Source organism: Bombina bombina, chromosome 3 (assembly GCF_027579735.1).
Source record: "Bombina bombina isolate aBomBom1 chromosome 3, aBomBom1.pri, whole genome shotgun sequence".
Taxonomy (NCBI): Eukaryota; Metazoa; Chordata; class Amphibia; order Anura; family Bombinatoridae; genus Bombina; species Bombina bombina.
In genome coordinates this window covers 552,377,929-552,450,017 of record NC_069501.1, presented here as the reverse complement: position 1 = coordinate 552,450,017, position 72,089 = coordinate 552,377,929, and positions in this window count along the sequence as shown.

Genomic DNA, 72,089 nt, shown 5'->3' with positions numbered 1-72,089 from the left:
TCAAGAGGTTTAGGTAATAACGAATAACCCAAATTCCAACCGTTCGCAATGACGCAAGAAATAAATTATTTCTATGAGAAACAAAGGTAAAAAAAAATGTTATGCCTAATGCCTGATAATAAGCAAATAAGTTTACAAGTTTACAATGAAACACAATGTAATTGTTATTCAACATGAAAATCAAGTACCGGTATACCTCACTTTACAGCGCTTTGCTAATACAGCGCTTTGTGAAGCTCAAGTTCAAGCTCCAAGGATTTTGAAACAGTGCTGTAATCATCGTGAGATTGCGAGAAAAGTGACTGGCACTGTTTAGTTATGCTTAGTACACTCTGTTTTCAGCATTACAGTGCAATCTGTGTCTCAGTGCTATAGTCTGGCAAATTTTACTACAGTATTTGTCACTATTTTACAGGTACAGTATTTATTGAATACTAATTGAATACTGTGCTGTGCGAGTGTTAAACTAAACATAGCACTATTGCACCCCTAATATTTGTTAGTTCAAACATGTTTTCAAGTTTTTAAACACACTGGCAAGTGAAAAGAAAGCTAAAATTGCCTTGTTTCACTTTTAAGGCGGTTTTCACTTTACATCAGGGCTCCGGTCCCTAACCCGCTGTATGAGCGGGGTATACCTGTAATCTAAAATTAGATAGTGTATCCATTTGTAAGTGTAAACTGTACCCATTTTTAGTGCTACAAATTATAAAGCAAACTGTAAAAAGTGTGTGATTCTAAAACCATTCAAATATATAATATTGTACAATTGATCAATGGTTCTAAAAAACATTTTACAGGCCTGCAGACTTTGTTGCTGGCTAATGTAATGTGTGTAATAATAATAGGATCACGTTTTTTCAATGACATTGCTATGACAAGTTATATGCATTGAAAGCAAGCTGTGAAAACAGTGTGTTTTATCACCTAAAACCATCCAAAAAAGATCTTACAGTACAATTGTTGAATAGTTTCAATACAAATTTGACAAGCCTGCAGACTGTGTGACTGGCTGGCTTATGGTTTATGTAATTTGTCTCTGTAATTTATACTGCTACTATTTATAAAGGAAAACACACACAGTCAGGGATGGGTAATTGTTATTCAACATCAAAATTACATAGACACATTACATAAGCCAGTCGCACAATCTTCCGGCCTGTAAAATGTGTATTGAAACCATTCATCATCAATTGTAACCTAAGATCTTTTTTGTATGGTTTTAGAAGGTGATAAAAAACACTGTTTTCACAGCTTGATTTCAATGCATATAACTTGGCATAGCAATGTCTTTGAAAAATATGATCCTATTATTACACACATTACATTAGCCAGCCACAAAGTCTGCAGGCCTGTAAAATTTGTTTTAGAACCATTGAACAATTGTACAATATTATATATTTGAATGGTTTTAGAATATATTGACTCATATACTTTTTACAGCTTTCTTTAAAAATTGTAGCAGTAAAAATAATCTGAATGGTTACAATTATAAAGGAGAGAAAATGTTACATTTGTAAGTGTAACAATTATTACATTTTTTTCCTGCTACAAATGAGAAAGTAAATCACTTGCACACAGTTAGGGATGGCTAATTGTACATTACTATATAATTCTCAAGAGCAATTCGTTTGGGTAAAACTTACAAACTATTTATTTCTCACGTACAATTATCCATCCCTGACTGTTTATAAGTGTTTTACTTTTTTATTTGTTAGCAGGAAAAAAACTGTTATAATCTGAAGATTTAGAAATGGCATAACCTTTTCAAAAGAAACCCCCCCAATCCTTAGAATAAGCAAATGAATAGAGTGTGAATAATACCAAAGCTAATTGTATTTTCATAACTGAACAATAGTAATGTACAATTAGCCATCCCTGTCTGTGTGTAATTGATTTGTTTTCTAAATTGGTGCAGTACAAACTGTCATAATTTTGACTGTTAGAAATGGGAGAAATGGTTCTAAAGAAACCCCCAAAGTCTGATAATAAGCAAATAAGTAAGTTTACAACGATCCAATATATAACAGTTATTCAGGCTACAAAGCAAGGAATGTGAAATTAGATTGTATATTATTGTAAATGGAGTTATTTGCTTATTATTAGGCTTTAGGGATTTCTGTAGGGAAATAGCTCCAAGTTGTAAGTGTAACAATTATTACGTTCCTGCTACAAATGAGAAAGTAAATCACTTGCACACAGTTAGGGATGGCTAATTGTACCTGACAAATAGATTGTAAGTCATACACAACCCAATTGTTCTTCATAATAAAAACATAGTAATTTACAAAAAGCCATCCCTGACTTTATAGCAGGAAAAACTTTCAGAATCGATACAATTATAAAGGGGAGAACATTCTGACAGTTTTTCCTGCTACAAATTATTAAAGTACAATACATAAGAAAAGTATATAGTAATCCCTGTACACAAATCCCTGCAAATAAAAAACATAAATTACAACTGAAATACTGAAAAAAAGGTTGATTAAATAATTCTGAAAAGAAACATTACTTACCAGAACAGCAGAATCCAAAACGAATATGTTGTGATTAATATCTTGAAGGAGGTCAGATGATGATGAATCCAATGTTATAAAACAGCTGTGAGAATCCAATATAGGATAACTGATGAGGAGAACTGCTATTCCACGTGCACCAGCAAGCAGAATAAAATCAGATCTACCTGCTGAACACGGATGAGCTTTTTATTGAGAGCGCATCCATGTTCACACTAGCAGTGACGTCACCATGGGGGTTGGAGCATGCGCACTGCAGAGAAGGGATTGTGCTCCAGTGGCCGCGCGGCCAAAAAAAATCAGAAAGGGTTTTGTTATGATCATAAAAATCGTAAGGTTGCAAAAATAAAATATAAAGTTATATAACGTTTCAGTAAAAAAAGGCACACACACATAGGCTTAGTTTTAATTGATCATTCTATTAAAATTAGGTCTTTATTTGGGTAAACTGTCCCTTTAATGTTACTTTAATTGTGCTCAGAGATAGAGGTGTTAATCCTGTTGAGTAACTAAAGGGTTAAGAAAGCACCTTCTAATTAGAATCAGTGTTACAGCAGGCTATGCCGCTTTATGAAAAGTATATTGGTGTATATACAGCTACACACTAGTGAGTGTTAATTATAAAGTAATCACAGTAAACCCTGCAAGACTTGCTACAATTAATTTAAGTGAGTACTTGAGGTAATCTTATCAAATATCTTACATTGAAATATTGTCTATATCATTGTTGCTGGATTATAGCGGGTTTGCCTTTTGAATCAGTGGTATACCAAAATAGTAGTATAACTGAATATGTGCAGCTTAGTGCTTGTCAGCATTAGTATAAAACACCTTGAAATTAGCTTAAGCTCATAAATGCAGGAAAAGCTAATTCTAATAAACATAAATATCACAAATTCCAAACATGATTATTAGGTTTGTATATTAAATGTATTTTTGTTAATCTTAGTTGGATATCTGCTTGTAGTAGCACAATCACAGCTATAGCGATGTTAATATCCCTGTAGCTAAGTAAAAGTGTGATTTACAAATGGTTACACAGTGTATCTGTGTTACTGCAGCTCCACGTTTATCTGCTGGATAATTAACCATAGGTTTGCCTTGTGAATCAGTGGTATACTAAAATAGTAGTATAACTGAATATGTGCAGCTTAGGGCTTGTCAGCATTAGTATAAAACACCTTGAAATTAGCTTAAGCTCATAAATGCAAGGAAAGCATAAATATCACAAATTCCCAACATGATTATTAGGTTTGTATATTAAATGTATTTTTGTTAATTTTATTTGGTTATCTATTTTGTAGTAACACAATCCCAGCTACAGCGATGTTTATATCCCTGTAGCTAAGTAAAAGTGTGATTTACAAATAGTTACACAGTGTATCTGTGTTACTGCAGCTCCACATTTATCTGCTGGATAATTAACATTTAGGTAAATAAGCTCAGCTGTTCACTACCGCTGAAATGTGGCTTAACGGACAGTGCTAGTCAGTTTTTATATATTCAGTTAAATGTAACATGTGTCAGGACTCAGGAGCAATGTAATGACACAGATAAAGGGCTAAATCGTTAACAGTCATGAGTTCACAGAGAAAACCGGCATTATTGTGGTTAAATATATTCTGAGTATTTATGCTTTGTATGGCTTGTAAGCGGATTTTACCACAACCGGATAGCTCAAAAACAATGACTGAGTGAATTAATTAGCCCATACAGATTGTTACACACTATTGCCCCAAAACAGTTAAGAGGGACCATATAATCTAAGGTCACGCTGATCGTGCCTTCAGAACGCTGCCTAAAACACAGGAGTTCACTGGACTCCTCACCAATTCCCTGACATGTTTCGCCGCTTGTCGGCTTTAACGAAGGGTGCACGCGCGGCGCGCAATGGTGAGTTAAATACCCTACGTTACACTGTGTCCCTCCTCCAATGTGACGTGGTCTAGTGGGTGTGTTCCATGACGTGTGTGAAACGTCAGTGGAAGCTACAGATTCAACATCACTGTCACTGAATATAAGGTACTGTAAAGACGTTACAGTTGCGAGATTATTATTGAATAGTGAAGTTGTCAATTAATAACTAAATGCCTAAACAAACACTATGGTAATATGAACTGTAAGCCACTACACAAAAATAAAAATAAATCATTAATAATGTGAAAACTAATAACGGTGACTATTATGTGAATGTATTTTAATTGAAATAAGTGTATTATAATGAAAAATAATGCTGTAAGAATGGAAATAATAAACATACTGAATGTTGTGCTATTATGGGTGATGTGCTCAAGAGTGCTAGATGTGAAAACTTCTGCAAAGTGCTAACGTGGGTGAAAAGGGGAAGAATTTATAAATACATAAGTACAAATAATATTTAAATAATCAAGATGAAGTGAATACGCATTGATGAAGTGTACATTTAGTGTTCAAAAATCTGAGTTAATTTAAAAGTGTGGTGATAAAATAATGAATTAAAAAACAATTAATTTGTAATAAAATTGAATTTAACGTGGCCTAACATGTTGTACTAGAATAAATAATTGCCCATATCCAAAAGTTTTCATATTAGGGACTTAACCAGATTGCTGGAAAATCTCATAGTATATGAAAAAAATATTTTTTATAAATTATGATGAAAAAATGGAAATATATATATAGACAACTTTACAAACTAAAAAAAGGGTTTTATAAAGAAATATAAATATATTTACACAACTTCTGTTATGAAGAAATGGTAAAATACCAGGAGGGGGACAATTAAATAAAAGTAGGTAATTTAAATGGGTTTATAAAAATGATACAAAGTTATTACATTCATTTAATCCAAATGGATATATAGAATTCAATAGATAGATCCATCTACTTTCAGCTCTTAAAAGTACTTGTTCCAAATTGCCACCTCGAACGCCTAAGTCAGCTTTCTGTATACCCCAACATTTCAATCTGATTGTTTAGATTTGTGGGTTTGAAGAAAGTGTCTTGCCACCGCGGTGATCGTTTTACCATCTTGACTGTCTTTGGCTGTATTTTTAATATTTCTGAGGTGTTCTTGCAGTCTGGTTCTAATTCTTCTGGTCGTCATGCCTACATAGAGTTTTGGACAGTTACATTGGAGTACATAGATAACTCCTGTTGTACAGTCTATATGTGCTTTAATTTCGTTTTAATTGTATGTATCTTGTATGTTTTGGTTGTTTTTAATATTATTAATAAAAGTTATATTTTATTTTTATTCTATCTTACCCCCTTATAAACTTATGTTGAGGTGATGTCTTTAAGATTTAGGACTTTGGAGTGCTATTAAGTGTATACTTTTTGTTGGATAGTTCATCTACCCAACTACTGTTTCTAATAAATGGAGAGGTGATCAATACATTTGTTACCAAGGGGGGTCTCCTCTTGTACCAATATAGTATAGAATGCAGGAATAAGCATCAAAGAAAGAAAAGTTTTAAAAGAACTACACGAAAATAATGAAATCACAATAAAACCAGCAGACAAAAGCAGTGGCATTGTGATTATGGATACAAGTTATTACTTAGAAGAATCCCAAAGATTATTAAATGACATAACTACATATGTGAAGCTGAGTAGTAATCCCAGTACAAAACAGAAAAAAGAGCTCAATAAGTTACTAAACAGCACCAACACTTTAGTTATCCTCAATAACTCTGAATTTGATTTTCTTACAATTGAACACCCTAAGACCCCGACATTCAAGAATTAAGTCATCCCATCAGGACGTCCTATCATAAGGACGTCCTATCATATGAGGAATAGAATCACTCAAATCTAATCTATCCCAATACATGGATTATGTAATTCAATTTCCAGTATATCTTAAAGACTCCACCCATTTTTTAAATACACTTAATGAAGTGAAATGGAATGACAACTAGATAATGGTAACTTGCAATGTCAATTCCCTTTACACCAACATAAATCATGCTCTAGGAATAAAAGCAATATCACACTTTTTAGATCAGGACCAAACACTATCCATTGAACAGACTAAGTTCATTATTGAGAGTATTGAATTTTTCTTAAATAATAGTTTTCTGTTCAACAATGAAATGTATCTACAAATTAAGGGTACAGCCATGGGCACAAGGTTTGCTCCCAGTTACGCTAACCTCTTCATGGGATACTTTGAGGAATTATTTTTGAAAGATAATCCTTGGGGGTGAACCTATACAAACGTTATATAGATGACGTGTTTATGATTTGGAAGGGAGACAAACTGTTAGAGATGTTTTTAGAGGATCTTAATAATAATGATTTAGGTCTATCATTCACCCATGATTATAGTAATCAACTTATTCAATTCCTAGATATAGAAGTGGAAATAAAAGAACAAAATATTACAAGAAAAACTTTCTTTAAAATAATAGACTCCAACAATTACACTTTAACAGCTGCCATCTCAATAGATGGAAATCAAACATTCCAAAAAGTCAGTTTCTAAGTATTAGAAAGAATTGCTCAGATTTAACAACATATGAAGATATCAGAAAATTTAATTGAACGTTTTAGGGATAAAGGGTATAACATGAATATTGTTCTTAAAACAAAAAATATGGTTAAAGACACTAATAGAGATTAATTATTCAAAGGTAATAATACCAATAAAAAGAGCAACAGATTTGAAAAGAATAACAGATGTACATTTTATTACAGGGTATAGTACACAAAATCAAAAAAATCCTTAGAAAACATTGGCACTACAATAAAAAAACCAGCTTCTAGGAGAAAGAGTTAAAAATACACCAGATATTTTCAAAAAAGCAAAAAATTTGAAAAACTACTTAGCCCCCAGCCAATTCAGAAATAAACACAAGGTTTTAAGGAGACCTTAATGGTGAGAAAATCAAAGGCTTTTTCCCCTGCGATACATGTAAATCATGCAAATATAGTAGTAAAAAGAAGGTCGTATTCTCAACAGATAAAAAGAAAAGTTTTAAGCTAAACAAAATAGTAAGATGTACAGATCATAATGTAATATATATGATACAGTGTTCTTGTAAACTAATTTACATAGGTTAAAAGAGAGGATAAGAGATTATATATGGCACATTGAAAACCAAAAAACAAATACTGTTCTTTATCAACATATGAACAATTTCAAATATTAGGGAATACAAAAAATCAATATGAACAAAAGAGGGGGAAATATTGAAAAATGTCTATTGAGGAGAGAAGCAGAAATTATATACAATTTCAATACGCTACATCCCTATGGCCTAAATATGGAATTTGATTTTCTAAATAAATTAAATTCCATTGTTCTGCAAATTATACTCAGTATAATTATTTTTCACTTTGTGAATACTCCAATTGAATCAAGGATAAACTGATATACACATTTTTAAGGACACAAAGTAAACAAACATTGGCTTGTTAATGTTTATATAAGAATGAAAAAATCATATAGATACGAGAATGATCTTATAGAATCACATTTAAACATTTGCCAGTTGTTTTTCCTCTAATTAGCATTACTTAATCGCACATTTTAAAACTCTGAATTAATTTTGGATCAATTCAAATCCTATGTCCTGCTTATGTTGAACCATTTGTACTGTATATATATATATTTTTCTGTACATTTTTTCTATATATATTTTTCTTGTTTCTGCCAATTTTTTTCTGTATATAAAAATGACAAGGAAATCACCACAAGGGGTTAAGGAGAAATACTCAATTAAGACAACACACCTGTAAGAAAAAAGCTTTATCAAAGGTGCAAGAAGCTTAAACAGACATTGGCTTAAATACGTCAATCACAAACAGGCTATTTATAGAGAGCCTTTGGAAACAGTAATCATCTTGATAAAGGCTGGTGACACAGCCAAAACGCGTAGACCCTGTTTGATCACATCAAAGGCTAATGATACAATGGGCAAAACGGATGTACAGACCATTTTGTGTTATATAACGAGTAGTCTGACTAATACATGTAAACGTTGAGGCGCTCACAAAGTATTGAATATTGCCTAACATTCAGTTGCAACTATTTCATCCATTGAGGAATTTCATTTCCAGCAATGATTACTTTAATTTGTCGCCACTGGAATACTACCGGTCAATCCGGCTTTTTTAAAACACTAATAAGCGGAATGCTCTGGACTTTAGGTGTCCCCATTAGAGTGCATAGGTCATATTACCAAAGGAGGTTATTCGCCAGAATTCTTCCACAGCTAGCCAACAGAATTGCGGCTGGATAAAGTACCTCTATACTAGCCATACACAGGCTTTTTTCTACCGATACTTTTATACTCACACACATTAGGAACATATCAGCATATCGTTTCCTAGAAAGAACCTTTATAATGGATATTTTACTTCTGCATTTATCATTGATTTTTATTTAATTGTATGAACTACATTTTTACCTTATTGTATGAACCATACTTTATGTATTTAGATGCCGGCATCCTGCATTTGTTTTATACTATCATACAGTTTTTAGGAAAAATTGTCCTTTAATAAATACCATTTATACCTTAGTATATCTGTTTATCTGTACACTCATCAGACGTGCAGTCATCAGACAGGTCTATCTTGAGTGCTTATTCCCGCACTCTATACTATATTGATTCACTTCACATGTGGGGAGCAGTGTGTTTTTTGGGATTTGAGCTAAAGTCTGATTACTTAAAGAGAGCTCTCACATACCCTTTCTTTTTCGGGGTCCTCTTGTACAAGATATATATTTTTGATTAATAATTGATGAGGAAGTGTTTCACAGATATGCTTATGAAATGCCTGATAGACGTGTAAGCAGAATAGTTGTCCATTACCTTGGACAGGCCAAGAGAATCATCTGTGCCTCATGGAACTGTGAACAAATATCCCATGAGATCTCATGTAAATACAATGCCATTTGTGTTGTCAGAATCTCTGGAGCAAAAAGCCTTTGGTCCATGCAACGTTTACCAGCATAAAATAGTAACAACAGTAGCTTCAACCATAAAACTAATGCTGCCTAAAGATTCACAATAAACAAAAAATAAGCTAAAGTATGAAAAATAGAATAAACCGTGATTATTTATATGCTGTGTATGAGCCTCACTATGCATTAGAAGGGTATTTCTGTCAATACACTCTAGTCCTTGATGCTACTGTAAGTCTGAAATTGTTAGTATATGTGAGGAGGTTATAATTCTGAAGCCAAATTCACTTCTGTCTTATAACACAACTTTTCAGCTTGGAGACTTCTATGTGGCACCTTTAATTTTCTAATGTGCTTTCTTTAAAGAGAACTCAGCAATTAATTTGGCCATACTGATTGATCCAAGATAAGAGTATAGAAAATGTGCATGAGGTTTATTTTTAAATATAAGAAAACAATTATTTCACTGTGATAGTCAAAGACAGAGAAGCAGCCACTGCACAAGCTATGCCTGCCTGCACACATGTCCTTTGCTGGAACCATATTATAAAAGATGTAGAATTCTGGGTCTTAGCACATAGAGGAGGGAAAGATGATTGGCAAGTATACATAAATAATATTCTTCAGCTTCTGGATTGTGAAAGTAGAGTTCCTGAAATTGCTGCAGAAATTAAAAAGATAAAAGGAGTGATGGCTTCCTCAATTATTTTTAACAGAAGCGGAGAAATATTGTTAAAATGTGCCAAAGTATGATTGCTGTTCTCATGAGACTATGTAGTGATAAGAAAATGAGCATGGATTAAATGGTTTTGGCTTTTTATTTCCTTCAAACATATTACCTAAAATAAAGTTTATGGGGATTGTGTGGCTTTGGAAATTACCACCTGTTAGCAGAACAAAACACCAGAAAATTAAATCCTGATACTACACAGTTTTCAGTACACTGTCTTCCTGTAGATGACATTGTGCATTTCCTAAAGCAGGGAAACATAAACACATACCATGTGCCAAAACATCAAGGAAAAGACCTTATATCAAAGACTATGGAAGGTCTAGTAGATCTAATAGGAAAGCAAAATCGAATACTATTACAAGCATAGTCTGGCTGTTTGCTCATTAGAGTTTTACATGAAAAGGAATATGTGGTGAAATTATTTCCAAAAGAAACACTTTATTGGAACAGTTCCAGGACATGCTACCATATTATGGAAACATAGATTTCTTTACGGAAAAGACTATATCAGTCAAAGCAGGGGTATTCTTTGAAAAAACTGAGGATAAGTAGACAAGAAGGAAAATCTGGAAGAAAATTTTGATTTCCTTCAGATGAATGATTTTATTACAATTGAAACAGGAGACAAATAAAAATAAAGCTGCTTGTAATGAAAGGCAATTATTATCATCTTTTACTTTTGAAGCAAAGAGCCCTCTGTTTTTCAAGTACCTCTCAAAAATCTATTCAAGCAAAGCTGAAGGAGAATAACTTGTTCCACAGGAATCTATGGCAGGCTAACCGCGCATGAGAAATGCAAGCCATACAAAAGGTCTACATCAATGCAAATCACTCTTGATTAAAAATTGTCTAGTTGACACTGGCATCAAGGGATTCCTAATTACTAGAAAAAGCCAAGAGAAGATTGAAAAACTGATGGTGTGTGTGTCTTCATCCCATTCATTTTGCTGTCCATGGAATTACAAGGCTACTCAACAATTTTCACAAATATGGACGTTGTGGAGGACATATAAGCACTGTTATGATTGGATACATAGGGGCCGATTTATCAAGGGCCGAATGGCCCCTGATGCCCCTGTTTCCGTGCGAGACTTCAGGCTCACCGGAAACAGCAGTTATGAAGCAGCGGTCTTAAAGGGACAGTCTACACCAGAATTGTTATTGTTTAAAAAGATAGATAATCCCTTTATTACCCATTCCCTAGTTTTGCACAACCAACACAGTTATATAAATACATGTTTTACCTCTGTGATTACCTTGTATCTAAGCCTCTGCAAACTGCCCCTTTATTTCAGTTCTTTTGACAGACATCCAATTTAGCCAATCAGAGCTGGCTCACTGGAACTCCACATGCATGAACACAGTGTTATCTATATGACACACATGAACTAACACCCTCTAGTGGTGAAAAATTGTCAAAATGCCCTGAGAGAAGATGCCTTCAAGGGCTTAGAAATTAGCATATGAACCTCCTAGGTTTAGCTTTCAAATAAGAATATCAAAAGTACAAAGCAAAATCAGTGATAAAAGTAAATTGGAAATTTTTTAAAATGACATTCGCTATCTGAATCATGCAAGTCTATTTTGGACTAGACTGTCCCTTTAAGAACGGGCTGAGGACTGCAATCTGCCCGATCCTATCCGATCGGGTTGATTAACATCCCCTGCTAGCAGCCGATTGGCCGCGAATCTGCAGGGGGCAGCATTGCATAAGCAGTTCACCAGAACTGCTTGTACAATGTTAAATGGCAACAGCATATGCTGTCGGCATTTAGCAATGTCTGTTGAACATGATACGCTACAGTGTATCATGTCAGACAAACAATGATAAATCGGACACAGTGTATTTTTCAATTGTAAATTTACGAATAGTGTGTACTGTGCTTCTTGTATTGTGCTGTGTCTGCTGGGTTAGGTGTAATGTGCCTTTAAGGAGGCCTATCTAACTGCCTGCACTGCAGTAATCACTATACAGTATATATATCCTTAATATGCAGTTGGGGTGTATTCTGTTCTTGTGTGTTCTGTTTGTATACTGGAGTATGCATTATATTTTCTGAGTCTTTGTTCTGTGCTGTGTTTTGAGGCTTTTTGGAACTTTTATGCTTTAATAGTCTAGGTACTCAGACATTTTCCATTTAACAATTTATATTTGTATGTCTCTTGGATTGAGTATGTTTACTTAAGATATTTCCCTACCCTGATAATTTGTATTTTGCATTTGTATCTCTTGTTTTCCTAGAAATATTCCCCTACACTGATAATTTGGTTTGTATTTTCACTCTTGAATTGTCTGGGTTTTCCTTTCTATATTACTCTGAGTATTTGGATTAATATTGTAGCTGTCTGAGTTGTTTTGACCCTCTATTTTGAATTGCATTTCTTTGGATTATGTGATTAACCTTAAGGGTAACTTGTTATGCATGCATGGTGTTTGAATACTGGTGCACGGCCCTCATAGCATGTGTGTGTATGCTCCTGAAAAACAGTAACTATTAAACACATTATAGGTCTAATTTACCTGAGTTTTTAAAATGGCCTGACATTAAATTGTGATAAAGTTTATTTTAATTTTAATATGTTATAGGCTGAATGTTCTGTCAGACCTGGCACTGATGAGGGAGAGGGTGGAAGGGATGTTCCATTCTCAGTGGAGGAGCACACTGACCTTGCGAATGAGATAGAGCAGTGCTACGACCAGCTCTATGACAGCTAGAACCTCAGCCCAAGCTAAAAGTGACCGCTTGGAGAGAAAAGCAGAGTCTGTATCTTCTGTGGGTGTGAGTCGCCGCTCGGTGACCCTCTGTAAGACGTGCTACTCGTACCTGAAGATCAAGATCAAGGCAAAGATGGCTCGAGAGGTGGTTGACCGCCGGAAAACCGGGGGTGGGTGGTCATCGACTCCTATGGCCTATTCTGTATTAAATTTAAGGCATGTTTTTATTATATGTTGGATTTAAACATTTTAGTTACTATGACATGTGCATTATTGTTTCTAGTAATGTAATATTTTGTTTGCGGAACAGCATTATCAATGTTACTAACCAAAACATTTCAACCAGTATGCATTTTCTTTTGTTTACTCTAAATTCATGGTTAGTTTTTAAAGAGGTAGGAAAGTAAAAAAAAAACTTGCATGATGCAGAAAGAAAACATGGTCTTAGAATTATAACTGATGTTCATATATGTGCATCTATTGGTGAAAATAATAAAAATGGTTGTTTAAATGTATGTAGAAATGTTAGCTAGCATTCTATTTACCTATATCTCACAGATGATGTAAAGAGACAAACTACTATAGAAGTTGGCAATTAGCTTTAAATACATTTAATATCCCTTTAGCACAAATATTAAATATGTGAACATGTCATTGAGTTATATGTACTAATTATTTTTTGTTTTTGTTTTGTTTCTTTGTACAGTGTCATTGGATGTGGGTGAAGTCCCCTCGGTATCTCAGACCACCTCTGGTACTGAGAGTGTAGCTGCTCCAGAGGCTGCACCAGCGGATCCATTTGATGATCTGCCTGTCCCATCTCCATCTGGTGGTGTGTCCTCTTCCCCTTTGTTGTTCCAGGCTCCTCAGGTTCAGGCTGAGGACACCGTTTCTGATTTGGAGGAGGTTGAGGCGGAACCTGAGGAAGGAAGACCCGAAAAACCAGGGGATAAGGACTGCCAGCCACATCCTTATGGGGGACCATAAGTACTACGAGGATGTATCCGAGTTCTGCTTTAAAGGCATATAGCACGATGACCTTAACCATGAAAAGATGGAGTCCTTGAAAAAAAATTCTACGGGAAATCAGACAGGACACACAGTCAATGGGCAAGTCATTACCACTGCTCGCTCACAACTAATTCAGGGGCAGTCACCGCTGTTCACAGTGTCAACACTGCAATTTGGCAGTGGCTCCTACGCCCCTTCCACCCTCTGAATCTAAGGCCTCAGAATATGAAACAGTGCAAGGTTAATCTCAAGTGGCAGAAGAGACTGAGACAAGGGAAGCAACAGCCTCATCTAAAAGAAAGAGAAGGGACAATGGTCATAGAAGCTCAATAAAGAAATGCTTTTGAAAAACCTCACAATCTACACACTTTTGTTCATCTATTTTTTTTTTAAATCCAGTGCTTCATCATTGTGTTATAAAGTATTTTAGTTTAATGTTGAATTTTTCTACTACCTCCAGTATTATGGGTGTATATATTCTAAAGAACTAGCCTCTAAAGAGACTGCTGGGCCCCTATCTCTCCACCTCAAAATCCTTTTAGATCACATATGCCTCCTATATGTTTATCACATACATAGGGGCCCCTGATGCCCCTGTTTCCTCGCGAGCCTTCAGGCTCGCTGCAACCAGCAGTTATAAAGCAGCGGTCTTAAGACCGCTGGATCCTTAACTGGTCCGCTGCCTCTGATGCTGCGGACATCAATCCACCCGATCCTATACGATCGGGTTGATTGACACCTCCTGCTAGTGGCCGATTGACCGCAAATCTGCAGGGGGCGGCATTGCACAAGCAGTGTTCACCAGAAAGGGTGCAGTCTTCTTCAAAAGTTTTCTGTTATTGAATGATTATTATTGCTTTTCTATCTGGGAGGATATTTAACAGGAGCAGGTGATTTTATTGTTATTCAAGCCTGACAAAACTGCATTTGTTCAAGACTAGAAACGTTGCTTTTAAATAAATTTGTACACTGCTCCTGTGTGAATTCATGCTGTTTTTTGGATCCTTTTGTGTACTTCCATTGTTCAGAATAAATGCGTCTGTGACCAGAATTCAGTTAGCTGTTGTGTTTTAGAGTTTGGAAGTTGCTAAGCCTATTCTTGGGAACAACCACAAGATCAGGGAATCACTTTGATGCATCCAAAGACTCATTGTGCACTAGTGGACTTTGCAACTATTTGTTAATACTGTTCTGCTTGGATGTCAGGAGGCTTGATGCCTCTAGAAAAAAAGTTAATAGGACGATTTCAAGTTTTGTAGCACAGTTGGGGGGTTTTGGCATTCGCCATGTGGAGTTCGAAGGGGAGTCAGGGAGGTGTTTTTTCCTTAAGGATGATGTACATTTAAATAAATGTTGGCTTCACCTGTTTAATTTTAATTTGAAGGAGGGGGTACAAAAGGCCTTAGCCGGGGTGGGCGGTGCCCGACGGCAGGTCAGGCGGTGGCGGGCTGCTGGCCTTATGAGGCAAGTTGGAGAAGAAGTGGTACCTCATCGGAAGATGAGGGAGAGTTTAAATATTGGGGGCGTGTCTGGCAGTAGCCAGTGGAAGGCACGTGTGGCTAGTTAGTAGGCGGCACCCTGGGTTATAACCGCAATGGTTAAATAATTTGACGTTTGTTAACTACCTGTTTGAGTTAATAAATGTGGGCTGCGGCCTTTTCACCCCACTTCATTGTAGTTGTATTTATTGGTATGAGTGAAGAGTGCCGAGTGTGTGAGTCAAACTACATTTGTTCAAGACGAGAAACATTGCTTTTAAATAAATTTGTACACTGAGCTCCTGTGTGAATTCATGCTGTTTTTTTTTATCCTTTTGTGTACTTCCATTGTTCAGAATAAATGCCACTGTGACCAGAAGTCAGTTAGCTGTTGTTTTTTAGAATTTGGAAGTTGCTAAGCCTATTCTTGGGAACAACCACAAGATCAGAGAATCACTTTGATGCATCCAGAGACTCATTGTGCACTGTTGGACTTTGCCACTATTTGTTAATACTGTTTTTACATTTATTATTATTCAATTGCTTTTTATATTTTTTATGCTATCATTTATATCTGCACATATATTGAATAGTATTTTATATTATTCCCCCTTATTATAGGTTTGTATATCTATTTTTCTTCTATTTTGATCTCAAAGAAGTGTAGTGGAGATGGTTTGGAGTCAGGTGCCTTCTTTGGGAAGAGGTATTCTTAATAGCTTTAGTTTATGCTGGGAGATTCCTTTTTCCAATTTATTGGTACACATAAGGGGAAATAACCTTTGTTTTATACCCCAGAAGGAGTTAGCATGCATTTGGCCAAGATTGTGTATTTGTTCCCAAAAATTAAAAAGTGTGTGGTCTTGTATCGCCACACAGTTGTAGTGGTGCAAAACTTAGTAAGAATCTAGGTTAAATGCCAGCAGAAAGAATATAAATAATGTATTAGGGGCTATGGTAAGAAATCTAGGTGTGTCAGGTAAGAGAAATATTTAAAAGTTAAATTTGAGGTTAACTTTTTATATATTTCTTATTCATACAACCAACAACCAAGGTGTTTGTCTGTTTATGTTGGGGAGATAGGGGGTAAACATAAAAGAAGGGGTTGGATCGCTCAAGAAGGTTGTGAGTCGCGGGTGTGGAATGGATGAATGCATGGGTCGAGCTCACTTAAAAAAAAAATTGTAGGCAGAAGGTGGCTGAACAATTAAACAGCTCATAATTACAAGTAGCTGGCAGAGAGAACCAATTCAGAGAACAGATTAAAGAAATATCCAATAGCTATATACCCAATGCAGCAAGAAATATTGAATATTCCACACAAAGGGGATCAGAGGAAGTTGATGCAAGACCTAACATTATATAAAAGAGTGTCATTCACTTTTGGGGCATTAGGTGGCAGCCTTAGGTGTATGGAGAGGAGGAACAGAGACAGTGCTGGCCAGGCTCAAGGGTGCAGCAGAAAGCTTTAGGTGGTGCCTGAAATGTCCCTCCCCAATGAAGGTAGGCCAGAACAGCTTTGAAACAATTAGTATCCTCTCCGTGAGCAGAGTTAAACTCTGCTGCAGATCTGGTGGCACCGATTACCTCTTGTGGTTCTGGGAAGTTAGCATCTCAATTACCACCATTCAGGTTTACTTGACGGTTTATAAATAAAGGCGACCACCGATGGTCTTATTTATCCCAAATATGGCTATGTGTGAGTTATTAAAATGGAGGGTATACGTTAACTGAGGTATCTCTTCAACTGGTAGTGACGACAATAAGCCTTTAATCCCTTGTGATAGTAAAAAAAGCCCTTAATGGGCCTTTAGAATCCTAAGGGTTAAGGCTGGGAGGGATTGATATAGGAGAAAATGGAGAAGCTAGATGATGCAACAATATTGAAATTATAAGGCCTCTTCAATGGTGAAGCTGTATAGTTTGCAAACCCTGTCTCCCTGGATTGTTGGATGGTGGCTTGAGTGTTCTGCCTCTCATAGCGGAGATAGGGTTAGTTGATCTTTCTAAGTCCATGGCTTTAAGTTTATAACCTGCTTTCATGAATAGCTGGTTTGAACGGATTGGTGGTTATGAAGCTTCTTGGGTGGAGAGACAAGTTTACCCCCTTGCCGCGGGAGGTCACAGCTTTGGGCATATGGAAAGGAAGAACAAGGGGTAATGGCCACGCTGATGGGAGGAGAATGCTTAAAGGGACATTAAACCCCCAAAAAAATATTTCATGATTCAGTTAGAGAATACAATTTTAAACAACTTTCCATTTTACTTATATTATCTAATTTGCTTCATTTTCAGACCTACTTTCAATAGACCTGCTTGGGCCCCTAAAATAAACACGAACACTAATCACCACTTTGGGGATCGTGATCACCGCCAGTCACTGATGGCTCACTACCCAGATCGATCTATTAATGAGGATGTGAGATTAACCAATCATTATGAAATTTTGGGCAATTATAATTATCGTTCCCATAGCCCAAATGTGTTAGCTGACCATTCTACCTTTAGTTACCCTAATCAGCAATATACCCATGATGATAATCTTTTTTTAGAACAAAGACCCAGGCAACAGTCCTGGACACAACGCAAAATAGCAAGTTATTTAGAACCACTCACTATACCAAACCAGTCATCAAAAGAGAAAAGACCATACGTCGACTGCGGAGCAGAGGGAGGCGTACCGCCTCCAAAGAGGCAAGACTCCAAAGATTAAACCAAGGAATCTATAACTTATCGTCACATTATTTGGCAGACAATGAGGTAAGAGTATTAGGGAAGGGTCTATCTTTTAGTCCATCAAATTCACACAATCTTTTTAATCTGTTTGTTGATATTAACGGTTTCACGCAAAAACTTACCATGCAAAAATATTTTGCTGAAAAGAAATTAAAGGAAACTTCTTATTGCGCTATTTTAACCCTAATCTAATTAGTTATGAAACAGATGGTCTGATTGAACATCTAAGTAATGGTTTCGTGCAAAGTAAATTTAGAAATAGATCAAACTTCAATCCCATTATCTCTAATAATACATATATTGAGATTTTTAAAGAACTGGTGATTGAAGAATTTGAATCTATCCCTAAAAATAATAAACACAGAAATCTATTCCCCAATTAAATAAGAGCACTCAACATCCTGAAAAATTACGCTCAACTGGTTATACGCCAGGCGGATAAAGGGGGTGGAATCGTCCTACATGATTATGGTGATTACCTTAAAGAAGCTAAAAAGATCTTGAGTGATGAATCTTATTATGTACTCCTGGGGGGTGATCCCACTGCCGAATATCTTAAAACCCTAACAGGACTTAAAAATTTTGCATTTCATGAAGGAATAGTATCTAAACAGGAGAGAGAACTTTTAATTCCAAGGGATCCTGAATGTGCCTTCTATTATCACCTACCCAAGATCCATAAGGACTTGTTGAATCCACCTGGTAGGCCGATAATAGCGGACATAGGCAGTTTGACAGACAATATTTCTGCTTATATTGACTTTTACCTACAAAAATATATGGTAGGATTAGAGTCTTACATTACATTAGAGTCTTCCTTGAATCTTCTTAAGAAATTGGATAACATGGTAATTACAGGTAGTCCATTGTGGATTACCTGTGATGTAACATCCTTGTATTCCAATATCCTCCATCATCTGGGGATAGACGCTGTATCCCAGATTTTGGTATATTCCCCCCTTCAAAAGCAGTTTATTTTACAATTAATTTCATTTTTTTTTAAAACATAACTACTTTTTATTTCAAGATAAAAAAAATTTACAAGTCAAGGGAACTGCCATGGGTACTAGGTTCGCCCCTACTTTCGTGAATCTCTTTATGGGACATTTTGAACAACATTACATACATCAGATGCACAGAGGGGATGGAAGACGTGCCTTGACGTTGCCACTCTGTCCTACGGGCGACTGTGAAGGTCCCGTGCCGTCTGGTCTGGCACTCCGGTTGTTTCGCAAAATCTGGTGAGAGGCTATTCATTAGAGACTTTGGGTCTCCCTTTGCCACCTCTGTTTAAGATTTTACTGCTCTATGTGGCGCCTCGATTACATATATCAATCTAGATTTGGGGTGAACCTGGTATTCTATGGTAGAAAATTATTGAGAGGGGCTACTTACGAGCAAGGGCAGAGAATAGAGACGAATACTTCAAAACCAAAAAAGAAAGAAGATGTACTCCCTAATAAACCAACATTAAGATTACCCAATATAATTCTAACCATTTATTAATTCGCCAAATTCTTGACAAACATTGGAGGATACTCAAAAGGAACCACATTCTAAACGAACGAATAGGGGAGAAGGCTACCGAAATGTTTAAAAGAGCACCTAACCTCAAAAACATTCTAGCACCAAGTAGAATTGTTAAAGAAGTCAAGAATACAAATCCAATCGGAAATAATAAGACCCAGAAACAAAACCAGATTCTGGTCTCTAGTATTCCTCGAGTGATACCCGGCAATAAGCCCAAAAGGGGAGCTTTTAAATGTAATATTAAAAACTGTAAAATGTGCCATTATATAGGCCATAAACAGAATAACTTTAAGTCTTTTGTGACTGGTAAAAGTTACCCCATTAGGGGTGTCTTGACATGTGCGTCACACTATGTGATTTATATGTTAACCTGCATTTGGGGGGTTAAATACATTGGTCTGAACACTCGCGCAGTATATTGAAAAACAAAAAATCACATAGTGTCATCAAACATTGCCACAATAAACACAATGGGAATCCTGATTGCTATACCATTACTCCTGTTGAACACATACCTCCATCTTATCTATATAAAAGGTTTATGAGACTCCGACAGAGGGAGACATATTGGATACACAAATTGAAAACCCTTTCTCCCTTGGGTCTCAATATGAATATTGATTTGGCAGCCTTTTAGAAAGATAAAAAAAAAATAAAAAAAATAACCTGGTGACAAATACTCGTCACCACTCAAGGGGGCACAATAAAAAAAAATTAGCCAAACTAAATATAAGATATAAAATACGAATGAACAATAGAAAAGAAAAATAGTAAGGCTTGGAATATACCAAATGTGGGAGGACAATTGTTATGACACAAACAAGACTCTTTAACTTATCAGTCATATGGATGATCAGTTGCTGTTAATGCTGTCCTTTCTTGGACCTGCAACCAGTTCTTTCTTGTCCTCCAGTGACGGCTGCTCCTTCCCAAACCGATATAATGGTGATACAGATCTGTGGGAATACACAAAACAGAAGGGCGCCTTCTAGTGTAATATAGTAGGAACTATATACAAAGGAACATGAAAATTCCTTTTGGAAAGATCAATAAGATTGTCCGATATTACCCTCCCTCTGCCGAACAAGTCCAATAGTCTGATTAAAAAATAACATATGTATTCACCTTAAATTTTTTGCCATATCAATTCTTATTACATTAGTATTTTTTATCAATTGTCACCATATTTGTTTTTGAGGATTATTATATAGGTTATTAATTTCTAATAATAGACTGCTATTATATATATATATATATATATATATATATATATATTCACATAGATTTGGGAAATTTGAGGTTATAAACTTTATATTTTCATTTAATTTTTTATACAGAGAATTATTATATATTTTTTTTATTTATTATATTGACTTTAGTAATGTATTAATTCTTGTCTAATTTTTATTATTATCTAGTATTCAGTATTCACAGGGTTATTCTCATATGGAAAGTACATTAGATTGTGAGCCTCTGCATTATATTATTATTTTATTACATATTATATTATTGTGGTGGTTGGGTGGGCAGATTATAGTGTTATCGAGTCTATATATATATATTTTTTATATTTGGGCAATTCATCTGGATAGCTATGGTTGATGATGTTGACAGATAGAGTTTTTTCCTTAATCAAATTAGTGGACTGTTATACATTTCTTTTCGGCTAGATCAGCTAAAGATCTTTTTTAATACTTAATCTTTAATTTTTCATTTGTTTAAAGTGAAGTATTGGTTATGACCACGCAGCCATCATAGTATCTAATGATTAGTTATGTGCCTCGGAGGGTAACAGTGGGTGAGATAAGTTCACTGGAGTGTACTCTCTGAATCTCAAATCGTGTCTATATGTTCGAACTTGTTGGCGCATGATGCATTATTTTGCAATTGATTATGTTATTGGATCTAATGGGAAGATACTGGTATGTCACACACAATTGTGTGATTGGTTCCCATGTCGGCCTCCGGGTCTAATATCGGTAGGTGGGTGTATTTTTTGAATACAGATTGGCTATCATCATTACACCTCTCACTACGATTGCGGGTTCAGTGGTATATGGATGCCGAATGGGAAACCAATGAAGTGTGACTTCTCATGGGTGTGTCAATATACACATGTGTGATTGGTCAGTTAGTTGTATATTTGGAGCAAGTTTTAATGAGCACATTATAGCCTGATGAAACAGCGGTCACGCTGAGAAACGCGTTGCTTTGTTCTCTATGCACTTTTTATATTGTTTTTAATAAAAGCCTTTTTATACACCTTGCTCCTGTTGAATATTGGATATTTGGGGTCAAGTCTAGTATCAGTGGATGTTTGAACCGAATTTGGGCTTCTATCCTTTTCCTGCAATCCTTGGGAGAACGTGTTCCTGTCTCACTCTGCATATACGAGTCAGCTGAGTGGCTCCAAAGTCTCAGTCTGCTGAATATTGCACTGGATGTGCACCTTGGTTTGTGAGTATATTTGAAATACATATACTTGTCTTCTCTTTGGTCCCTCTAGTATCACACTAGGCGCCTCTATTTCTCATCCCATTTTTTAAGATTTGGTTCATGCTTTAGTTGGTGCCTGAAATGTCTCTCCCCAATGTAGGTAGGCCAGAACAGCTTTGAAACAATTAGTATCCTCTCCCTGAGCAGAGTTAAACTCTGCTGCAGATCTGGTGGCACTGATGACCTCTTGTGGTTCTGGGAAGTTAGCATCTCAATAACCACCATTCTAGTTTACTTGACGGTTTATAGTTAAATTATTGTGTTAGAAATAAAGGTGACCACCAATGGTCTTATTTATCCCAAATATGGCTATGTGTGAGTTATTAAAATGGAGGGTATACGTTAACTGAGGTATCTCTTCAACTGGTAGTGACTTCAATAAGCCTTTAATCCCTTGTGATAGTAAAAAAGCCCTTAATGGGCTTTTAGCATCCTAAGTGTTAAGGCTGGGAGGGATTGATATAGGAGAAGATGGAGTAGCTAGATGATGCAACAATATTGAAATTATAAGGCCTCTTCAATGGTCCCTGATATAAAGCTGTGAAGTTTGCCAACCCTGTCTCCCTAGATTGTTGGATGGTGGCTTGAGTGTTCTGCCTCTCATAGCAGAGATAGGGTTAGTTGATCTTTCTAAGTCCATGGCTTTTAGCTTATAACCTGCTTTCATGAATAGCTGGTTTGAACGGCTTGGTGGTTATGGAGCTTCTTGGGTGGAAAGTCAAGTTTACCCCATTGCGGAGGGAGGTCACGGCTTTGGGAGTATGGAAAGGAAGAACAAGGGGTGATGAGAGGAGGAGAATGCTTAAAGGGACATTAAACCCCCCAAAAAATATTTAATGATTCAGTTAGAGAATACAATTTTAAACAACTTTCCAATTTACTTCTATTATCTAATTTGCTTCATTTTCAGATATCCTTTGTTGAAGAAATAGCAATGCACATGGGTGAGCCAATCACACGAGGCATCTATGTGCCGCCACCAATCAGCAGCTACTGAGCCTATCTAGATATGCTTTTTAGCAAAGGATATAAAGATAATGAAGGATATTAGATAATAGAAGTAAATTAGAAAGATGTTTAAAATTGCATGCCTTTTCTAAATCATGAAAGAAAAAATATGGATTAATGTCCCTTTAAGGTGGTGCCTGAAGTGCTCCTTTTTTTATGTAGATAGGTCTGATGAGCCGCTGAACTCTTGTGATTCTGGGTAATTAGCATCTCAAATGCTGCCATTCTAGTTTATTTGTTGTTTTATGGTTATTATAACTATTATAAATTATTATATACCTACAGTCTTTGGCTCACCCATGTGTTCAGTTAGTAATCAGTACTGCATTGCTGCTCCTTCAACAAATTATGCAAAGACAATGAAGCAAATTTGATAAAAGAAGTAAACTGGAAAGTAGTTTAAAAACATAAATGATTCCTTAATTCATTACTGTTGGGAATTCAGAACCTGGCCAACAGGAGGAGGCAAAGACACCCCAGCCAAAGGCTTAAATACCTCCCCCCCCCCCCCAACTTCCCTCATCAGACAGTAGGAGAAACATCAGGGTATAAATGGTGCCGGAAGATTAATTAAATTTAGGTCCGCCCATCGGAAATACAGGCGGGAGCCGTGGACTCACCTCCCCTCGATGGAAATGAAATTATCAGGTAAGAATACTTTATATTTTCCATCTAAAGGGTTAGGAGAGTCCACGGCTTCATTCATTACTATTGGGAACATATACCCAAGCTCTAGAGGACACTGAATGAAAAAGTGAGGGTAAAAGGCGGACCCTAGTCTGAGGGCTCCACAGCCTGCAAGAGCTTTCTCCCAAACACAGCATCCGCAGAAGCAAAAACTTAAAATTTGTAAATTTTGTAAAAGGAGAAATGAACCCAAATGGTACAGCACTAACTACCCTTCTGCCTTCTTCTCCTCTAGCTCAACAAACAAACACAATGGAGTTGGTATCTTATTCAAACGCACTACCCCTTTCAACCTCCTTCATGAAGAATAAGATCCTGACGGTCGCTTTCTAATCTTAGTAGCTACTATCCATAACAGACCAGTAACTCTAGCAAACATGTACTTCCCTAACACTGGGCAAAATAAATGTATCACTACCTTGTATAACAAACTATTAGAACTTCAGCAAGGGGTCCTGATTAGAGGGGGCAACTTTAAACTCCCTCTAGACTCACACCTTGATACCTTTAAAGGCACTACCTCTGTCCCTAAAAAGATAATAAAACAATGCAATCATACATTAGAAAGATTAGCTGTAGATCATATACGGCACATTTTTAATCTAGTAACAATAACAGATTTAGAGTGGTAGGATAATCCTTGCAAAAGTCACATCGATTTACTCCAATGTGTCCCACTGCCACTTATTCATTCACTCACTACCCAGACAGTTTTCCCTGGAACTTAATTCAATACCCAGGATGGTACTCTTGGTACTTGTTTACCGTTCTCCAATACATGTCCTTATTCGCTTGAGTGCTACGGTGCAGAGGGACTCCGTATCCTTGTGGTCTGCAAACAGTTGCTTCTCCCTCTCACCCTTCTCAGCAATCAACAATCAGTACGCGGCAATCCGGACTCCCAGGCGCTCCAATGACGTCACTTTTAGGGGGAGAAGTGTAACCTTGTAGCAGGGCAGGGTGGCGGTCTGCTGTAAGGAGGTGTGGATCGACTGGAAAATAATACACTGAAGAAGAAATGTGATCCACACCTTCCAGTTAGTAAAAAAGCTCAATTTTATTGATATCCTTTTAAAACGACGAAGGAAGCTCCAATGCAATCACAGAGTGGGCGCAGCACTTGGCATTTTCAATCCACCTAAACAGGATTATACCTTCTTCTTTCACACCCACAACTCTTATTCCAGACTCGACTATTTTTTCTCAGACCAATCCACCCTAGACCTGGTGTCAAACATCACAATTTTACCTATAACATGGTCAGACCATGCACCCGTTGCCTGTCACCTTAACTGGCCCTCAGCCCCTGACAGTCCATTCCTCTGAAAATTAGACAATTTTTTGCTCTCAGACCCGCTTATAAAAATAGATGTAGAAAAGCACTCTTAGAATACCTTGCCCTTAACAATGACCCTGACTTACAACAACACACAATCTGGGAAGCACACAAATGTGTGATAAGTGGCTTACTTATAAACAAAAGGCTAAACAGGCTAAACAAGCAATAATCAAATACACCTCCTTACTGGAGACTCTCCACACTCTGGAACAGCAGCATAAAAAAATCCCTGTCAAACATTATCAACCTAACCCAATTGCTTCAAGCTAGAACTGATATCAATAATTTGCTCTCCTTAGAACACCAAAAGACAGCTATAAAACTACTCCAAAAGTATTACGTACACGGAGACAAACCAGGCAAACTTCTTGCCAGAGCACTCAAAAAGAAACAACAACAAACACACATTAACTGAAACAATACAGGACAAGCATGACAACACCCATGCGGATAGCCCCAACAAAGCCAAGGTCTTCCGTGACTACTACCACGGAATATACAACCTACAAACTACCACACACTTCTCAAAAAAAACTACCGAACAACCCCCAAACCCTCTGGGCACAGATCCCCCCTTCAATGCTAACAGCTTTTATCACTCTAATATCTAGAGAACGCTTGGCCTATCTCACTCCTTAATTGTGATGTCAAAATCTTTGCCAAGGTCCTGGCTAACCGGTTAAACAAATATCTGCCCAAATTAGTCTCACCTGACCAGGTGGGCTTTGTCCCTGGTTGAGAGGCCAGGGATAACACTGCCCTTCTCATAGAATACGCCCAAACTCAGCGTATACCACTGGTCTTAGTCTCTACAGATGCAGAAAAGGCCTTTGACAGGGTTAACTGGGCCTTCCTGAAGGCCGCACTATAAAAATGTGATTCGGCCAGCCCTACATTAACAATGTTATTTTCCTTATACACCACCCCATCTGGAAAAATTAGGGTTAACAATATACTTTCACCCCCTTTCAGAATAACTAACGGCACTCGCAAAGGGTGTCCCTTGTCCCCTTTCCTTTTTGCCCTGACTATAGAAGTTCTAGCCCAAAACAATTGAGAAAACAAACAAATCACAGGTTTGAGGAATGGTGACCAAGACTTTAAAATATCTCTTTATGTGGACGACGTTCTACTGATCCTCACTGACACCTAAACAACATTGCCGATGGTCCGAATTACTAAACGTTACCTTACCACAGAAAGAACTTTGAGCCCTCTCCCAAATATGCCACCTGAAATTCAAAACAGACAAACTCAAATACCTTGGCATATACTTGACAGCATCCTGACTCCCTCTGACAGCAACTATGCCCTTCTGTTAAGTAGCATTTCCCTTTACCTTTCATCTTGAAAGAATAAACCAATCTCCTGGCTAGGCAGAATTGGCATCCTCAAAATGACCATCTTACCCAGAATTTTATATTACTTACAGACAATGCCCATCCATTTGCCCCCTCATTTCTTATCATGTCTCCAAAACATCATGGAGACGTTTATGTGGATACACATTAAACCCTGCATACCCAGGACTACCCTCTATCTTCCTAAGGAACATGGAGGTTTGGGCTTTCCTAGCATCTCACTCTATCAGGAAGCTATAACCACCCAACACCAAATAAAATGGAGTTCAAACTCCAAAGACAAGCTGTGGGTTGAGCTGGTCAGGATCCTCCTGCAAGTTTCCAACCTAGGCGCCCTGGGTTGGCTGCCATCTAGAACCCGACCTATCTCTATAACCAACTACCTTTGGTCTGCACACTAGGATAACATTCTCCAAGAGCACCCTCACATTTCATTAAACCCTTCCCCACTAACCCCAGTCACTGATATCCCCTTCTCTCTTAATTTTCTCCATATGAGTGAAAAACAATTAGAGCAAGTGACTTTTCAAAGACTGATAACCAAAGTCAAACTCAAAGCCTTAATAGACCTCATGAACGCAGGCATACATTTCACCTGGTACTCATATAACCAACTGCAAATATACCTGGATTCTCACAAACAATGCAAACTTAGAAACAGAGCTCCCACCTTTTTGGAAACTTTGTGCTTGCTACACACCTTCCCAAAATATCTAATTTCAATCAACTAGCATTTACTACTACTCCCCAAGGATGCTTCCCTCCCAAGCTTCACTAAGTTCTGGAATAGGGAAGTGACAATGACTGGGGTAAAATATTCTGCACACATGCTAAAGCATCCATATAAGCCAGGGTTCTTGAAACCAACTATAAATTCCTCTCTAGATGGTACTACACACCAGATAGACTAAAGAGAATGTTAAAGAATGTAGATGATAAATGTTGGAGGGACTCCATATTTGGTGGGACCGTACATTCATAAAACCATTTTGGCAAAAGATCCTGAATATAGCCAACACCAAATAAAGTATCACTGTACCCAGAACCCCTAAGCTTTTGCTCTTACACAATCTACCTATTTACAACAACAGACCTAAAAAACTCCTACTGCTCATATTGCTCAACCATGCAAAATCGCTTATCCTTAAATACTGGAAGACTTCGACCATCCCCACACATGCTGAATGGATAGCCCAAGTAGATAGACACCTACAAATGAAGAGGTTCCCATACCTTAGGGAAGAGAATATTGAGGCACACAAATGAATGCTCAAGCTCTGGAACCCACCACAACCGTACAGTGTGTAACTCACCTATATTAACCCTTCTTCCCTTTCTTTACATAATCCCTTGCCCTCCTCCCCACCCTCACACCCCTTTTTTTCTCTCCTTGCCTCTTTTTTATTCTTCTGCGCTCACTCCCTTCCCTTTCCAAACTCAATCCCAACACTACCACATATACCCATCCCCCTTCCCTTTCCAAATATTTTTTAATGTATATTTCTGGGCACTAATGTTTTCACTTCCCCAATTGCTTCCATGTTGTATTATGCTTTATACAATGCGTTTAGAATTATTTGACAGTCTATTGAAATGCACCACAAACTTTTTTATTCCTCCAAGAAACTTTATTTTCCCACATTAACGTTACAATGACTAAAGAGTGAAGACCATCCAAGCTGCAAGGCGCACAATGCTTGGACATAGGACTCATAGCTGCTCCGGTTCCTAATTCTTGGACATACCTACGTGTCCTCTTGCCAAGTATTGCATCACACACATTGGAGGACAATTATATTCCTGAATCTTATGTCAAATGTGCTCTTCTTCTTTTGTATTCATGAAGTTTTGTACACATAACTTTATTTTAATACAGTTTTGTTGAAATTGAATATATATATATATATATATATATATATATATATATATATATATATATATATATAAGATTAAGATGCTAAAACACAAAAATGTCATTTAAACTAAGAATAATAAAAAAAGCAAAGGACATCCCTAATATGCAGAGATGGAACATATAGTGAGTATAAAAATTTACTAAAAATACGTAGAGTTTTAATGAATACTACGTACACTAAACGCAATGTAATATAATTTATAAAATGGATAATATTAAAAGGAGAGGTCTTATTAATAAATTAATGTAACATATAATTATTATTAAAAGGGTCTATTATGCACCTTAATATACATTCATGATAATAATAACATATACAGAGGACGCACATAAAGTGTCAAGATACAACATATGCTAATATATAGAGACACAGATATGATGTATACTGAGTATTGTATGGTGTGTTTAATGTTAATAGTATAATATAGTACAATGTAGATGTTCTGTATCATTATATTGCTCATTCACTCTCGGATACTGTGAATCATTATACAGAGCTAATAAGTACAACATTTCTGTATCACTATATAATGCAGAGTTATTGTATGAGCCACAGATAAGCCAGATGTGATGATGTCACAATACCACAGAGCATGAGTAACGATGCCACAATACCACAGAGCCTGAGTGATGAAGTCACAATGCTATATTGACATCACACATTGTATTATCCCAGCTGCAGACACTCAGAGCTCTCAGTTTCAGTGCGAGTAGATTTGAGCGAGTATGGATTGCTTATCCTTTGTGATATTTTTCTTGTTGGTTTCGTACCAACCAGTTTTGGCAGCACCTGTGAGCGCCCTGCAAGGTAATTACACAATTTGTTCCTTCTTTACTAATGACTTTAGTTTGTTACTGACAATCTCTTCCTATAGTTAGTACTATCTGACCTCTGTAGCATGGGGGGGGGGTGTAAATAAGGGTACTCAAGGATTTATTTTATTGGTTTTTATTTGATTTCCCTAATTTTATCATTTTTATGATTCTTTATAATCTTGAAAGCTATTTAAGTGACCACATTTTTTATAATGCTTCCTGTATGCACTACTTAATGCACAGGATTTTTTTATATTATTACAGCCATTTTGTGTGCAGGTAATTAAATATCTCCAGCCCATGGCTCAATATCAGACCTTGACAAACTCACAAGGTCTCCAGTAATAATAATATGTCCCATGCAGACCTGATAGTGACCACTGAACTGATAAAATGGCACAAACAAATGAGCAACAGCACTATGTGTATTGTGTTGTTTTATACCAAGTGACAATATCACACACACAGTGGTCATGTGACAGCTACATGCCACGCACATTGTCTGCTAATTTCTTTATTACTGTCTCACGGTCATAAATGCTTCAAAAATAATCACTTGTGTTTTCTTTGCACACACAGGGTTGCGCCAGGGTGAAGATACAACAGAAAGTTCTGTGGTTGTCTTCAAAATAACCGAAATCTCAGTTCCACACCAGCCATTTTCTCTTCATCTATCCTTCATAGAACACACCCAGTTAATGGCCATCAGTGGCTTTGGCATCCTACTGATAGCAATATTTGTAGTGTGTGCACTTTATAAGCGCATTAGTGAATGCATAAAGAAAAAACCCACTGATGTAGAAAATCCCATAGAGAGTGAAAGAAAAAGAAAAAGAAAGATCCGTAAGAAAAAGAGAAAGAAGGAAAAGAAAGAGAAATGCAGAGGGGAGGAAAGTGTATCAGAGACAGGCTCAGAAAAGATGTCAGGGTCTGAAAAACAAATAAAAGAGAAAGTGGATAAAGCTGTACAGAAGGTGGAGACAGAAGATAAAGCTGTACAGACAGAAGATACAGAGGAGTGAGATCCAGAGGAAAGGACAAGATGGTGGAAACGCCTCACATTTCTCTGGGATGCAGATAATAACGTTATAAATAAAGTAATACGGATCAGATATAATGTTGTCTATTGTAATGAATTATTCCAATAAAAATAGTTACTGATATCTCAAAAAAACTAAAAACTTCCAGGCCGCATCTAGAAAGGAGCATTCTTGGGACTCTTCTATGTTGCCCCTGTTGGGCAAGTTGTTCCTTTTGCTGTAAGTTACAACGGTGACTCCTGTGTCTTCTAGAAGTGTGGCTGCCAGAATAAACAGCAAAACTTCCATGATTATACTTCAAGCAGAAAACAGAAATAAATAAATTAGTTTGTCTGTGTACCTTTGTACACCTCCTTTGTTATCAGAAACTGTGTTTCAGTGTTTACTAATCCTCTACTGTTTCCTAGGTTTATACTCAAAAACAAAATGGAATAGGGGCGCCCTTGAGATCACACAATGTTACACAATAAGTAAAATTATACTATAGTAAATCTGAGATAGATTAATTATATAAATATATGTCAGCACACAATGACAGTAGGATTTTCTTATAACACTAGTAGGAGTTACCATATATTAATTCACTTATAAAAGTTCCTAGAACTGATGTTAACCAAATTGTCTGATATTTGAATAAAACTAAATATTCAGATATAACCCAATAATGATAGATATTATTAAAGGTACAAAAATTAATAAACAGTCCTTTTGTAGATAAATCTTGAGGATTAAATACAGAGGCAGCAATCTGTGATGGTCCTGGCCGGGATCCAGATACAGCAATCTAGAACAACAAACAGAAACAGCCTGATGATGGATTTCTTCAGCGCCACATGGCCCAATATTGTAGGTTCCAGATGATAATATATAAGATAAATAAATGCACTCACATATATTAAAGCACCTCAGATGGTGCTAATGACACAGTCTGGGATCTATAACAGTCACCCAGCAGACCGACCTCCTGGGATAGTACAGAATCTGTATAGAGAAATATAAAAACACAAAGGAGAAACGCGTCGCAATTATTTTAACTTTTTATTAAAGTGATTTTAACTTTTTTCAAAACACTTGCTGCCTGAGTTTTGGTTATTTTTGAGGACCTTATTGGCCTATAGAAAAGTCAGGACTGCTGTATCCTGTATGCCTTGGTATTAAGTCTGTTGGGTGACTGAATTGATCCCAGCTTGCCTCTTTAGCATCACTGGAGATGCTACACCAAATGTGAGTTTAAACTTCTTATCTTTTTGGTTGCTTACAACTCAAGCCAAACAATACTAGGCCATATAGGATCTTTGTTTTTTTATATTTCTCTATACAGATTCTGTACTAGCCCAGGAGGTCGGTCTGCTGGGTGACTGTTATAGATCCCAGACTGTGTCATTAGCACCATCTGAGGTGCTTTAATATATGTGAGTGCATTTATTTATCATATAGAACCTACACTATTGGGCCATGTGGCGCATCTGTTTCTGTTTGTTGTTTCCTATGTTGTTCAACTTGTGAGGCCAGAAGTGCTGAATGAGCAATTGCCACCCGGCATGGTTGTAGATATAAATATAAGACAAAAAAATGTGATAAATATGAAATGTTGATTGGATTTGGCCCAATGCGGATGGAAAAAAACTTAAATTGATCAAAATACAGTACAGAGTATTAAAGTTTCCATTATTTTAATAGGGTAGACATTATCTTAAATTACATATGTCAAGTTTGCATGTATTTATAACACCCAAAATGCATATTGGAGCTTTGATAAATGGGGCCATACTGTTTCCAGTGAGTAATTTAGTCATACCCATACAAACTGGATTACTATGCATGGGTTATCAATAGGGTTGCACCGATACCGATACTAGTATCAGTGCTGATACCAAGTATTTGCATGAGAACTTGTACTCGTGCAAATGCACCAATACTTCAACCGATACCTCCAATTCCTACCCATATGCCATCTTGTGGCGTTTTTCAAACTGTATGTTCCCATTTCATTTTAAGCTGGAATGGAGACTTAACTAAAAATTGTTCACTTCTGTTCTGCCAATACAAATTGCTGTTATTTGTATTATTTTACGTCAGAGCAGTGCTTTAAAAGCTGCTACTTTACAGCTGGAAGCCTCTCATCTTGCACAATTATGCTCAAAATATACTGTACTCTGAGGAACACCCTTAGCCAGGGCTGGACTGGGAATAAAAAGCAGCCCTGGAAAAATATTAAGACCAGCCCTATTTTCTGTTGAGTCAGTAGAATACAAATACCCCATTTTTCTCAAAGGGGATTATTGGGATACTCCTTCCTCAATATTATTTTCAGAATTAAATTATACGACTTTGTATTATGTACAAGTGTCAGATTTATCAGTTATATAGGCACCCTACAACCCAATTGCATCCAGTAATCACCCCTTTAAATTGTAGCTTTCCAGTGCCAGCTGCTGCAGCTGTTTTTTATTGTTATTATTAATATATGTTGTTGTAATAATTTTATTTATAAACATATTCTATGAACTTTGTGACAACAAGCGCATAAAACTGTTTTATTATTTCAAAATGTCTTTTGAGATACAGTTCATAATTATAAAGAAGCGATCTTAAAGGGACAGTATACACTCATTTTCATATAACTGCATGTAATAAACACTACTATAGAGGTGGAGCCAACTGTGGATCAGAGAAGAGGCATTTACACAGAGCTCTGCAAAAAATATATAGAAAAGCATTATCTAAGACCTTCAAAATGCTACAAAGTAAAGTAAAAAGCCTTGATATATTATCAGGACTACATCAAGATACTCCGGTGCCAACTATCTAAGATATAAAGTGTATTGGGAGTGACTGGCACAGAAACGCCTGCTAGGGCACCAGGAAGAACCGCGGCTTCGGCCTGCTATTGAAGAGAGAGCTTTGATGAACAGCTACTGAGGCCTCGGGCACAGTATTCCTAAGCAGCACCCAATGCATCTCTGTGCACGGGGGAAACAATAAGTGGAGTTCCAAAAGTGGTTACATAGGGTCTGCCGTGGCCTGTACTAAACATGGAGGAACCCCACGCGACTCTACTAACCTTTTTCCAGGACTATGATAAGTGGCTGATGGGTAGACTAGATCGTCTTTTAATAGCTATTGATCCCCAGTATGTAGAGATGATGGAAGCTAAACCATGTGGGATTCAGCCTGCAGACGGAACCACGAATCAGGACCTTATGCAGACCCACACTGAGGCCTGCTTAGTACCAACCGCTGTAGTGCCCGGCTGGGCAGAGACCATGCCGGGATTTGAAAGACGCCGATGTCCATCACCTGACTCCGCCATGGAGGATGAAGCCGATCCCTACGAGAGGGGGTTGTTAGGTCCAGGACGCAAAGAGCGGAAACCTTCAACGCTCGATACCGCAGAAACACCTGTGAGATTTGGAGTCAGGGTCACAGATGCTGCTGTGAGTTCGGCTGGAACTAAGAAGCGGCTATCGGGTTTGGGAACCCTTCTGGCTCAGGCTGCTATGATCTGGAACCCTGGGGGATTTCCCCCTGCTGGAACGCTGTTTTCTGCGAGTAAGGGTTTAATAACGGAGAACGCTACGCTGCATATACTGGGTCAGTTTGAACACACCAGATTGCTGGATTTTGGAAGCTGTAATGCATGCGACTCCTGTTGGTTGCTTTCCCAGGGCTGGACTCTCTCTATGTCACCAGACTTATCACAGTGTACCTTTGCAGTCTGTGGAGTGGGGTAATCACAATTCCCATTATTTGTGTAGCTGACAGTAGCTCTTTCAATCCCCCCTAATCCCGCAGGAACCTATGTCTGCTATGACGCTTTGAGACTGATTGTGGCCCAGCCATTACTGCAAAAAGATTACTAGGAACTATTCACTCATTAGATATAGATTACTTCTCTAGCACAATTATTGGGGCTTGCATTCCTTTTGAAATACTTAGCACAGTCTTGTATAACTAGTTTCTTCATGGTAGAATGTTTGTTTCAGTTTATTCTCACTTTCAGGATGGGGTTACGAGGCACCGATATTCGCCCAGCAAGGAGTTTTTATGGGTTTTAAACTACTTTGATATGAACTTTTCTGAAGAAGGGACTATGGCTATGTATATAATTTCTTTAACATGTTAAAGTGTCTATTACTCTGTTCTACATTCTCAGTATATTGCAGGGCCCAGGATAGCCTACAGTAAGATTGTAATATTTTTCATTCCTAAGCAATACCGTATAAGCTCCTAATTGTATTTTTTAGTACTGTATATGGCATAGCTGTCTGTGTGTCCTTTACTTTTCCTTCTCTTATGGGAAGCTACCTGTGGCTGTATGAATGGGCTATTTCTCTCTCATGTGGAATGATGTATGAATGCATTTTTGCCGGCTAAATGTGCGAGCTAAGTTGAGTATTCTTGGCTTCAGTGTTTGACCTCTCCCATGCTTGATACTGACAATTTAGGAGTGTATAATAATCCATCTATATGCTGTGTGTGAATTAATCCGGTTAATTATATTGTATTAATGGATGGATAATAAGCCCAGCATACTTGGAGTCTCTATTGTGTTCATTTTGAGAATTTCTAACTTCTCGACTCCCCCCCCCCCCCTATTTTTGTGTGGTACGGGATAGTTAGCTTATCCTCCATACTCTCATATGGCAGAGTTAAGTAGTCTCTGCCCTGTCCATAGAGCCTTTGTTTTCGTTTGTCTCGGTGTAAGTGTAAAAAAGACTCTCCGGATCTTACTACTGAAAGGTTCAGCATGACCGTTCTACTGTGTTTCATTATCTGCAGTTTGTCCATCTCGTCAGACCTGATAGAACTGTTTGCTTACATATATTGTTAATGCATGTGCTTGGATTTGTGATATGGTGATTGAGGTTCAAGGATTGTAAATGCGGTCAATAGACTTGTTTTCTCAGGTACTTCTGGGAGCTAGATCCTGTTGATAGGCCTAGTTGGTTTAGATAGCTAGGCGGTAACTGGTTAGATATGGATGTCATAGAAGGCACCTCAACTTCTTAACTGTAAGTTTTTTCGCCGGATCCATCTAGAGTATAGCCTCAGATTAAACTAATAACTACTAGCTGTAGTATATTCTATAGTGACTAGCATCTAGGTAGATATAATTATTTAATTGCCCCAGGGGACCTCTGAGTCATGTATTGCTGATTACCTCCTATAACACACTAGCTTATCGATCCTTTGGACCTGTGACCTCTATTTTTAGTTTGTCTGATCCTGTGTTAAGCATAACTATCTAAACAGCCTTATTCCTATACATATTGAGACTCAGAGTTTTTGGTTGCAAATATTGCATTTTAAATCTTGCATTTTCCTTCTTGCTGACACAGTGGTGACTATTTTTTATAGCTCATGTTGGTATGCTGATTGTTATTACCTCTTACAATATATGTTATGTTCACCTAAAAATTTATAACATTTATACGCTGCTCAATTAAGAGTAGATTAAGTATACAACCCTTCTAATTTATACTCAAGGATGAGGACTCTCTGGAGTCTCATGACATGTCTTCAGATAAGCCCCAGCTACCAGATCCCATGAGTGGATCTCTATTATATAGAAGACACTAGCGACCTTAATCATTAAAATAGAGGCATTGATGAAGGGTAATATTGTACTTTGATTAATACTTTGTCTGTTATAGTGTTGTTTGTGACTGTAGACCTTCATTGTTGCTCTTGGGATGTTACCCTCCATTCTGTGACTGTTGTACCTGTTTGTTTTTGCCTCAATAAAAATATAAAAAAAATAAATAAACACTACTATAAAGAATAAAATGCACAGATACTGATATAAAAATCTAGTATAAAACTGTTTAAAAACTTACTTAGAAACTCTTAGTTTAGCTCGGTTGAAAAGGTAGGTGGAAAGCCCACTGCAAGTGGGAAATAAGACCCTCCCCCCTTCTTTTGCATATGAAAAGACCCTTTACACAAACAGGAGCAAGCTGGAGATGGTAGCTGACGGAATTCACATAAAACTTAAAACAACTTGATGGGCTATATAAATAGATCATCTACAAAACATTTATGCAAAGAAAAAATGAGTGTATAATGTCCCTTTAAATCATTAGTCTGTATTGTGCTTGGTAAACTGTCATGACATTAAAAAAGTATCGGTAATTGGTATCGGGGAGTATTTGAAAAAAAGTATCAGTACTTGTACTCGGTCTTAAAAAAATGGTATCGGTGCAACCCTAATTATAACTATTGTGTTATAAATAAAGTTTATTTATTAAAAGGGTATTAGTTAACTAGGGTATCTATTCAACTGGTAGCGAGCTCTTATTTCGTGAACATAAATAAGTTTCAGCAAATTTTACCATTTGAAGCTCTAGAGATTTAAAAAAAAAACTGGTAGCAAGCAAAATGTCTACTCTCACTGCATCTAAGCCAAGATGTAATCATGTGTTTGTTTATAGCTATAAAGGCTATAAACATTAGAGATAAATGGAGAGGTTTAGAAACAAAAAGAAAAAAGACCAATGGCACTACTAGGTATTAGGGCGGACTATTGCCTGATAAAAGGATACTCCAGTAAAATTCCTGTTAGTTCCTAGGATGGTGCTGTTTATAGAGAGAATACTTAGTAGAAACAGTAGTTGGGTAGATGAACTATCCAACAAAAAGTATACACTTAATAGCACTCCAAAGTCCTAATAATAATAAAGCACTCTTAAAGACATCACCTCAACATAAGTTTATAAGGGGGTAAGATAGAATAAAAATAAAATATAACTTTTATTAATAATATTTAAAACAACCAAAACATACAAGATACATACAATTAAAACTACGAAATGGAGGATGGTCAGCGTGTGTGTAAAAGTGAATGCTAGTATGGCCCTAATAGTATAGGAACTAGACCAATTACTCTTTATGACATCAAATGATGAATATATTCAAAATGAGTACATAATATGTCCAAAATAATTATAATTAGTTCCTCTTCTGAATATAAAGAGCTACTGTGTATGAACAAGTATATCAAACTGCTAGTAGTACGTTACGTGCCAAGATAAAGTAGGCACCAGCCTAAGTATTAAATCCCAGATGAATTTACTATATACTTGGGACAAATTAACATCACACATTGTATCATTTGTGGATTAAAGTAAACTTTATTGAGTGGGCGGTTATGTCCAAGTAATAGAAACACATATATAAATTCTAACGTGGCTGATAATATGTAGTGAGCCTATGACTAAAGGGATTGTGTACTAGTACAAAAGATGGATGGAGTAGTCAGTAATGAGGCTAAGTTACATGCAGTTATAGCTGCTGGGTTGAGCTGTGCAAATAGATTGCAAAGTTAAGCTGTAGACCTTAGGTTATAAAATATACCAAACCTGATTTAGCTAGATGCTGTCTAAATTTAATAAACCAACGCGATAGGTCACTCACAAATGTAAGTCTTAGAGATCAGGTGTAACAAAATGAAAAACAGCATAAGCAACTTAACATGAGCGAATCCTAATACCAGCAGTGAATGTTACTTTAATAGTGCTCAGAGATAGAGGTGTTAATCCTGTTGAGTAACTAAAGGGTTAAGAAAGCACCTTCTAATTAGAATCAGTGTTACAGCAGGCTATGCCGCTTTATGAAAAGTATATTGGTGTATATACAGCTACACACTAGTGAGTGTTAATTATAAAGTAATCACAGTAAACCCTGCAAGACTTGCTACAATTAATTTAAGTGAGTACTTGAGGTAATCTTATCAAATATCTTACATTGAAATATTGTCTATATCATTGTTGCTGGATTATAGCGGGTTTGCCTTTTGAATCAGTGGTATACCAAAATAGTAGTATAACTGAATATGTGCAGCTTAGTGCTTGTCAGCATTAGTATAAAACACCTTGAAATTAGCTTAAGCTAATAAATGCAGGAAAAGCTAATTCTAATAAACATAAATATCACAAATTCCAAACATGATTATTAGGTTTGTATATTAAATGTATTTTTGTTAATCTTAGTTGGATATCTGCTTGTAGTAGCACAATCACAGCTATAGCGATGTTAATATCCCTGTAGCTAAGTAAAAGTGTGATTTACAAATAGTTACACAGTGTATCTGTGTTACTGCAGCTCCACGTTTATCTGCTGGATAATTAACATTTAGGTAAATAAGCTCAGCTGTTCACTACCGCTGAAATGTGGCTTAACGGACAGTGCTAGTCAGTTTTTATATTTTCAGTTAAATGTAACATGTGTCAGGAGCAATGTAATGACACAGATAAAGGGCTAAATGGTTAACAGTCATGAGTTCACAGAGAAAACCGGCATTATTGTGGTTAAATATATTCAGAGTATTTATACTTTGTATGGCTTGTAAGCGGATTTTACCACAACCGGATAGCTCAAAAACAATGACTGAGTCAATTAATTAGCCCATAAAGATTGTTACACACTATTGCCCCAAAACAGTTAAGAGGGACCATATAATCTAAGGTCACGCTGATCGTGCCTCCAGAACGCTGCCTAAAACACAGGAGTTCACTGGACTCCTCACCAATTCCCTGACATGTTTCGCCGCTTGTCGGCTTTAACGAAGGGTGCACGCGCGGCGCGCAATGGTGAGTTAAATACCCTACGTTACACTGTGTCCCTCCTCCAATGTGATGTGGTCTAGTGGGTGTGTTCCATGACGTGTGTGAAACGTCAGTGGAAGCTACAGATTAAACATCACTGTCACTGCATATAAGGTACTGCAAAGACGTTACAGTTGCGAGATTATTATTGAATAGTGAAGTTGTCAATTAATAACTAAATGCCAAAACAAACACTATGGTAATATGAACTGTAAGCCACTACACAAAAATAAAAATAAATCATTAATAATGTGAAAACTAATAACGGTGACTATTATGTGAATGTATTTTAATTGAAATAAGTGTATTATAATGAAAAATAATGCTGTAAGAATGGAAATAATAAACGTACTGAATGTTGTGCTATTATGGGTGATGTGCTCAAGAGTGCTAGATGTGAAAACTTCTGCAAAGTGCTAACGTGGGTGAAAAGGGGAAGAATTTATAAATACATAAGTACAAATAATATTTAAATAATCAAGATGAAGTGAATACGCATTGATGAAGTGTACATTTAGTGTTCAAAAATATGAGTTAATTTAAAAGTGTGGTGATAAAATAATGAATTAAAAAACAATTAATTTGTAATAAAATTGAATTTAACGTTTTTTAAATACACTTAATGAAGTGAAATGGAATGACAACTAGATAATGGTAACTTGCAATGTCAATTCCCTTTACACCAACATAAATCATTCTCTAGGAATAAAAGCAATATCACACTTTTTAGATCAGGACCAAACACTATCCATTGAACAGACTAAGTTCATTATTGAGAGTATTGAATTTTTCTTAAATAATAGTTTTCTGTTCAACAATGAAATGTATCTACAAATTAAGGGTACAGCCATGGGCACAAGGTTCGCTCCCAGTTACGCTAACCTCTTCATGGGATATTTTGAGGAATTATTTTTGAAAGATAATCCTTGGGGGTGATCCTATACAAACGTTATATAGATGACGTGTTTATGATTTGGAAGGGAGACAAACTGTTAGAGAAGTTTTTAGAGGATCTAAATAATAATAATTTAGGTCTATCATTCACCCATGATCATAGTAATCAACTTATTCAATTCCTAGATATAGAAGTGGAAATAAAAGAACAAAATATTACAAGAAAAACTTTCTTTAAAATAATAGACTCCAACAATTACACTTTAACAGCTGCCATCTCAATAGATGGAAATCAAACATTCCAAAAAGTCAGTTTCTAAGTATTAGAAAGAATTGCTCAGATTTAACAACATATGAAGAACAATCAGAAAATTGAATTGAACGTTTTAGGGATAAAGGGTATAACATGAATATTGTTCTTAAAACAAAAAATATGGTTAAGGACACTAATAGAGATTAATTATTCAAAGGTAATAATACCAATAAAAAGAGCAACAGATTTAAAAAGAATAACAGATGTACATTTTCAAAAAAATCCTTAGAAAACATTGGCACTACAATAAGAAAGATCCGCTTCTAGGAGAAAGAGTTAAAAATACACCAGATATTTTCAAAAAAGCAAAAAATTTGAAAAACTACTTAGCCCCCAGCCAATTCAGAAATAAACACAAGGTTGAAGTAGACCTTAATGGTGAGAAAATCAAAGGCTTTTTCCCCTGCGATACATGTAAATCATGCAAATATAGTAGTAAAAAGAAGGTCGTATTCTCAACAGATAAAAAGAAAAGTTTTAAGCTAAACAAAATAGTAAGATGTACAGATCATAATGTAATATATATGATACAGTGTTCTTGTAAACTAATTTACATAGGTTAAAAGAGAGGATAAGAGATTATATATGGCACATTGAAAACCAAAAAACAAATACTGTTCTTTATCAACATATGAACAATTTCAAATATTAGGGAATACAAAAAATCCATATGAACAAAAGAGGGGGAAATATTGAAAAATGTCTATTGAGGAGAGAAGCAGAAATTATATACAATTTCATTACACTATATCCCTATGGCCTAAATATGGAATTTGATTTTCTAAATAAATTAAATTCCATTGTTCTGCAAATTATACTCAGTATAATTATTTTTCACTTTGTGAATACTCCAATTGAATCAAGGATAAACTGATATACACATTTTTAAGGACACAAAGTAAACAAACATTGGCTTGTTAATGTTTATATGAGAGTGAAAAAATCATATAGATACAAGAATGATCTTATAAAATCACATATAAACATTTGCCAGTTGTTTTTCCTCTAATTAGCATTACTTAATCGCACATTTTAAAACTCTGAATTAATTTTGGATCAATTCAAATCATATGTCCTGCTTATGTTGAACCATTTGTACTGTATATATATATATTTTTCTGTATATTTTTTCTATATATTTTTTCTTGTTTCTGCCAATTTTTTTTCTGTATTTTTTTCTGTATATAAAAATGACAAGGAAATCACCACAAGGGGTTAAGGAGAAATCCTCAATTAAGACAACACACCTGTAAGAAAAAGGCTTTATCAAAGGTGCAAGGAGCTTAAAACGACATTGGCTTAAACATGTCAATCACAAACAGGCTATTTATAGAGAGCCTTTGGAAACAGTGATCATCTTGATAAAGGCTAGTGACACAGCCGAAACGCGTAGACCCTGTTTGATCACATCAAAGGCTAATGATACAATGGGCAGAACGGATGTACAGACCATTTTGTGTTATATAACGAGTAGTCTGACTAATACATGTAAACGTTGAGGCGCTCACAAAGTATCGAATATTGCCTAACATTTACAGTTGCAACTATTTCATCCATTGAGGAATTTCATTTCCAGCAATGATTACTTTAATTTGTCTCCACTGGAGTACTACCGGTCATTCCGGCTTTTTTAGAACACTAATAAGCGGAATGCTCTGGACTTTAGGTGTCCCCATTAAGAGTGCATAGTTCATATGACCAAAGAAAAATCCAAAGGAGGTTATTCACCAGAATTCTTCCACAGCTAGCCAACACAATTGCGGCTGGATAAAGTACCTCTATACTAGCCATACACAGGCTTTTTTCTACCAAGACTTTCTTATACATATAAGCATATCGTTTCCTAGAAAGAACTTTTGTAATGGATATTTCACTTCTGTATTTATCATTGATTTTTATTGAATTGTATGAACTACATTTTTACCTTATTGTATGAACCATACTTTATGTATTTAGATGCCGTCATCATGCATTTGTTTTATACTATCATACAGTTTTTAGGAAAAATTGTCCTTTAATAAATACCATTTATACCTTAGTATATCTATTAATCTGTGCACTCATCAGACGTACACTCATCAGACAGGTCTATCTTGAGTGCTTATTCCCGCACTCTATACTATATTGATTCACTTCACTTGTGGGGAGCAGTGTGTTTTTTGGGATTTGAGCTAAAGTCTGATTACTTAAAGAGAGCTCTCACATACCCTTTCTTTTTCGGGGTCCTCTTGTACAAGATATATATTTTTGATTAATAATTGATGAGGAAGTGTTTCACAGATATGCTTATGAAATGCCTGATAGACGTGTAAGCAGAATAGTTGTCCATTACCTTGGACAGGCCAAGAGAATCATCTGTGCCTCATGGAACTGTGAACAAATATCCCATGAGATCTCATGTACATGCAATGCCATCTGTGTTGTCAGAATCTCTGGAGCAAAAAGCCTTTGGTCCATGCAACGTTTACCAGCATAAAATAGTAACAACTTCAACCATAAAACTAATGCTGCCTAAAGATTCACAATAAACAAAAAATAAGCTAAAGTATAAAAATAGAATCAACCGTGATTATTTATATGCTGTGTATGAGCTTCACTATGCATTAGAAGGGTATTTCTGTCAATACACTCTAGTCCTTGATGCTACTGTAAGTCTGAAATTGTTAGTATATTTGAGGAGGTTACAATTCTGAAGCCAAATTTACTTCTGTCTTATAACACAACTTTTTAGCTTGGAGACTTCTATGTGGCACCTTTAATTTTCTAATGTGCTTTCTTTAAAGAGAACTCAGCAATTAATTTGGCCATACTGATTGATCCAAGATAAGAGTATAGCAAATGTGCATGAGGTTTTTCTTTCTTTTTATGTATAAGAAAACAATTATTTCACAGTGATAGTCAAAGACAGAGAAGCAGCCACTGCACAAGCTATTCCTGCCTGCACACATGTGCTTTGCTGGAACCATATTATAAAAGATGTAGAATTCTGGGTCTTAGCACATAGAGGAGGGAAAGATGATTGGCAAGTATACATAAATAATATTCTTCAGCTTCTGGATTGTGAAAGTAGAGTTCCTGAAATTGCTGCAGAAATTAAAAAGATAAACGAGTGATGGCTTCCTCAATTATTTTTAACAGAAGCGGAGAAATATTGTTAAAATGTGCCAAAGTATGATTGCTGTTCTCATGAGACTATGTAGTAATAAGAAAATGAGCATGGATGAAATGGTTTTGGCTTTTTATTTCCTTCAAACACATTACCTAAAATAAAGTTTATGGGGATTGTGTGGCATTGGAAAGTACCACCTGTTAGCAGAACAAAACACCAGAAAATTAAATCCTGATACTACACAGTTTTCAGTACACTGTCTTCCTGTAGATGACATTGTGCATTTCCTAAAGCAGGGAAAGATAAACACATACCATGTGCCAAAACATCAAGGAAAAGACCGTATATCAAAGACTATGGAAGGTCTAGTAGATCTAATAGTAAAGCAAAATCAAATACTATTAAAAGCATAGTCTGGCTGTTTGCTCATTAGAGTTTTACATGAAAAGGAATATGTGGTGAAATTATTTCCAAAAGAAACACTTTATTGGAACAGTTCCAGGACATGCTACCATATTATGGCAACATAGATTTCTGTAGGGAAAAGACTATATCAGTCAAAGCAGGGGTATGCTTTGAAAAAACTGAGGATAAGTAGACAAGAAGGAAAATCTGGAAGAAAATTTTGATTTCCTTCAGATTAATGATTTTATTACAATTGAAACAGGAGACAAATAAAAATAAAGCTGCTTGTAATGAAAGGCAATTATTATCATCTTTTACTTTTGAAGCAAAAAGCCCTCTTTTTTTCAAGTACCTCTCCAAAATCTATTTAAGGAAAGCTGAAGGAGAATAACTTGTTCCACAGGAATCTATGGCAGGCTGTCCGCGCATGAGAAATGCAAGCCATACAAAAGGTCTACATCAATGCAAGTCACTCTTGATTAAAAATTGTCTAGTTGACACTGGCATCAAGGGATTCCTAATTACTAGAAAAAGCCAAGAGAAGATTTAAAAACTGATGATGTGTGTGTGTCTTCATCCCATTCATTTTGCTGCCCATGGAATTACAGGGCTACTCAACAATTTTCACAAATATGGACGTTGTGGAGGACATATAAGCACTGTTATGATTGTGTACATAGGGGACAATTTATCAAGGGCCGAATGGCCCCTGATGCCCCTGTTTCTGTGCGAGACTTCAGGCTCGCCGGAAACAGCAGTTATGAAGCAGCGGTCTTAAAGGGACAGTCTACACCAGAATTGTTATTGTTTAAAAAGATAGATAATCCCTTTATTACCCATTCCCTAGTTTTGCACAACCAACAGTTATATAAATACATGTTTTACCTCTGTGATTATATTGTATCTAAGCCTCTGCAAACTGCCCCTTTATTTCAGTTCTTTTGACAGACATCCAATTTAGCCAATCAGAGCTGGCTCACTGGAACTCCACATGCATGAACACAGTGTTATCTATATGACACACATGAACTAACACCCTCTAGTGGTGAAAAATTGTCAAAATGGCCTGAGAGAAGATGCCTTCAAGGGCTTAGAAATTAGCATATGAACCTCCTAGGTTTAGCTTTCAAATAAGAATATCAAAAGTACAAAGCAAAATCAGTGATAAAAGTAAATTGGAAATTTTTTAAAATGACATTCGCTATCTGAATTGTGCAAGTCTATTTTGGACTAGACTGTCCCTTTAAGAACGGGCTGAGGTCTGCAATCCGCCCGAGCCGATTGGCCGCGAATGTGCAGGGGGCAGCATTGCATAAGCAGTTCACCAGAACTGCTTGTGCAATGTTAAATGGCAACAGCATATGATGTTGGCATTTAGCGATGTCTGTCGAACATGATACGCTATAGTGTATCATGTCAGACAAACAATGATAAATCGGACACAGTGTATTTATCAATTGTAAATTTACGAATAGTGTGTACTGTGCTTCTTGTATTGTGCTGTGTCTGCTGGGTTAGGTGTAATGTGCCTTTAAGGAGGCCTATCTAACTGCCTGAACTGCAGTAATCACTATACAGTATATATATCCTTAATATGCAGTTGGGGCTGCATGTGTATTCTGTTCTTGTGTGTTCTGTTTGTATACTGGAGTATGCATTCTATTTTCTGAGTCTTTGTTCTGTGCTGTGTTTTGAGGCTTTTTGGAACTTTTATGCTTTAATATTTTAGGTACTCAGACATTTTCCATTTAACAATTTATATTTGTATGTCTCTTGGATTGAGTATGCTTACTTAAAGGGCCATAATACCCAAATGTTTAAACACTTGAAGTGATGCAGCATAGCTGTAAAAAGCTGACTAGAAAATATCTCCTGAACATCTCTATGTAAAAAAGAAAGATATTTTACCTCAAAAGTTCCTCAGTAGCCACCTCCCATTGTAAAGGATTTCTAAGCAGCATTTTAGTGTGTCTGTCCTGGGACATCTGAAGGGATGAGCATCGTGCACTCTCATCTTATTTCACCAATCAGGTAAAGGAAGTTTACAATGAAATCTCATGAGAGTCAAGTCAAATCTCATGAGATCACAGTAAAAGTTCATGACCTCAGCACTGCTGATGCTGATTGGCTGCTGTTCATTTCTTCATTTTTTTTTAAATTTTTACCTGCAGCTGGGAGCAGTTGAGTATAACTTTTTACACAGAACTTACTCTGCTGAGCTGAGGAGATTGTGAGGTAAAATATCTTCCTTTTTTACATAGAGATGCTCAGGTGATATTTTCCTGTCAGCTTTTTACAGTTATACTGCATCAGTTTCAAGTGATTTAGCATATGAGTATTATGTCCCTTTAAGATATTTCCCTACCCTGATAATTTGTATCTCTTGGTTTGACTATGTTTTGCTAGAAATATTCCCCTACACTGATAATTTGGTTTGTATTTTCACTCTTGAATTCTCTGGGTTTTCCTTTCTATATTACTCTGAGTATTTGGATTAATATTGAATCTGTCTGAGTTGTTTTGACCCTGTATTTCGAATTGCATTTCTTTGGATTATGTAATTAACCTTAAAGGTAACTTGTTATGCATGCATGGTGTTTGAATGCTGGTGCACGGCCCTCACAGCATGTGTGTGTATGCTGCGGAAAAACAGTAACTATTAAACACATTATAGGTCTAATTTACCTGAGTTTTTAAAATGGCCTGACATTAAATTGTGATAAAGTTTATTTTAATTTTAATATGTTATAGGCTGAATGTTCTGTCAGACCTGGCACTGCTGAGGGAGAGGGTGTAAGGGATGTTCCATTCTCAGTGGAGGAGCACACTGACCTTGCGAATGAGATAGAGCAGTGCTACGACCAGCTCTATGACAGCTAGAACCTCAGCCCAAGCTAAAAGTGACCGCTTGGAGAGAAAAGCAGAGTCTGTATCTTCTGTGGGTGTGAGTTGCCGCTCAGTGACCCTCTGTAAGAAGTGCTACTCTTACCTGAAGATCAAGGTCAAGGCGAAGATGGCTCGAGAGGTGGTTGACCGCCGGAAAACCGGGGGTGGGTGTTCATTGACTCCTATGGCCTATTCTGTATTAAATTTAAAGCATGTTTTTATTATATGTTGGATTTAAACATTTTAGTTACTATGACATGTGCATTATTGTTTCTAGTAATGTAATATTTTGTTTGCAGAACAGCATTAGAATTATAACTGATGTTCATATATGTGCATCTATTGGTGAAAATAATAAAAATGGTTGTTTAAATGTATGTTTAAATGTTAGCTAGCATTCTATTTACCTATATCTCACAGATGATGTAAAGAGACAAACTACTATAGAAGTTGGCAGTTAGCTTTAAATACATTTAATATCCCTTTAGCACAAATATTAAATATGTGAACATGTCATTGAGTTATATGTACTAATTATTTTTTGTTTTGTTTCTTTGTACAGTGTCATTGGATATGGGTGAAGTCCCCCCGGTATTGAGAGTGTAGCTGCCCCAGAGGCTGCACCAGCTGATCCATTTGATGATCTGCCTGTCCCATCTCCATCTGGTTGTGTGTCCTCTTCCACTTTGTTGTTCCAGGCTCCTCAGGTTCAGGCTGAGGACACCGTTTCTGATTTGGAGGAGGTTGAGGCGGAACCTGAGGAAGGAAGGAAGACCCGAAAAACCAGGGGATAAGGACTGCCAGCCACATCCTTATGGGGGACCATAAGTACTACGAGGATGTATCTGAGTTCTGCTTTAAACGCATATAGCACAATGACCTTAACCATGAAAAGATGGAGTCCTTGAAAAAAAATCCTACGGGAAATCAGACAGGACACACAGTCAATGGGCAAGTCAACTAATTCAGGGGCAGTCACCGCTGTTCACAGTGTCAACACTGCAATTTGGCAGTGGCTCCTACGCCCCTTCCACCCTCTGAATCTAAGGCCTCAGAATATGAAACAGTGCAAGGTTAATCTCAAGTGGCAGAAGAGACTGAGACAAGGGAAGAAACAGCCTCATCTAAAAGAAAGAGAAGGGACAATGATCATAGAAGCTCAAGAAAGAAATGCTTTTGAAAAACCTCACAATCTACACAGTTTTGTTCATCTATTTTTTTTTTTAATCCAGTGCTTCATCATTGTGTTATAAAGTATTTTAGTTTAATGTTGAATTTTTCTACTACCTCCAGTATTATGCGTGTATATATTCTAAAGAACTAGCCTCTAAAGAGACTGCTGGCCCCTATCTCTCCACCTCAAAATCCTTTTAGATCACATATGCCTCCTATATGTTTATCACATACATAGGGGCCCCTGATGCCCCTGTTTCCTCGCGAGCCTTCAGGCTCGCTGCAACCAGCAGTTATAAAGCAGCGGTCTTAAGACCGCTGGATCCTTAACTGGTTCGCTGCCTCTGATGCTGCGGACATCAATCCACCCGATCCTATACGATCGGGTTGATTGACACCTCCTGCTAGTGGCCGATTGACCGCAAATCTGCAAGGGGCGGCATTGCACAAGCAGTGTTCACCAGAAAGGGTGCAGTCTTCTTCAAAAGTTTTCTGTTATTGAATGATTATTATTGCTTTTCTATCTGGGAGGATATTTAACAGGAGCAGGTGATTTTATTGTTATTTAAGCCTGATAAAACTGCATTTGTTCAAGACTAGAAACGTTGCTTTTAAATAAATTTGTACACTGAGCTCCTGTGTGAATTCATGCTGTTTTTTTTTATCCTTTTGTGTACTTCCATTGTTCAGAATAAATGCGACTGTGACCAGAATTCAGTTAGCTGTTGTTTTTTAGAGTTTGGAAGTTGCTAAGCCTATTCTTGGGAACAACCACAAGATCAGAGAATCACTTTGATGCATCCACAGACTCATTGTGCACTAGTGGACTTTGCAAATATTTGTTAATACTGTTCTGTTTGGGATGTCAGGAGGCTTGATGCCTCTAGAAAAAAAGTTAATAGGACGATTTCAAGTTTTGTAGCACAGTTGGGGGGTTTTGGCATTCGTCATGTGGAGTTCGAAGGGGAGTCAGGGAGGTGTTTTTTCCTTAAGGATGATGTACATTAAAATAAATGTTGGCTTCACCTGTTTAATTTTAATTTGAAGGAGGGGGTACAAAAGGCCTTAGCCCGGGTGGGCGGTGCCCGACGGCAGGTCGGGCGGTGGCGGGTGCTGGCCTTATGAGCAAGTTGGAGAAGAAGTGGTACCTCATCAGAAGATGAGGGAGAGTTTAAATATTGGGGGCGTGCCTGGCAGTAGCCAGTGGAAGGCACGTGTGGCTAGTTAGTAGGCGGCACCCTGGGTTATAACCGCAATGGTTAAGTAATTTGATGTTTGTTAACTACCTGTTTGAGTTAATAAATGTGGGCTGCTGCCTTTTCACCCCACTTCATTGTAGTTGTGTTATTTATTGGTATGAGTGAAGAGTGCCGAGTGTGTGAGTCAAACTGCATTTCTTCAAGACTAGAAACGTTGCTTTTAAATAAATTTGTACACTGAGCTCCTGTGTGAATTCATGCTGTTTTTTAATTCTTTTGTGTACTTCCATTGTTCAGAATAAATGCCACTGTGACCAGAATTCAGTTAGCTGTTGTTTTTTAGAATTTGGAAGTTGCTAAGCCTATTCTTGGGAACAACCACAAGATCAGAGAATCACTTTGATGCATCCAGAGACTCATTGTGCACTGTTGGACTTTGCCACTATTTGTTAATACTGTTTTTACATTTATTATTATTCAATTGCTTTTTATATTTTTTATGCTATCATTTATATCTGCACATATATTGAATGGTATTTTATATTATTCCCCCTTATTATAGGTTTGTATATCTATTTTTCTTCTATTTTGATCTCAAAGAAGTGTAGTGGAGATGGTTTGGAGTCAGGTGCCTTCTTTGGGAAGAGGTATTCTTAATAGCTTTAGTTTATGCTGGGAGATTCCTTTTTCCAATTTATTGGAACACATAAGGGGAAATAACCTTTGTTTTATACCCCAGAAGGAGTTGGCATGCATTTGGCCAAGATTGTGTATTTGTTCCCAAAAATTAAAAAGTGTGTGGTCTTGTATCGCCACACAGTTGTAGTGGTGCAAAACTTAGTAAGAATCTAGGTTAAATGCCAGCAGAAAGAATATAAATAATGTATTAGGGGCTATGGTAAGAAATCTAGGTGTGTCAGGTAAGAGAAATATTTAAAAGTTAAATTTGAGGTTAACTTTTTATATATTTCTTATTCATACAACCAACAACCAAGGTGTTTGTCTGTTTATGTTGGGGAGATAGGGGGTAAACATAAAAGGGTGTGGAATGGATGAATGCATGGGTCGAGCTCACTTAAAAAAAAAATTGTAGGCAGAAGGTGGCTGAACAATTAAACAGCTCATAATTACAAGTAGCTGGCAGAGAGAACCAATTCAGAGAACAGATTAAAGAAAAATCCAATAGCTATATACCCAATGCAGCAAGAAATATTGAATATTCCACACAAAGGGATCAGAGGAAGTTGATGCAAGACCTAACATTATATAAAAGAGTGTCATTCACTTTTGGGGCATTAGGTGGCAGCCTTAGGTGTATGGAGAGGAGGAACAGAGACAGTGCTGGCCAGGCTCAAGGGTGCAGCAGAAAGCTTTAAGTGGTGCCTGAAATGTCCCTCCCCAATGAAGGTAGGCCAGAACAGCTTTGAAACAATTAGTATCCTCTCCGTGAGCAGAGTTAAACTCTGCTGCAGATCTGGTGGCACCGATTACCTCTTGTGGTTCTGGGAAGTTAGCATCTCAATTACCACCATTCAGGTTTACTTGACGGTTTATAGTTAAATTATTGTTTTATAAATAAAGGCGACCACCGATGGTCTTATTTATCCCAAATATGGCTATGTGTGAGTTATTAAAATGGAGGGTATACGTTAACTGAGGTATCTCTTCAACTGGTAGTGACGTCAATAAGCCTTTAATCCCTTGTGATAGTAAAAAAAGCCCTTAATGGGCCTTTAGAATCCTAAGGGTTAAGGCTGGGAGGGATTGATATAGGAGAAAATGGAGAAGCTAGATGATGCAACAATATTGAAATTATAAGGCCTCTTCAATGGTGAAGCTGTATAGTTTGCAAACCCTGTCTCCCTGGATTGTTGGATGGTGGCTTGAGTGTTCTGCCTCTCATAGCGGAGATAGGGTTAGTTGATCTTTCTAAGTCCATGGCTTTAAGTTTATAACCTGCTTTCATGAATAGCTGGTTTGAACGGATTGGTGGTTATGAAGCTTCTTGGGTGGAGAGACAAGTTTACCCCCTTGCGGCGGGAGGTCACAGCTTTGGGCATATGTAAAGGAAGAACAAGGGGTAATGGCCACGCTGATGGGAGGAGAATGCTTAAAGGGACATTAAACCCCCAAAAAAATATTTCATGATTCAGTTAGAGAATACAATTTTAAACAACTTTCCATTTTACTTATATTATCTAATTTGCTTCATTTTCAGACCTACTTTCAATAGACCTGCTTGGGCCCCTAAAATAAACACGAACACTAATCACCACTTTGGGGATCGTGATCACCGCCAGTCACTGATGGCTCACTACCCAGATCTATCTATTAATGAGGATGTGAGATTAACCAATCATTATGAAATTTTGGGCAATTATAATTATCGTTCCCATAGCCCAAATGTGTTAGCTGACCATTCTACCTTTAGTTACCCTAATCAGCAATATACCCATGATGATAATCTTTTTTTAGAACAAAGACCCAGGCAACAGTCCTGGACACAACGCAAAATAGCAAGTTATTTAGAACCACTCACTATACCAAACCAGTCATCAAAAGAGAAAAGACCATACGTCGACGGCGGAGCAGAGGGAGGCGTACCGCCTCCATAGAGGCAAGACTCCAAAGATTAAACCAAGGAATCTATAACTTATCGTCACATTATTTGGCAGACAATGAGGTAATCCTAGGGGATCCTAGAAAATAACCATTTGGAATCAACTTGGAATCATTTGTAATAACATTGCTAATTATCCCTGAGCACAGGAAGTCGTTTTGGTTTTATCTTCCATCAGAGGTACTGTTTCTCTTCACCATCTGATTAAATTTAAACATTGCAATTTGCAATTTTTTAACAAAAAGGACATATCTGCAAACCTATTGCAAATATATATAACATTATTTTGAGGTACAGCGCAATTTTATCATTTTTTGTTTTGTATAGTGTATTAATTTGTTTCCTTAATATTGCTGCTCTTACCTGTGAACTAATGTCTGAACCAGTATTTGAAAATGACAGAATGTTAGAAAATATGCCAGAAAACTTGGCTAACATTACACTTAAAGAATTTGGCCATAACCCCCACAGGGTCAAGAGAACTAGAGCTTTAAATTTATTAGATACCAATATAGAGGGTTATAATACGCCTGATACTGACCCAGATGATCTTTTTAAATCCCTTGAAAAACTTTTAATTCAAGATGCTAAAGATTGGCAGGACCTGATTTTATTAGAAAATTATTTAACACACAAAGTAGTACCGAGAGGGCTTAGAATATGTAAACAGCCGGCATTCGATCTAGATGAGATAGAATATATCACTGAATGGGAAGCTGCATCACAAGAATGCTCTAATAAATATATCAAGATCCTTATCAAATATAGGGAATCCAGATTAAATAAACTTAAGACAGAACTAGATGATATAGTTACAAGAATTCAACCCTACAAAAATATAGAAAAATGGATTAATCGCAATAAGAGCATACAATTTAGGGTCAGTCAATTAGACAGGGAATTACAACAAACAAAACAGAAAAAACTTAGAAGAGACCTAGAGGACTACAAAGAAAATAAGATATATTCTTATAAAAAACCAAATAAAGAACCAACACCCCCTATTAATAATACAGATAATCGCAAAGCTAACAATAACATTGGTAACAACTACAGATCTGTCAATTATAAAATTGACAAACAAGGACAAAATTACGTTAGAGATAATAAATCCTATCATTTTGGTAACCAATCACCAATGGTCCACTATAAACAAGGGACCCATCAGGGGAGATCATATCAGGATAACCATAATCCTGGTATGCATACTGGTGATAATAGTCAGAGAAGGACTCATTATAATAATCACAATACAAATGCATACGCTAACAATGATTATAATGGCTATCAGAGAAATCACAATCAAAATTTACAATGGAGAAGGAGAGACAGCTATAGGGGTAATGATAGCTATAGGGGTAATGAACCCATAAACACTCATAATAATTATGCTTATAATAGTCATGGACAATCAGTTCAAAATAAAAATCTCCATATATCTACCTGGGAGAAAAAAGGTGCAAGACCAAAAGATAACCCTGAGAATAATTTTTTAGGGATAGGGACCAATCGAAACCAGGAACCACCAGAACCCCAGCAAGACAGGACAAGACAGAGGAAAAGATCTCTAGAAAGAGAACAAGAGGAAATAGAGCAGGAAAACAATTTCAGACAAACAGGAAGAATAAGAAAAGAATGAGTCAGGCCCAAAAAGATATCTTCAATTTAGCTAACATTGAGTTGGATCATAATGATATAAAACTTTTACAGAAGGGTCTCAACTTTGCACCCAAATCTAGACCCAACAAATTTGAAATGTATGTAGATTTACACAAATATGTTAGAAAGCTTACACTCCAAAGATATTTCCTGAAAAATCCTCTAAATAGAGATGCACCTAATTATAACCACATTGAATCAGGTGATCTAGGTACCCTAAATATTCTAAAAGATTTAGAAAATATGAACAATTCCATACATCCCAATAATATAAATTCTTCTTCTGTCCAGGTAGATATCCCACAAACAAACACACATGAACTTTCAAATGACTATATAGATATATTAAATTTGTCCTTACATGAAACCGAGCCCGACATACATCATTCCTCATTTAAGGCTAAATCATCGTTTAACCCAGTAGGATCCCAAGGCGAACAGTTATCCATGTTCACCAAACTAGTCCAGCAAGACCTCGAGGAACAATTCAAGAAGGAAATTAGTTTTGTTAATAAATATAATGACAACTTAACAATACAAGAAAGGAGGGCCCTCAAGAAGCTAGCAGATAATGATGAGATAATAATACGCCCCGCCGACAAGGGCGGGGGCATTGTTATCCAGAAAAGGGAGGTATATATACAGGAGGCATATAACCTTCTGAATGATACAGAAACATATAAAGCTCTTTCTAATGATCAAACAGAAACATATAACAAAGAACTTAATAAAATGTTAAATAAGGCTAAATCTGATGGAATATTGAATAGTGAAGAGTACAAATTTATCTTTACACCACAACCCAATATATCTATAATATACCACTTACCCAAAGTTCATAAAGACCCTCTAAATCCACCGGGAAGGCCGATAGTATCCGGTATTGGATCTATCTGCGACAACTTATCTAAATATGTTGATTTTTACCTACAACCTTTAGTAAAAAATACAAGAGCTTACCTAAAAGACACCACGGAGGTAATCAAAAGATTTGAGGGCATTTCATGGGAAGACAACATGGTATGGCTTACATGTGATATATCAGCCCTCTACACTTGCATTCCACACAAATTAGGGGTCCAGAAAGTCCAGGAAGAATTGATGAAATGGCAGATTCCCCATAAACATATAGAATTCCTTGTAGATAGTATCAATTTCATTTTATACCATAATTATTTTATTTTTGAGAAACAATTTTTCCTTCAAACTAGGGGCACAGCGATGGGGACAACATTTGCCCCATCATATGCTAACTTATATGTTAACGCATTTGAAAACGAATTCATCTGGGAAAACAACCCCTTTAACAGAAACATACTATGTTATGGAAGGTATATAGATGATTATATCATCCTGTGGAAGGGAGAGGTAGATCAAATAGAACATTTTATGAGTTATATTAATCAAAACAATTATAATTTAATATTCACTAAGTCATATTCAAAAATCCAAATAGAGTTTTTAGATTTAGTATTATTTAATGACAGTGGGGGTAAAATTGCAGTGAAAAACTATCGTAAGACAACAGACCGTAATAGCTTTATACAAGCAAAGAGTGCCCATAAGAAAAGCTGGATTAATAATGTCCCTTACAGCCAATTCTTACGCATCAAAAGAAACTGTACACATACAGCCGATTTTGAAACAGAAGCCCTCATATTGGAGAATAAATTCTTAGAGAAAGGGTACAATCATGAAACCATACAACTAGCTAAAAATAAAGCAGCAAATAAGGATAGAGTTTCAATTATTAATAAGAAAACAGATAATGAGGAATCTACTGAAAAACTGGGGACTAGAGTACATAATACAGTCATTAAATCACAAGCAGGTTCAATGAACCAACCCAGATTCATTACAACTTACAATGAGGGCACCAAGAAACTGGAAAATATCTTTAAAAAACATTGGCCACTATTAAAGTCAGATCCCATCCTTGGGCCACACTTAGAAAACAAACCTACTTTCACATACAAAAAAGCAAAAAGTCTGAAAAATATTTTGGCACCAAGCAAACTTAAATCTGTGAAAAAACCAAATGTAGAAAAGGCAGAAACACAATCAGTGGCAGGAAATTGGCTGAGCGAATGGAAAGGAACTATGAGATGCAACAAACCAAGATGTAACATGTGTAAGCACATCAATAGAACACCAACTTTTTCAAATAGTGAATTGACTCATACATATAACATTACATTTAGAAGTAACTGTGACTCAACATATGTAGTATACTTGCTAGAATGTGGGTGCGGCCTATTATATGTAGGCCGCACGAAACGCAAAATAAGAAGAAGAACTAATGAACATATCTATAATATAAAAGAAAAACTGCTCAAACATAGTGTACCCAGGCATTTTTCAGAGTGCCACGGTAGCAATCCAAGTTCACTTAAAATACAAGTTATAGACTGGGTACCCCCCTCCAACCCAAATAGGCTACTCGAACTAAGGAAACTGGAAACCAAGTGGATCTACAAATTAAAAACACTTCAACCTCTTGGTATGAATATAGATATTGATGTAGCTGCTTTTATCTAAAATATATATATTTTTAATAAGTTCAATAATATGAAATAGCTCTAAATAAACAATCCATGACCAGATCCTTTTTTAGAAAACATATCAAGTCATTTAAATTCCTAGATATTCTACGTTTCGTTTAAAACTCTTAGATGATACAGATATTTAATATTTTTACATATAAATTTTTAGTGTTAAAACAATTATTTATCATTTAGTTATTATAGAAATTGTTTACAATTAGGTTTGATTTTAGAATTATAAATATTAATTAATCACCATCAGCAAAAACAAATATCCAAAACATTGTTAATAAAACCAAATCTCCCCTATAGCACATCATCCCATAAAAATTAATATAGTTTTTACTTGATCACTAACACTTCGTTTTTAATCAATTTTAATACAAGATATGTATGAGCAATGTGCTCAGTTAGTTCGAACATCCATACTATATACGATAGGTCCTATTTGTGTGTGTAAGATAACTATATATTGCAAATGAACCCTTTCAATCATTAGTAACGTTTATTGAAAAGCTTCTTAAATCGTGAATATTATTCATTATTATTATTTTTTATCAAACATAGAAATGAATGTAATCTCATCTGTTTTATCAATTTAGCAATGTAACATTTCGTTATTGTTTTTATATTATTTCATTTTTTTTGTGTAATATCACTAATATGATTTTTTAACTATGCTGCTATAACCTTTGAGCACTGTCACTTTAGAACTATACGGGCATTAACACCGGCCTGATCTTGTGTAAGGAGCAATCTTACAGGAGCTCCCGCTCACACCTCTGAGCCCTGATTGGATAAGTTCAGCCTAATGTTTTGAGAATCCTGATAGGCGCTCCTATACACACCTCCGAATTCTGATTGGATTATCCGGACCTAAAAAGGAAGAGCGCCCATTCCAACGTATCCGTTTTATCCCTCTTGAAGAAGCCCGGCCGCTGACCGGGGGAAACGCGTCAGGGTATTGAACTGACAATTCAGGTTGGACACAGAGGTCTCGGTATCCTGCACCCACAACAGCCACAGGACTTGCTGACAAGGTATCCGGACTTACCTGCCAGTTACATCCAGTGTAGCAGCGCTCGGCATTTACAAACAAGCCGGCTGTGGGAAGCATTAAGATCTGTACCACCTATGATCCTCCTAATTGCAGCAAATTCATTTTAATCTTGTAAGTGCATATATGTATGTGTAATATATTATGTCATTAAACGCTTTCACTTGAGTCCTGCCTTTTGCGCCATCTTTTCTCTTTACATAGACAATGAGGTAAGAGTATTAGGGAAGGGTCTATATTTTAGTCCATCAAATTCACACAATCTTTTTAATCTGTTTGTTGATATTAACCGTTTCACGCAAAAACTTACCATGCAAAAATATTTTGCTGAAAAGAAATTAAAGGAAACTTCTTATTGCGCTATTTTAACCCTAATCTAATTAGTTATGAAACAGATGGTCTGATTGAACATCTAAGTAATGGTTTCGTGCAAAGTAAATTTAGAAATAGATCAAACTTCAATCCCATTATCTCTAATAATACATATATTGAGATTTTTAAAGAACTGGTGATTGAAGAATTTGAATCTATCCCTAAAAATAATAAACACAGAAATCTATTCCCCAATGAAATAAGAGCACTCAACATCCTGAAAAATTACGCTCAACCGGTTATACGCCAGGCGGATGAAGGGGGTGGAATCGTCCTACATGATTATGGTGATTACCTTAAAGAAGCTAAAAAGATCTTGAGTGATGAATCTTATTATGTACTCCTGGGGGGTGATCCCACTGCCGAATATCTTAAAACCCTAACAGGACTTATAAATTTTGCATTTCATGAAGGAATAGTATCTAAACAGGAGAGAGAACTTTTAATTCCAAGGGATCCTGAATGTGCCTTCTATTATCACCTACCCAAGATCCATAAGGACTTGTTGAATCCACCTGGTAGGCCGATAATAGCGGACATAGGCAGTTTGACAGACAATATTTCTGCTTATATTGACTTTTACCTACAAAAATATATGGTAGGATTAGAGTCTTACATTACATTAGAGTCTTCCTCGAATCTTCTTAAGAAATTGGATAACATGGTAATTACAGGTAGTCCATTGTGGATTACCTGTGATGTAACATCATTGTATTCCAATATCCTCCATCATCTGGGGATAGACGCTGTATCCCAGATTTTGGTATATTCCCCCCTTCAAAAGCAGTTTATTTTACAATTAATTTCATTTATTTTAAAACATAACTACTTTTTATTTCAAGATAAAAAAAAATTACAAGTCAAGGGAACTGCCATGGGTACTAGGTTCGCCCCTACTTTCGTGAATCTCTTTATGGGACATTTTGAACAACATTACATACATCAGATGCACAGAGGGGATGGAAGACGTGCCTTGACGTTGCCACTCTGTCCTACGGGCGACTGTGAAGGTCCCGTGCCGTCTGGTCTGGCACTCCGGTTGTTTCGCAAAATCTGGTGAGAGGCTATTCATTAGAGACTTTGGGTCTCCCTTTGCCACCTCTGTTTAAGATTTTACTGCTCTATGTGGCACCTCGATTACATATATCAATCTAGATTTGGGGCGAACCTGGTATTCTATGGTAGAAAATTATTGAGAGGGGCTACTTACGAGCAAGGGCAGAGAATAGAGACGAATACTTCAAAACCAAAAAAGAAAGAAGATGTACTCCCTAATAAACCAACATTAAGATTACCCAATATAATTCTAACCATTTATTAATTCGCCAAATTCTTGACAAACATTGGAGGATACTCAAAAGGAACCACATTCTAAACGAACGAATAGGGGAGAAGGCTACCGAAATGTTTAAAAGAGCACCTAACCTCAAAAACATTCTAGCACCAAGTAGAATTGTTAAAGAAGTCAAGAATACAAATCCAATCGGAAATAATAAGGCCCAGAAACAAAACCAGATTCTGGTCTCTAGTATTCCTCGAGTGATACCCGGCAATAAGCCCAAAAGGGGAGCTTTTAAATGTAATATTAAAAACTGTAAAATGTGCCATTATATAGGCCATAAACAGAATAACTTTAAGTCTTTTGTGACTGGTAAAAGTTACCCCATTAGGGGTGTCTTGACATGTGCGTCACACTATGTGATTTATATGTTAACCTGCATTTGGGGGGTTAAATACATTGGTCTGAACACTCGCGCAGTATATTGAAAAACAAAAAATCACATAGTGTCATCAAACATTGCCACAATAAACACAATGGGAATCCTGATTGCTATACCATTACTCCTGTTGAACACATACCTCCATCTTATCTATATAAAAGGTTTATGAGACTCCGACAGAGGGAGACATATTGGATACACAAATTGAAAACCCTTTCTCCCTTGGGTCTCAATATGAATATTGATTTGGCAGCCTTTTAGAAAGATAAAAAAAAAATAAAAAAAATAACCTGGTGACAAATACTCGTCACCACTCAAGGGGGCACAATAAAAAAAAATTAGCCAAACTAAATATAAGATAAAATACGAATGAACAATAGAAAAGAAAAATAGTAAGGCTTGGAATATACCAAATGTGGGAGGACAATTGTTATGACACAAACAAGACTCTTTAACTTATCAGTCATATGGATGATCAGTTGCTGTTAATGCTGTCCTTTCTTGGACCTGCAACCAGTTCTTTCTTGTCCTCCAGTGACGGCTGCTCCTTCCCAAACCGATATAATGGTGATACAGATCTGTGGGAATACACAAAACAGAAGGGCGCCTTCTAGTGTAATATAGTAGGAACTATATACAAAGGAACATGAAAATTCCTTTTGGAAAGATCAACAAGATTGTCCGATATTACCCTCCCTCTGCCGAACAAGTCCAATAGTCTGATTAAAAAATAACATATGTATTCACCTTACATTTTTTGCCATATCAATTCTTATTACATTAGTATTTTTTATCAATTGTCACCATATTTGTTTTTGAGGATTATTATATAGGTTATTAATTTCTAATAATAGACTGCTATTATATATATATATATATATATATATATATATATATATATATATTCACATAGATTTGGGAAATTTGAGGTTATAAACTTTATATTTTCATTTCATTTTTTATACAGAGAATTATTATATATTTTTTTGATTTATTATATTGACTTTAGTAATGTATTAATTCTTGTCTAATTTTTATTATTATCTAGTATTCAGTATTCACAGGGTTATTCTCATATGGAATGTACATTAGATTGTGAGCCTCTGCATTATATTATTATTTTATTACATATTATATTATTGTGGTGGTTGGGTGGGCAGATTATAGTGTTATCGAGTCTATATATATATATTTTTTATATTTGGGCAATTCATCTGGATAGCTATGGTTGATGATGTTGACAGATAGAGTTTTTTCCTTAATCAAATTAGTGGACTGTTATACATTTCTTTTCGGCTAGATCAGCTAAAGATCTTTTTTAATACTTAATCTTTAATTTTTCATTTGTTTAAAGTGAAGTATTGGTTATGACCACGCAGCCATCATAGTATCTAATGATTAGTTATGTGCCTCGGAGGGTAACAGTGGGTGAGATAAGTTCACTGGAGTGTACTCTCTGAATCTCAAATCGTGTCTATATGTTCGAACTTGTTGGCGCATGATGCATTATTTTGCAATTGATTATGTTATTGGATCTAATGGGAAGATACTGGTATGTCACACACAATTGTGTGATTGGTTCCCATGTCGGCCTCCGGGTCTAATATCGGTAGGTGGGTGTATTTTTTGAATACAGATTGGCTATCATCATTACACCTCTCACTACGATTGCGGGTTCAGTGGTATATGGATGCCGAATGGGAAACCAATGAAGTGTGACTTCTCATGGGTGTGTCAATATACACACGTGTGATTGGTCAGTTAGTTGTATATTTGGAGCAAGTTTTAATGAGCACATTATAGCCTGATGAAACAGCGGTCACGCTGAGAAACGCGTTGCTTTGTTCTCTATGCACTTTTTATATTGTTTTTAATAAAAGCCTTTTTATACACCTTGCTCCTGTTGAATATTGGATATTTGGGGTCAAGTCTAGTATCGGTGGATGTTTGAACCGAATTTGGGCTTCTATCCTTTTCCTGCAATCCTTGGGAGAACGTGTTCCTGTCTCACTCTGCATATACGAGTCAGCTGAGTGGCTCCAAAGTCTCAGTCTGCTGAATATTGCACTGGATGTGCACCTTGGTTTGTGAGTATATTTGAAATACATAAACTTGTCTTCTCTTTGGTCCCTCTAGTATCACACTAGGCGCCTCTATTTCTCATCCCATTTTTTAAGATTTGGTTCATGCTTTAGTTGGTGCCTGAAATGTCCCTCCCCAATGTAGGTAGGCCAGAACAGCTTTGAAACAATTAGTATCCTCTCCCTGAGCAGAGTTAAACTCTGCTGCAGATCTGGTGGCACTGATGACCTCTTGTGGTTCTGGGAAGTTAGCATCTCAATTACCACCATTCTAGTTTACTTGACGGTTTATAGTTAAATTATTGTGTTAGAAATAAAGGTGACCACCAATGGTCTTATTTATCCCAAATATGGCTATGTGTGAGTTATTAAAATGGAGGGTATACGTTAACTGAGGTATCTCTTCAACTGGTAGTGACTTCAATAAGCCTTTAATCCCTTGTGATAGTAAAAAAGCCCTTAAAGGGCTTTTAGCATCCTAAGTGTTAAGGCTGGGAGGGATTGATATAGGAGAAGATGGAGTAGCTAGATGATGCAACAATATTGAAATTATAAGGCCTCTTCAATGGTCCCTGATATAAAGCTGTGAAGTTTGCCAACCCTGTCTCCCTAGATTGTTGGATGGTGGCTTGAGTGTTCTGCCTCTCATAGCAGAGATAGGGTTAGTTGATCTTTCTAAGTCCATGGCTTTTAGCTTATAACCTGCTTTCATGAATAGCTGGTTTGAACGGCTTGGTGGTTATGGAGCTTCTTGGGTGGAAAGTCAAGTTTACCCCATTGCGGAGGGAGGTCACGGCTTTGGGAGTATGGAAAGGAAGAACAAGGGGTGATGAGAGGAGGAGAATGCTTAAAGGGACATTAAACCCCCCAAAAAATATTTAATGATTCAGTTAGAGAATACAATTTTAAACAACTTTCCAATTTACTTCTATTATCTAATTTGCTTCATTTTCAGATATCCTTTGTTGAAGAAATAGCAATGCACATGGGTGAGCCAATCACACGAGGCATCTATGTGCCGCCACCAATCAGCAGCTACTGAGCCTATCTAGATATGCTTTTTAGCAAAGGATATAAAGATAATGAAGGATATTAGATAATAGAAGTAAATTAGAAAGATGTTTAAAATTGCATGCCTTTTCTAAATCATGAAAGAAAAAATATGGATTAATGTCCCTTTAAGGTGGTGCCTGAAGTGCTCCTTTTTTTATGTAGATAGGTCTGATGAGCCGCTGAACTCTTGTGATTCTGGGTAATTAGCATCTCAAATGCTGCCATTCTAGTTTATTTGTTGTTTTATGGTTATTATAACTATTATAAATTATTATATACCTACAGTCTTTGGCTCACCCATGTGTTCAGTTAGTAATCAGTACTGCATTGCTGCTCCTTCAACAAATTATGCAAAGACAATGAAGCAAATTTGATAAAATAAGTAAACTGGAAAGTAGTTTAAAAACATAAATGATTCCTTAATTCATTACTGTTGGGAATTCAGAACCTGGCCAACAGGAGGAGGCAAAGACACCCCAGCCAAAGGCTTAAATACCTCCCCCCCCTCCAACTTCCCTCATCAGACAGTAGGAGAAACATCAGGGTATAAATGGTGCCGGAAGATTAATTAAATTTAGGTCCGCCCATCGGAAATACAGGCGGGAGCCGTGGACTCACCTCCCCTCGATGGAAATGAAATTATCAGGTAAGCATACTTTATATTTTCCATCTAAAGGGTTAGGAGAGTCCACGGCTTCATTCATTACTATTGGGAACATATACCCAAGCTCTAGAGGACACTGAATGAAACTGTGAGGGTAAAAGGCGGACCCTAGTCTGAGGGCTCCACAGCCTGCAAGAGCTTTCTCCCAAACACAGCATCCGCAGAAGCAAAAACTTAAAATTTGTAAATTTTGTAAAAGGAGAAATGAACCCAAATGGTACAGCACTAACTACCCTTCTGCCTTCTTCTCCTCTAGCTCAACAAACAAACACAATGGAGTTGGTATCTTATTCAAACGCACTACCCCTTTCAACCTCCTTCATGAAGAATAAGATCCTGACGGTCGCTTTCTAATCTTAGTAGCTACTATCCATAACAGACCAGTAACTCTAGCAAACATGTACTTCCCTAACACTGGACAAAATAAATGTATCACTACCTTGTATAACAAACTATTAGAACTTCAGCAAGGGGTCCTGATTAGAGGGGGCAACTTTAAACTCCCTCTAGACTCACACCTTGATACCTTTAAAGGCACTACCTCTGTCCCTAAAAAGATAATAAAACAATGCAATCATACATTAGAAAGATTAGCTGTAGATCATATACGGCACATTTTTAATCTAGTAACAATAACAGATTTAGAGTGGTAGGATAATCCTTGCAAAAGTCACATCGATTTACTCCAATGTGTCCCACTGCCACTTATTCATTCACTCACTACCCAGACAGTTTTCCCTGGAACTTAATTCAATACCCAGGATGGTACTCTTGGTACTTGTTTACCGTGTTCCGGATGCCGTTCTCCAATACATGTCCTTATTCGCTTGAGTGCTACGGTGCAGAGGGACTCCGTATCCTTGTGGTCTGCAAACAGTTGCTTCTCCCTCTCACCCTTCTCAGCAATCAACAATCAGTACGCGGCAATCCGGACTCCCAGGCGCTCCAATAACGTCACTTTTAGGGGGAGAAGTGTAACCTTGTAGCAGGGCAGGGTGGCGGTCCGCTGTAAGGAGGTGTGGATCGACTGGAAAATAATACACTGAAGAAGAAATGTGATCCACACCTTCCAGTTAGTAAAAAAGCTCAATTTTATTGATATCCTTTTAAAACGACGAAGGAAGCTCCAATGCAATCACAGAGTGGGCGCAGCACTTGGCATTTTCAATCCACCTAAACAGGATTATACCTTCTTCTTTCACACCCACAACTCTTATTCCAGACTCGACTATTTTTTCTCAGACCAATCCACCCTAGACCTGGTGTCAAACATCACAATTTTACCTATAACATGGTCAGACCATGCACCCGTTGCCTGTCACCTTAACTGGCCCTCAGCCCCTGACAGTCCATTCCTCTGAAAATTAGACCATTTTTTGCTCTCAGACCCGCTTATAAAAATAGATGTAGAAAAGCACTCTTAGAATACCTTGCCCTTAACAATGACCCTGACTTACAACAACACACAATCTGGGAAGCACACAAATGTGTGATAAGTGGCTTACTTATAAACAAAAGGCTAAACAGGCTAAACAAGCAATAATCAAATACACCTCCTTACTGGAGACTCTCCACACTCTGGAACAGCAGCATAAAAAAATCCCTGTCAAACATTATCAACCTAACCCAATTGCTTCAAGCTAGAACTGATATCAATAATTTGCTCTCCTTAGAACACCAAAAGACAGCTATAAAACTACTCCAAAAGTATTACGTACACGGAGACAAACCAGGCAAACTTCTTGCCAGAGCACTCAAAAAGAAACAACAACAAACACACATTAACTGAAACAATACAGGACAAGCATGACAACACCCATGCGGATAGCCCCAACAAAGCCAAGGTCTTCCGTGACTACTACCACGGAATATACAACCTACAAACTACCACACACTTCTCAAAAAACACTACCGAACAACCCCCAAACCCTCTGGGCACAGATCCCCCCTTCAATGCTAACAGCTTTTATCACTCTAATATCTAGAGAACGCTTGGCCTATCTCACTCCTTAATTGTGATGTCAAAATCTTTGCCAAGGTCCTGGCTAACCGGTTAAACAAATATCTGCCCAAATTAGTCTCACCTGACCATGTGGGCTTTGTCCCTGGTTGAGAGGCCAGGGATAACACTGCCCTTCTCATAGAATACGCCCAAACTCAGCGTATACCACTGGTCTTAGTCTCTACAGATGCAGAAAAGGCCTTTGACAGGGTTAACTGGGCCTTCCTGAAGGCCGCACTATAAAAATGTGATTCGGCCAGCCCTACATTAACAATGTTATTTTCCTTATACACCACCCCATCTGGAAAAATTAGGGTTAACAATATACTTTCACCCCCTTTCAGAATAACTAACGGCACTCGCAAAGGGTGTCCCTTGTCCCCTTTCCTTTTTGCCCTGACTATAGAAGTTCTAGCCCAAAACAATTGAGAAAACAAACAAATCACAGGTTTGAGGAATGGTGACCAAGACTTTAAAATATCTCTTTATGTGGACGACGTTCTACTGATCCTCACTGACACCTAAACAACATTGCCGATGGTCCGAATTACTAAACGTTACCTTACCACAGAAAGAACTTTGAGCCCTCTCCCAAATATGCCACCTGAAATTCAAAACAGACAAACTCAAATACCTTGGCATATACTTGACAGCATCCTGACTCCCTCTGACAGCAACTATGCCCTTCTGTTAAGTAGTATTTCCCTTTACCTTTCATCTTGAAAGAATAAACCAATCTCCTGGCTAGGCAGAATTGGCATCCTCAAAATGACCATCTTACCCAGAATTTTATATTACTTACAGACAATGCCCATCCATTTGCCCCCTCATTTCTTATCATGTCTCCAAAACATCATGGAGACGTTTATGTGGATACACATTAAACCCTTCATACCCAGGACTACCCTCTATCTTCCTAAGGAACATGGAGGTTTGGGCTTTCCTAGCATCTCACTCTATCAGGAAGCTATAACCACCCAACACCAAATAAAATGGAGTTCAAACTCCAAAGACAAGCTGTGGGTTGAGCTGGACAGGATCCTCCTGCAAGTTTCCAACCTAGGCGCCCTGGGTTGGCTGCCATCTAGGACCCGACCTATCTCTATAACCAACTACCTTTGGTCTGCACACTAGGATAACATTCTCCAAGAGCACCCTCACATTTCATTAAACCCTTCCCCACTAACCCCAGTCACTGATATCCCCTTCTCTCTTAATTTTCTCCATATGAGTGAAAAACAATTAGAGCAAGTGACTTTTCAAAGACTGATAACCAAAGTCAAACTCAAAGCCTTAATAGACCTCATGAACGCAGGCATACCTTTCACCTGGTACTCATATAACCAACTGCAAATATACCTGGATTCTCACAAACAATGCAAACTTAGAAACAGAGCTCCCACCTTTTTGGAAACTTTGTGCTTGCTACACACCTTCCCAAAATATCTAATTTCAATCAACTAGCATTTACTACTACTCCCCAAGGATGCTTCCCTCCCAAGCTTCACTAAGTTCTGGAATAGGGAAGTGACAATGACTGGGGTAAAATATTCTGCACACATGCTAAAGCATCCATATAAGCCAGGGTTCTTGAAACCAACTATAAATTCCTCTCTAGATGGTACTACACACCAGATAGACTAAAGAGAATGTTAAAGAATGTAGATGATAAATGTTGGAGGGACTCCATATTTGGTGGGACCGTACATTCATAAAACCATTTTGGCAAAAGATCCTGAATATAGCCAACACCAAATAAAGTATCACTGTACCCAGAACCCCTAAGCTTTTGCTCTTACACAATCTACCTATTTACAACAACAGACCTAAAAAACTCCTACTGCTCATATTGCTCAACCATGCAAAATCGCTTATCCTTAAATACTGGAAGACTTCGACCATCCCCACACATGCTGAATGGATAGCCCAAGTAGATAGACACCTACAAATGAAGAGGTTCCCATACCTTAGGGAAGAGAATATTGAGGCACACAAATGAATGCTCAAGCTCTGGAACCCACCACAACCGTACAGTGTGTAACTCACCTACATTAACCCTTCTTCCCTTTCTTTACATAATCCCTTGCCCTCCTCCCCACCCTCACACCCCTTTTTTTCTCTCCTTGCCTCTTTTTTATTCCTCTGTGCTCACTCCCTTCCCTTTCCAAACTCAATCCCAACACTACCACATATACCCATCCCCCTTCCCTTTCCAAATATTTTTTTAATGTATATTTCTGGGCACTAATGTTTTCACTTCCCCAATTGCTTCCATGTTGTATTATGCTTTATACAATGCGTTTAGAATTATTTGACAGTCTATTGAAATGCACCACAAACTTTTTTATTCCTCCAAGAAACTTTATTTTCCCACATTAACGTTACAATGACTAAAGAGTGAAGACCATCCAAGCTGCAAGGCGCACAATGCTTGGACATAGGACTCATAGCTGCTCCGGTTCCTAATTCTTGGACATACCTACGTGTCCTCTTGCCAAGTATTGCATCACACACATTGGAGGACAATTATATTCCTGAATCTTATGTCAAATGTGCTCTTCTTCTTTTGTATTCATGAAGTTTTGTACACATAACTTTATTTTAATACAGTTTTGTTGAAATTGAATATATATATATATATATATATATATATATATATAAGATTAAGATGCTAAAACACAAAAATGTCATTTAAACTAAGAATAATAAAAAAAGCAAAGGACATCCCTAATATGCAGAGATGGAACATATAGTGAGTATAAAAATTTACTAAAAATACGTAGAGTTTTAATGAATACTACATACACTAAACGCAATGTAATATAATTTATAAAATGGATAATATTAAAAGGAGAGGTCTTATTAATAAATTAATGTAACATATAATTATTATTAAAAGGGTCTATTATGCACCTTAATATACATTCATGATAATAATAACATATACAGAGGACGCACATAAAGTGTCAAGATACAACATATGCTAATATATAGAGACACAGATATGATGTATACTGAGTATTGTATGGTGTGTTTATTGTTAATAGTATAATATAGTACAATGTAGATGTTCTGTATCATTATATTGCTCATTCACTCTCGGATACTGTGAATCATTATACAGAGCTAATAAGTACAACATTTCTGTATCACTATATAATGCAGAGTTATTGTATGAGCCACAGATAAGCCAGATGTGATGATGTCACAATACCACAGAGCATGAGTAACGATGCCACAATACCACAGAGCCTGAGTGATGAAGTCACAATGCTATATTGACATCACACATTGTATTATCCCAGCTGCAGACACTCAGAGCTCTCAGTTTCAGTGCGAGTAGATTTGAGCGAGTATGGATTGCTTATCCTTTGTGATATTTTTCTTGTTGGTTTCGTACCAACCAGTTTTGGCAGCACCTGTGAGCGCCCTGCAAGGTAATTACACAATTACACAATTTGTTACTTCTTTACTAATGACTTTAGTTTGTTACTGACAATCTCTTCCTATAGTTAGTACTATCTGACCTCTGTAGCATGGGGGGGGGTGTGTAAATAAGGGTACTCAAGGATTTATTTTATTGGTTTTTATTTGATTTCCCTAATTTTATCATTTTTATGATTCTTTATAATCTTGAAAGCTATTTAAGTGACCACATTTTTTATAATGCTTCCTGTATGCACTACTTAATGCACAGGATTTTTTTTATATTATTACAGCCATTTTGTGTGCAGGTAATTAAATATCTCCAGCCCATGGCTCAATATCAGACCTTGACAAACTCACAAGGTCTCCAGTAATAATAATATGTCCCATGCAGACCTGATAGTGACCACTGAACTGATAAAATGGCACAAACAAATGAGCAACAGCACTATGTGTATTGTGTTGTTTTATACCAAGTGACAATATCACACACACAGTGGTCATGTGACAGCTACATGCCACGCACATTGTCTGCTAATTTCTTTATTACTGTCTCACGGTCATAAATGCTTAAAAAATAATCACTTGTGTTTTCTTTGCACACACAGGGTTGCGCCAGGGTGAAGATACAACAGAAAGTTCTGTGGTTGTCTTCAAAATAACCGAAATCTCAGTTCCACACCAGCCATTTTCTCTTCATCTATCCTTCATAGAACACACCCAGTTAATGGCCATCAGTGGCTTTGGCATCCTACTGATAGCAATATTTGTAGTGTGTGCACTTTATAAGCGCATTAGTGAATGCATAAAGAAAAAACCCACTGATGTAGAAAATCCCATAGAGAGTGAAAGAAAAAGAAAAAGAAAGATCCGTAAGAAAAAGAGAAAGAAGGAAAAGAAAGAGAAATGCAGAGGGGAGGAAAGTGTATCAGAGACAGGCTCAGAAAAGATGTCAGGGTCTGAAAAACAAATACAAGAGAAAGTGGATAAAGCTGTACAGAAGGTGGAGACAGAAGATAAAGCTGTACAGACAGAAGATACAGAGGAGTGAGATCCAGAGGAAAGGACAAGATGGTGGAAACGCCTCACATTTCTCTGGGATGCAGATAATAACGTTATAAATAAAGTAATACGGATCAGATATAATGTTGTCTATTGTAATGAATTATTCCAATAAAAATAGTTACTGATATCTCAAAAAAACTAAAAACTTCCAGGCCGCATCTAGAAAGGAGCATTCTTGGGACTCTTCTATGTTGCCCCTGTTGGGCAAGTTGTTCCTTTTGCTGTAAGTTACAACGGTGACTCCTGTGTCTTCTAGAAGTGTGGCTGCCAGAATAAACAGCAAAACTTCCATGATTATATTTCAAGCAGAAAACAGAAATAAATAAATTAGTTTGTCTGTGTACCTTTGTACACCTCCTTTGTTATCAGAAACTGTGTTTCAGTGTTTACTAATCCTCTACTGTTTCCTAGGTTTATACTCAAAAACAAAATGGAATAGGGGCGCCCTTGAGATCACACAATGTTACACAATAAGTAAAATTATACTATAGTAAATCTGAGATAGATTAATTATATAAATATATGTCAGAACACAATGACAGTAGGATTTTCTTATAACACTAGTAGGAGTTACCATATATTAATTCACTTATGAGAGTTCCTAGAACTGATGTTAACCAAATTGTCTGATATTTGAATAAAACTAAATATTCAGATATAACCCAATAATGATAGATATTATTAAAGGTACAAAAATTAATAAACAGTCCTTTTGTAGATAAATCTTGAGGATTAAATACAGAGGCAGCAATCTGTGATGGTCCTGGCCGGGATCCAGATACAGCAATCTAGAACAACAAACAGAAACAGCCCGATGATGGATTTCTTCAGTGCCACATGGCCCAATATTGTAGGTTCCAGATGATAATATATATGATAAATAAATGCACTCACATATATTAAAGCACCTCAGATGGTGCTAATGACACAGTCTGGGATCTATAACAGTCACCCAGCAGACCGACCTCCTGGGATAGTACAGAATCTGTATAGAGAAATATAAAAACACAAAGGAGAAACGCGTCGCAATTATTTTAACTTTTTATTAAAGTGATTTTAACTTTTTTCAAAACACTTGCTGCCTGAGTTTTGGTTATTTTTGAGGACCTTATTGGCCTATAGAAAAGTCAGGACTGCTGTATCCTGTATGCCTTGGTATTAAGTCTGTTGGGTGACTGAATTGATCCCAGCTTGCCTCTTTAGCATCACTGGAGATGCTACACCAAATGTGAGTTTAAACTTCTTATCTTTTTGGTTGCTTACAACTCAAGCCAAACAATACTAAGCCATATAGGCTCTTTGTTTTTTTATATTTCTCTATACAGATTCTGTACTAGCCCAGGAGGTCGGTCTGCTGGGTGACTGTTATAGATCCCAGACTGTGTCATTAGCACCATCTGAGGTGCTTTAATATATGTGAGTGCATTTATTTATCATATATATTATCATCTGGAACCTACACTATTGGGCCATGTGGCGCATCTGTTTCTGTTTGTTGTTTCCTATGTTGTTCAACTTGTGAGGCCAGAAGTGCTGAATGAGCAATTGCCACCCGGCATGGTTGTAGACATAAATATAAGACAAAAAAGTGTGATAAATATGAAATGTTGATTGGATTTGGCCCAATGCGGATGGAAAAAAACTTAAATTGATCAAAATACAGTACAGAGTATTAAAGTTTCCATTATTTTAATAGGGTAGACATTATCTTAAATTACATATGTCAAGTTTGCATGTATTTATAACACCCAAAATGCATATTGGAGCTTTGATAAATGGGGCCATACTGTTTCCAGTGAGTAATTTAGTCATACCCATACAAACTGGATTACTATGCATGGGTTATCAATAGGGTTGCACCGATACCGATACTAGTATCAGTGCTGATACCAAGTATTTGCATGAGAACTTGTACTCGTGCAAATGCACCAATACTTCAACCGATACCTCCAATTCCTACCCATATGCCATCTTGTGGCGTTTTTCAAACTGTATGTTCCCATTTCATTTTAAGCTGGAATGGAGACTTAACTAAAAATTGTTCACTTCTGTTCTGCCAATACAAATTGCTGTTATTTGTATTATTTTACGTCAGAGCAGTGCTTTAAAAGCTGCTACTTTACAGCTGGAAGCCTCTCATCTTGCACAATTATGCTCAAAATATACTGTACTCTGAGGAACACCCTTAGCCAGGGCTGGACTGGGAATAAAAAGCAGCCCTGGAAAAATATTAAGACCAGCCCTATTTTCTGTTGAGTCAGTAGAATACAAATGCCCCATTTTTCTCAAAGGGGATTATTGGGATACTCCTTCCTCAATATTATTTTCAGAATTAAATTATACGACTTTGTATTATGTACAAGTGTCAGATTTATCAGTTATATAGGCACCCTACAACCCAATTGCATCCAGTAATCACCCCTTTAAATTGTAGCTTTCCAGTGCCAGCTGCTGCAGCTGTTTTTTATTGTTGTTGTAATAATTTTATTTATAAACATATTCTATGAACTTTGTGACAACAAGCGCATAAAACTGTTTTATTATTTCAAAATGTCTTTTGAGATACAGTTCATAATTATAAAGAAGCTATCTTAAAGGGACAGTATACACTCATTTTCATATAACTGCATGTAATAAACACTACTATAGAGGTGGAGCCAACTGTGGATCAGAGAAGAGGCATTTACACAGAGCTCTGCAAAAAATATATAGAAAAGCATTATCTAAGACCTTCAAAATACTACAAAGTAAAGTAAAAAGCCTTGATATATTATCAGGACTACATCAAGATACTCCGGTGCCAACTATCTAAGATATAAAGTGTATTGGGAGTGACTGGCACAGAAACGCCTGCTAGGGCACCAGGAAGAACCGCGGCTTCGGCCTGCTATTGAAGAGAGAGCTTTGATGAACAGCTACTGAGGCCTCGGGCACAGTATTCCTAAGCAGCACCCAATGCATCTC